Source organism: Arachis ipaensis, chromosome B9 (genome assembly GCF_059453495.1).
Source record: "Arachis ipaensis isolate K30076 ecotype BB chromosome B9, ASM5945349v1, whole genome shotgun sequence".
NCBI lineage: Eukaryota > Viridiplantae > Streptophyta > Magnoliopsida > Fabales > Fabaceae > Arachis > Arachis ipaensis.
This window is the reverse complement of record NC_142444.1, coordinates 144,730,356-144,802,444: the sequence shown is the minus strand read 5'-3', so window position 1 is coordinate 144,802,444 and position 72,089 is coordinate 144,730,356.

The window sequence follows — 72,089 nt, the reverse complement described above, 5'->3', positions numbered from 1 at the left end:
AGCTATATCTTTTCTTTCATAACTGTCTTCGCTCAACTCAATGATTGAATTGGTTTCATCAGACATAATTATTGGATTGTTAGGGTTATTACCCTCCATTGTTGAATCTTCATCCTCATCTGATGAGTCTTGAAGCTCGGATGGTTCAGACCCGGAAAGTATCATAACATCAGGTGAGGAAGAGTCATCGTTGCTGCTGTAATCTAGATGAAATGCTCTTTTGACATTGTTCAATGTGTTTTGGTCCAATCGGTCCCCCACATAAAAATTTTTTTCAGGAAAAATTTTAATTGGTTGGTTCATTTCATCGAAAAGTGAAATAAAAAATATCCCAAAACCCGCATAGGTAAACTGTATAGTATTTCCTTTCCCGACAAAATAAAAATTCCTAATCAGCTCGAATGAACCCTTAGTTATAGCCTTCTGTTTATTTTTACTTTCTATATCCAACACTAAGCAATTATCCCACTCATCAATTGCGTAGCATGAAGACCCTAATTCATGCCCATAAATTACTTCAAAACATGGTGGTAGAGCTCTGTCTCCCTATATTACATGTTACAGTTCAAATTAAATATGCAACTCACATGCTATTTACGATACATGACATAATATTATATATATTTACTTACCTGCCCGTGATATAGTCGAAACCTTAGAGTTGCTTCTTTTCCTTGGATCCAGTGTTGTTGGGTTGCCAAAAACCTCCTGAGAGCATATAAAAACACCATCATAAGTTAGTCATACTTCGATTATTTATAGCGTAAGAAATGGACTTGTGCTGACTTAAGTAAATAGTCATCTTAAAATCAACTATTTTTTTGATTGGTATATATTTTTAATTACTTAAAATTATTTTAATAAGATCTGAATGCCTTATATTATTGATCTTTCCGTTCTAATTAAAATTTCTCAAAAAGTCAAAAAAAAAAAAAAATCAATACGGCAAAATTTAAGAGGCAAAATACTACAAGGACACTTAATAGTTTTTCTTTTTTTAAAATACTACAACAACAACCACTATATACATTAATTAAGGGAGCAAAGAACAAATAAAAAGATAATATACGCCAATAATAATCCTAAACATTAGACAGCGACCCAACAAGAATCAAATTAAAGATGCTAAACTCCCCAGGTTACGATCTTGCAACACAAAATTTGATCACGATACATATACCATCCAAGGTTCATTCACCTAATTTGACCCTTCTTTGATAAGGATTCAGATTTTTACCTGTTGGCATCATTCTTGTCTGCATACGCCGCCATTGAATTTTATGATGTTGCTAACTGCATTCTCAGCACTGAAGAATAGACCAACGATTTTTTCTCTTAGTACAAAATATTATTTGAGTATAGAAAATTAATAAAAAAAAAAATTTTTTGGGTTTCTTTTTGTGTTAAAAGAGACAGTTAAAAATTAGAGAGATAGAAATATTTCATATGAATGATGCAAACCTTACTTTGTTCTTTCGAAGAATCTTGGATAGATGATCTGGTGTAGATTCTTCTTTTGTACTTCTGCTGAAACTCTTTGCTTTCTAATGTTTGGTTTGCCTTGCTCACTAAAGAATAAAGAGAGAGGAACAACACTCTTTCATTATCCTGGACTCTAAAAGAAAATTCATTCCCATTAGTTTATAACGTGCGTTTAGTTTAGATAGACCAAAAGGTATTTTTTTTAATTTACATATGTTATTTTTTTTATTTTCTTGGGCCCAATAGTTTATTACATAGTTTAGTTTATTTAAAATTTAATTTTAAATCCGCATGATCAACACAGGATTATTTAAAATTTAATTTTAAACCCTTATAACCTATAACCTAATATAACCTACTCTGCGTGAATTTTTAACTATTCACCGTCATACCTTCAATTTCTAACTCTTGTCATATCATTCAAATTCTTTCTCAAATATTTAATTAGGATATCATTTATTTATCTTTTTTCTTTCTTGTGTTATTTTATTTTTTCATATTGACTCTATATGTAAATCAAAGAACTGTCTCTTTTACATAATTTAGTTTATTACAGTGCACAAAATAAATTAAATAAACATTATTTTTAAAAAATGGTCTCTTTTGTATAGGATTAAACTTTTTTTTTGTTATTATCTTTGTGTAGTCTCTTTTTTTGTAGTTATTTGATATTGTGAATTATGAGTATTCTTCTATTGATTTTTTAAAATTTGCTCATCATATTTACTTATTTATTTATTTATTTATTTATTTATTTTCTTTTAAAATTTCAGTTCCTGTGATAAATGAATAAAATGGTAAGAAAATCTGAACTGAAAAATCTATAGTTAGCCAATGACATAAATTACTTCAACCCAAGCTAAGTTTGATAAAATATGACATATAAAAAATAGTTACGGAAACAATAATTATAATTAATGAGATTAAAAAAGTAGAAAAATTTTTGGTACATAATAACTTATTAAAGAGAATAGTTATTTCGTGAATCTCATGCTAATATATCTTTTATTTGATTTTGAATAATTTATTCAAAATGTAAGGCCCATATCGGTTGGAGAGGGGAACGAAGCATGCCTTATAAGGGTGTGGATACTTCTCCCTAGCATGACGCGTTTTGATGAGTGAGTGTGGGGGGTTTCGGCTAGCATCCCCATCGTCAAAGGCAAAACCGTGAGGCCTTGTGTGCCAAAGCGGACAATATCGTGCTAGCGGGTGGTCTGGGCTGTTACATTATGGTATCAGAGCAGTTCGTTCCTATAGAGCCTGAAAGACGGACTGATTGTACTTTTGTGCATTCTCTGTATATGTGTGTATGTGCTATTAGGATATCTGACTGATATATATGGCATAAACGTTTGTGAGCATGCATTTGGAACTTAAAGCATTAGACCTGCGATATTGAGACTGATCAACTTAATATCACTTGTTTGGTGTGTATAGGGACCAGATGTCGACTCGCGAACGCGGTCGCGGGCGAGGTAGAGATAGGACAGGCATGCATCATATGCATATTACTTGAATTACTTGCTTGTGCTCTAATTGGGTGTGCCTATCTGTATTTGCCATGCTAAATGTGTATTTGTTACCTGCAGTAGTTGTAACCTTCTTGTGTTTGCCTTTATCTGTCTATTTGTCTGTGAAAATGCATGATGGAGTTGGAGGTATGGAGGAATGGCAGTATAGGACTTAGATTTAAGGTTAAGTTAAGTTAGGATTAAATATTTTAGGAAACCACCTTTTATGGCTTCTGTTTAATACTTTAAGCTCTATAATCCGAGTGTCGGTGTTCTAGGATTGCCTCTGGCATTCCCAGGACCTTATATATTATGTGCGTGGCACCTCTACCATATTGAGAACCTCCGGTTCTCATTCCATACTATGTTGTTATTTTTCAGATGCAGGTCGGGAGCCATCTCGTTAGGCGTCTGGACTTTTAAAGCGGAGGGGTTACTGGATAGTGTTGTTGTACAGTGATATATATATATATGTACTTAGCTTTCTCTCCGCATAACTTGTCTTTTTTGATCCTCTTAGAGGTTTATGGAGAGGCAGGATTGTGTGTATGTACTTTTGGGTTTTGGATATATGTATGTATATATGTGTAAATATTCTCCGGCCAGTCTTGACTTCGCAGGCTGAGTTAGGAGCTTGTTATTTTGTATCTTTGGCACTCTATTCCTACTTCTGTTATCTCATGTTTAATAGTTATGGTTTCCTTAGCACGCAGGTTAACTCGTTCCTTGAGCGTTGCGCTTTTATTTTGCGATTTTTTTTTGTTTTCTCTATTCTTCAAGGCTCCTAGTATATTATAATTCTTCTGCTATTATATGTACTCATTTTATTTTAGAGGTCGTAATACCACACCACCTCTGTTTTACGACTTAAGCGTAAAGCTTAGTGTGGTAGGGTGTTACATTATGGTATCAGAGCCAGAACCTGGATCGATGTGCCAGCGAGGGCACTGGGCTCCCTTAGGGGGGTGGATTGTAAGGCCCACATCGGTTGGAGAGGGGAACGAAGCATGCCTTATAAGGGTGTGGATACCTCTCCCTAGCATGATGCGTTTTGACGAGTGAGTGTGGGGGTTTCGGCTAGCATTCCTATCGTCAAAGGCAAAACCGTGAGGCCTTGTGTGCCAAAGCGAACAATATCGTGCTAGCGGGTGGTCTGGGCTGTTACACAAAACAACTACAAAAAAAGTTATATAAAAACTACTAAAATAATGAAATTGTTAAGAATTGTTTTTTGTTTAGTTGGGTTAAATATCAACTATTTTGTTTATGGATATTTATTTTTAATTACTTAAAATCATTTTTATTTGTCAATATCTCTACGAAGTAAAGTATAATGAAGAAAAAATAAAAAGATAAAAACTTAAAAAAATAGGGGTCTTTCTAAGCAATAAACATGCTAAAAAATACAGATAAAAAGCAATGGCTGAATTCAAATATAGCACAAAAATAAATTTACAAACTACATACATTTAGATGTCAACAATATTAATATTTGAATAATTTAATATTTATCTGATAGTATAATACTAGAAATTTTAGATTGAAATAACTAAAGTAAAATTATAGCCTTTGTTAATTTAGAATTGAAATTCACTGCAAAGTTATTTTCAATTTCTTTACACAAAATGCTATTATTATAAACAAAGTAGCTAAATTTAATATATTTAAAATAATATTGAATAAGCTAAGTTTAATATATTTAAAATAATATTTTGAAATTCAAAACTTAGTCCATTAAGGTGATGTTTTTTTTAAAGAAAAATTTAACTAATTTACTAACCAACCATGGTTAGTAAAGTAATCTATTGATTGATGGAAACCATCATCTCACAATTAATATTTTAAAGTAGCCTTATTTGTTAACACAGCTACTTCATGCAAAGGAAGTATAGCTTCCACCTATCTATTGTTTTGCTATTTAGAGTTAATAATACTCTAAAAAAAAAGTAAATGTCATTGTCAAGCATTAATGTTTGTTTTCTAAGAAAATATGTAAATTGTTAACAATTTGACATAAGTATTGTCATTTTTTATAAATATTAGTCTTTTGAAAAAAATTTCATTTGAACATGTTTATTAAAATCATTAAGTTACATTATTATTATTATTATTATTATTATTATTATTATTATTATTATTATTATTATTATTATTATTATTATTTAAATCTATCTTATGTCCAACAATTTATATAGTATAGTAGAACAAAATTATAAAAAAAAATTGCCAAAAATGTTTTTCAAAGACATATTTGTTTGAAATTAAAATAATAATATAATCACATCATATGTAAATTATGAAAAATGATTAAAAATTCTAATTTACTCCTATTTTTAAAATATATAATAATTTAATAATTAATATTTGAATAAATTAGCTTATATCATATATTTTTTTATCTTAATTCTCAGTTATGATTGCTATTTTAAAAAATATTTAAATCATTATGAACAGTTATTTTAAAAAAAATTATCTAATTATATATTGAAAATAATTAAATAAATAACAAAGATAAGATTATAAAGAATTTATACAATAGTTACATTTTTTGCGTTTCAATAATAGTTAAAAGTTTTTAAAATATTCATCAAAGTTTATTTTGTTTTAATTTTATTTTAGGAGAAATTTTCACTTTCAATTAAATGTACTCTTTCTAAGTATTTTTTACACAATTTTACAATTCTTTGTTTATAGTTTTGTTCTTCTATATTATATAAATTGTTGGACACAACATAACTTTGAATAACAATAATAATAATTTAATGATTAATACTTGTGTAAATTATCTTTTATACAACTTTACTGTCAACAACGATATATTTAATTCAAAATTAAAAATTTGTAGGATATAATTAAAACAAAGTAAAATTTAGAGTATTCCTTAAACTTTAAACAAATTTCAGAGACCAAAAATATACTTTATCCAAATTTATAATTATCATCTGTTTACAATTCTAAACTCTTTAGGAGGAGTTTTGTAAAAAATATTTTGAAAATACAATTTTATTATAAACAATTAACATAGTAAGTTGATTCTTGCTCCCTAAAAGCTCAGCTTTATTTATCCATTCCAACTCTTTCATTGTTTAGTATTTTACAAGTTCATTATGCACTAAATGTTAGCTAAACTATGCAATACCTAAAACTTGTGAAATTTATTGCATGTTAGGAAGGTAGTACCTAAAATTCTAAAAATAAGATTTCTTAGGAATAACATCTCATTGGTAACATGTTAGTATATTTTTAAAATTCTAAAAATATGAATAAAGTTTTTTATAATTTTACCCGTTTTCTGAATTTCTAATAATGAAATCCTAATAGTGTCCTACTCACAGATACAACATTTGTTAAAAACTTTTAATTTGTATGTTTATTCAGTATGACTATATTTTTTGAATTTCTTTTACCATGTGTAGGAAGTTGAAGATCGCGGCCAAAAGATACCACTAGTATTTTTCTAAGAGATGAAGATTCCTGCAAAAAATCATAACAAAAACCTTTAAACAAAATTTTCTTAAGTTCGTATGTTAGTTCTAGCTCAAATAATTGACCACAGAAAATTTTCAAATATTTTCAAATAAGCTGCCTTTTGCCCAAATATGTCATCAGAAAGTGATCATGAAGGAACTTTTTTAAGAATACAACTACTTCTATCATTTTAAACTGCATACTTTTCACTTTGGCAGCTTAAATATTGCACCAAAAATCATAAAGGCATCATATGCCAAAAGAAGAATAAGAACTCTTATCCAGCTACCCAAAGTCAAAGTTAAATTCAAATTAATATATAAACCACAGGCTTCCACATAAATTATGCCAGACCTTTAACAGTCAAAATAAAATAAATATCAACAGTCCAAACCACCCTTGAGATCTTATCAAATCACCGCACTTGCTGAAAGCACAAATGCTTTCTTTCTTCTTCCTGCAATTACCTTTTCTCCCACTTTTTTCAAATCAGATCAACACCCTAGCCATATTTCCATGTGAAACAAACACGTATATACAATCAAGCTAAGGCAACAAAGGGATTGCAAATTTTCATAAGAGATAAATAGAAATTAAAACCAAAAGAAGCAAAATTGTCTCAACACAACTCCTCATTCCAATGTATTATATTAACATAACAACCCACAAAAGAAGAAAAAACGTTAGCATATAAAATATTAGAACCACTAAATATATATCAGAAACCAATATTTAACTTCAAAAAAAGGCAAAAGCTTTTTCTCTTTCTACAATTAACCGGTTCTTCTCATTTTACTCGTTCTAAAATATGTATTATCTCAAAAAAAAAAAACATTAGTAAACCACAAAAAAAAGAACAAATTAAATATAATTTATATAAATATAAGCAAGAAGAAAAATTATTTAACTTAATTTTCTTGTAGACGTTCTGAACTCATTTCTGTTTCTCTAAATTTGATGCAATCTCAGATCAGAATCCAGCTGAATACTCAATTAATCTCTTATATATTTTCATATACCAACAGATCACAATATACATAATAGTAATTAACATTTATTTGAAACAAAATCAAAGAAATCCTAAAAAACACGATCACGAAGCATCCGATATCTAACTTGTTCTGGTGAGCGAATCAGAGTGCAATAGCGGGGAAGATTCATGGAAGCAACGGTTCATCACAATAAACTGAAATCGCCATTGCGTGTTCCTAAAAAAATCAAACAAAAAGCAATAGGATCATGGAATTCATGAATTGTTGCAATATGATGAAGGAAAAGGAACAAAAAGTAGACCTTTTGACAACAAAGAAGGATCCCTCAACGTCCTTGCGGCTCTGCAAACGGTAATCGCAGAAAGAAGAGAGAGAAAGCGTTAGAGAGAGAGAGAGATAGAGAATGGAATCGATGAAAGGAAGGAGATTATAAAGGAATGAACCCATTGGGAGAGGTTGATGTTGAACTCATAGAAGGTGACGTGTGCAGCAGTGATGAGGATTGCCTCGACGAAGGGATTGATGCGCTGAAGAACAGTGAGGTTGAGGAGCTTGGTGCTGTGCTGGTCGAGATTGGGGATGAGCTTCCCGTTCTGAGACATTATGGAACCGCAAACAAAAACCCTAGAATTTTGCGGGTTGGGTTTCGGCTTTCGATGTGTTCTGTGCCTGAGAGTGAGAATGGAAAAGGAGGCAGGGTTTAGGGTTTGAAGCAACCGGTTCTGTTGGCTTCTACTGGAAAGAAGCAGATCTATAGAGAGATTGATACACTGACACAATGAAGGAAGGAGGAGAGACAGAGAGTGAGAAACTTAGAAGGGAGAGAGAAGGAGCAACGCAGAAACAGAGAGAATAAGTTTTACAGGCTTCCACATAAATTACGCCAGACCTTCAACAGTCAAAATAAAATAAATATCAACAGTCCAAACCACCCTTGAGATCCTATCAAATCACCGCACTTGCTGAAAGCACAAATGCTTTCTTTCTTCTACCTGCAATTACCTTTTCTCCCACTTTTTCCAAATCAAATCAACACCCCAGCCATATTTCCATGTGAAACAAACACGTATATACAATCAAGCTAAGGCAACAAAGCGATTGCAAATTTTCATAAGAGATAAATAGAAATTAAAACCGAAAGAAGCAAAATTGTCTCAACACAACTCCTCATTCCAATGTATTATATTAACATAACAACCCACAAAAGAAGCAAAAACTTTAGCATATAAAATAGTAGAACCACTAAATATATATCAGAAACCAATATTTAACTTCAAAAAAAGCCAAAAGCTTTTTCTCTTTCTACAATTAACCGGTTCTTCTCATTTCACTCGTTCTAAAATATGCATTATCTAAAAAAAAAAACATTAATAAACCACAAAAAAAGAACAAATTAAATATAATTTATATAAATATAAGCAAGAAGAAAAATTATTTAACTTAATTTTCTTGTAGACGTTCTGAACTCATTTCTGTTTCCTTAACTGCGATGCAATCTCAGATCAAAATTCAGCTGGATACTCAATTAATCTCTTATATATTTTCATATACCAACAGATCACAATATACATAATAGTAATTAACATTTATTTGAAACAAAATTAAAGAAATCCTAAAAAACACGATCACGAAGCATCCGATATCTAACCTGTTCTGGTAAGCGAATCAGAGTGCAATAACGGGAAAGATTCACGGAAGCAACGGTTCATCACAATAAACTGAAATCGCCATTGCGTGTTTCTGAAAAAATCATGGCAGATTTTTCTCACATTCATGTTGCTGTTGTATGTGTTTTTTAGTTGCTGTTTGATTTACTGATATTTAATTTGATTGTATGGTAATTAGCTAATTTTTGGTACTTAATTACTTTGGTTAGATAAAGATAACTCTTTATTTTACTTCACTTCCTAATTGATTAAATTTTTTTTTGGAGATTAAAGAAACATATCTTTGTTGTACATAGATGTATACTTCTTTTAGTTTTGTGTATATTTGTTTTCTTTTGCATTGTTAGTGTCTAGAGAAAATGAGTTATTTGGGTTTAGGTGTTAGTCCTGGAACAGTTCCAGTGTACCATAGCACAAACCTTAAATTGTTGGATAAGAGGATCAAGATAGCTGATTTGGTGTTAAGGTTTATGATTCTTGGTCTTGGAGTTGTTGCAGCTGTTCTTTTTGGAGCTGATTCACAAGTGAAGGTGTTTTTCTCTTTTGAGAAGGAAGCTAAATTCACTGATGTTAAGGCTTTGGTGTAAGTATTTATTAATCTATATTCTATGTTAATTTCTAGCAATAAAAGTGTTGCATGTTTTGTTGTCCTAATTCATTAGTTTTTGATGGATTAAAAAACTTTGCAAATTCTTGGTAGTTACTAATGGTTTGGTTGCTGGATACTCTTTTATTCAAGGACTCCGTTGTGTTGTGAGTTTGGTTAGGGGAAGTGTTCTCTTCAACAAGCCCTTAGCTTGGGCCATTTTCTCTGCTGATCAGTACCCTTTTATATTTGAAAGATCACATCCTACTTTTTTTTTGTTGTCTTATACATTGTGGTCAAAACACAAGATTATCAAGATTCTTGCATCAACATCTTGCTTTTTCCTCAAACATTTTGTTGCCATGTTGATTAATATCACTTATTTTTTTATAAATTCATGCAAAGACATAATAAAAAAATAATTTGTCATTATGTCTATAGTGATATAACATGAGTGACAATATATATTTTTTTATTTTATAATTTTTAGTTTTCTAGGTTCCACAAGTTTAGGAAAATTTTCAAGTTTGATAGGCTTAATTTAAAAAAGATGTTTTATTTGTTTGTTCTCACACCTACTTGGTTCTATGAAATGAGGTGATAAATTTTAGATTAACTTTAACTATTTATGTGATATCTTCAGATTTGTATTATTGCCATAACCTGAGAAAAAAATAAACTCATGTCATGATAGATTTGTATCATTATCTTGTGTATAATTGACTTCAGCTTTGCTTTGCTTAAGGATTTTATCTTAAAAATAAAAATACCTTACTGCTTGGTTTGAAAAAACAGTAGAGAATTATAATTTTTAAATGTGAACTGACTTGATGAGCATTTTTGGATTAAGTTTACTGTTTTTTCATATATGATGTGTGTTAGAAACAAGAGACTGAGAGAATAATATGAAAAGTGTATTATTCAATTGTATCTTGAGGTACAATATACAAGGGGTATTTATAGGTACTAAATGAATCAAAGTAATAAAGATATAGAATCCTACAATTAATGTACAGATATGCTATATAAATATAGACGATGCTAATTGATCTAAATTGATTATATTGATTCTCTAACATCCCCCCTCAAACTCAAATGGGAGCTAAGGATACCAACTTGAGTTTGGATAACAAAGTCCGAAAGCGAGTCGGGTGATAAGCTTTCGTGAAGATATCAGCAGTCTGATCCAGTGTCCCAACGGCAATGAGACGAACAGCATCAATAAGGATACGTTGTCGAACAAAGTGACAATCAATCTCAATGTGTTTGGTGCGTTCATGAAACACATCATTATGGGCAATCTGAATAGCACTGCGGTTATCACAAAGAACATCAGTAGGAGACGACTGAGGAGCACCCAGATCTTCGAGAAGCCAACGAACCGAGATAACCTCAGCAGTGGTGTCAGCGAGGGCACGGTACTCAGCTTCTGTGCTTGAGCGAGCAGTGAATGTTTGCTTCTTAGCACGCCAAGAGATGAGAGCGTCGCCAAGGAACAAACAGTAACCAGTAGTAGAACGACGATCAGTGGGATCACCAGCCCAATCAGCATCAGAGTATGCCTGAAGGGTCAAAGAGGAATGGGCAGAAAAATAAAGGCCATGAAATAGAATGCCTTTGACATACCGAAGAATGCGAAGAACTGCCGCATAGTGAGTAGTACGAGGAGCTGACAAGAACTGGCTGAGGACATGAGCCGGATAGGCAATGTCTGGTCGGGTGACAGTCAAGTAGACGAGACCTCCAACTAACTGGCGATAAAGTGTCGGATTATCCAAAACAGTGCCATCCATAGGGGTAAATCGAACATTAGGCTCAAGAGGAGTAGACTCAATGCGACTATCTGTAATCCCAGCGCGAGCAAGAAGATCTGAAGCATATTTAGCCTGAGAGAGATAGATGCCATCATCGGTGGAGATGACCTCGAGACCAAGAAAATAGCTGAGAGAACCAAGATCTTTCATCTCAAAGGTACGGTGAAGTGAGGCCTTGAGATCAGAGATACCATCAACATCATCCCCAGTAATTATCATGTCATCAACATACAGAAGGAGAAGAACAACTCCACGTTCGCTTTTACGAATGAAGAGCGCATTCTCATGAGGGCTAGAAGTAAAACCAAGACTGCATATGGTAGTGCTGAACTTGTCAAACCATTCACGAGGAGCTTGCTTAAGTCCATAAAGTGCCTTGCGAAGGAGACAAACCTTATTAGAAGGACAAGGATATCCCGGAGGTGGTTTCATATAGACTGTCTTTTTCAAATCCCCATTAAGAAATGCATTCTTCACATCCATCTGACTGAGAAACCATTTTTTAACCGCGGCGATGGCAAGAAGAGCTCTAATAGACGTAAGACGAGCGAGAGGGGCAAAAGTCTCTTCATAATCAATACCATACTCTTGCATACAACCTTGAGCAACCAAGCGGGCCTTATAATGGTCAATAGAGCCATCAGAGCGAGTCTTGATCTTGTAGACCTATCTACTACCCACAACTTCCTGATCAGAAGGAGGATCAACCAGATCCCAGGTGTGTGCCTTTTTAAGTGCCTGTAATTCTTCTTTCATTGCTTGTTGCCAATTTGGGTTTAAGGAGGCTTCTCTGAATGTCTTAGGTTCATGTTGATGAAGAATAGTAGAAAAGCAATGGTAATCAAGAAGATGAGGAGGTGGATTTCTTACCCTAGAAGAACGAGCGAGAGGAGGAGGCATGACGGTAGGAGCAGGATCATCGTTCGGTCTGGAATCATCGGGAGATGGAGAAGGCGGAGGAACAGGAGGCTGTGGAGGGTCACTCGAGATAGAACCTGTAGAATCATCACTAGAAAAAAGATCAACATTGGGGTTAGTGAACAAAGGTGACTGAGTAGTAGGAATCGACTCAAAGGATGAGAACTGAGAAAACATGTGGTGCTCCCAGAAGACAACATGACGAGATATACGAATACGTTTAGAGAGAGGATCCCAACAACGATAACCCTTGTGTTCAGTGCCATAACCAAGAAAACAACACATACGAGCCCGAGGTTCAAGTTTACTATGTTCATGAGGCTGAAGAAGAACAAAACATACACAACCAAAAACTCGAAGAGAACTATAATCTGGGGGGGTATGATAAAGACGCTCAAAGGGAGTAACATTACCAAGAATAGAAGAAGGGAGTCTATTGATAACATGAACAGCAGTAAGAACAGCTTCACCCCAAGTACGCTCAGGACACGAAGAAGAAAGGAGCATTGCACGGACGGAGTCAAGAATGTGACGGTGTTTGCGTTCAGCTCTACCATTTTGTTGAGACGTACCAGGACAAGAAAACTCAGACAGTGTATCCTGTTCTGCAAGAAAGGCTAAGAGTTTGGAATCACGGTATTCCATAGCTTTATCACGTCGGAAAACCTTAATGACCTTGGAAAACTGAGTTTTAATCATAGTAGCAAAGTTGATATAGATCTGAGGTAACTCATGGCGATTAGTCATCAAATAAACCCAAGTAAAACGGGAATAATCATCAATGAAAATGACAAAGTATCGAGCTCCGCCCATAGAGGCAGTGGGAGCGGGGCCCCAAACATCAGAGTGAATGATATCAAAAGGAGAGCAAGCAAGAGATGAATTATTGTGAAAAGATAAAGCAGTTTGTTTGGCAGTTTGGCAAGAAATGCAATCAAAAGATTCATTTGGAACCTGACCTAAAACACCTTGAGACACAAGAGGACGCAATTTTCCTAAGGAGGTATGGGCAAGACGTTGATGCCATAAGTGATGGGTAGAGGGAGAAGAAGCAGCACAGAGATTTGGTACAGGAGGAATATGAAGACTTTCGAGTTCAAACAACCTTCCGACCTTACGTCCAGTCCCGATGATTTGTCCCGTCCGAGGATCCTGTACACGACAACCAGAAATAGAAAAGGTGACGTCAAAACCCAAATCAACAAGTTGACCAACAGAAATAAGATTGAAGTGTAATTTGGGAATGTAGTAAGTATCTGGAAGATTAAGAGATGACTGGGATATAGAACCCTTGTGTGTTGCGTGCAAGAGGGAGCCATTTGCAGTATTGACAAAAGGTCCATTTGTAGTTGTAGACATGGACGAGAAAATATTATGCAACGAAGACATGTGATTAAAGCAACCCGAGTCAAAGTACCATTTAGAATCACCTGGAGGGGTTGATAAAGCAGCAGGAGTATTACCAGAAACAGAGAGAAGACGCCGTAGAAGAGATGCAATATCAGATATAGAGACAGGAGACGGGTTGAAAGGTGCAGAGGGGGTAGGTTCAGTAGTAGCAGCAACAGTAGAAGCAGGCGCAGGACGTGGTGGACGAGTAGGACAGGTAGTAATCAAATGTCCCAAGAGCTTGCAATAACGGCAGAACAATTGTGAACAATGGTAGCTAATATGCCCTTTCTGGTGGCATGTCCGACATTCAACAGAGGGGCAGACGGAGAAAAGGTGCCCAAAACGGTTGCAGTTTCGACAGAATGTATCCTTTCTGTCTGTGGCAACAAAAACATCCGACTTTTCCATAACAGTAGTCACACAAATCAAAGAGAGGAGAGAAAACTGCAATTTCGAAGCAGAAAATGAGAAAACGGAGTGCGGAATCGGAAAGAGCTCACCAAAAAACCTTAGGGAGGGTCCCGCTTGTCAGCCACGTCAGCGCCACGTCAACAGTGATGTCAGTGCCACGTCAGGGCAACGGAGACACGTGGCAGCCCGTGAGAGGATGAGGAGGACGAGCTGGCGTCGAGGTGGCGTCGGGTCAATGCGCGGGCCGGGCCGGGTCGGAAGCGGGTGCGCGGGTCGCAGGGAAGGCTGGTGGCGTGACACGTGGCGGCTTCAGGATCGTAGGATCAACAGCAAGATCCAACGGCTACTGAAGCATCTCGGGGGAGGATCAATGGAGGTGGACAGCGAGCTTCCAGCGGCGCGTCCGAGGGCGTCTGGCGGCGATCTCGGCGGCGTTGGAAAGCTGACGACGAGAGGATCACAACGGTGCCGGAGGTGACGAACCAAAGCGTCGGAAACAGGTCGAAAAAGGCGAGCAAAGAGGCACGGGTGGAAGCTGGAAGGAAGAGCAACCTGGTCGTGACAGCGTCTTTCGGCGGCGCGTGGAGGCGCGTCTGGCGGCGGTTCTGGTTGCATTGGAATCACGGAGACAAGACGAACAAGATGGTTATGGGGGTGACGAACCAAAGCGTTGAAAAGAGAACGAAAAAGGAGGCCAAAGAACACTGCCTGAAAGGAAAAACAATGGGGCTATGAACTAATATTCATTGAAAAAAAAAAGACCTAAGCTCTTGATACCATGTTAGAAACAAGAGACTGAGAGAATAATATGAAAAGTGTATTATTCAGTTGTATCTTGAGGTACAATATACAAGGGGTATTTATAGGTGCTAAATGAATCAAAGTAATAAAGACATAGAATCCTACAATTAATGTACAGATATGCTATATAAATATAGACGATGCTAATTGATCTAAATTGATTATATTGATTCTCTAACAATGTGTTAAACGTGTCATTTTTGGTTGGTGTCATTGTGCTTTTTTTTTGTCTTACAGGTACGTTTTCACTTTCTTCTAAATCTATATGAATTTCTTGTTGTTTTAGCTCCAATGCTTTTGGCATATGGTTATGTTTATTGATCTCTTGCTGTCTTTTTAAAATTGGCATTTTATTGATGGGTTATTGTCTTATTTATTTTAATTTTTCTAATAGTGATTTTATATCCTTTAAATTTTAGAGTATTACTATTATATTTTTCAAAATGTATTTTTGGCATATTTTAAAATCTTGATTTAAATTTTTACAGAACTTCTCTCGAACTTATATTTTCAATAAATTATTGACAGAGATTTAATAGTTCTTATTCTTTTGGAGGCTATCTTGTGTATAATTGACTTTAGCTTTGGTTTTCTTAAATTTTTTTTTTAAAAATAAAAATATATTGCTACTTGGGTTAAAAAAAATAAATTTTTTTTTTTTTAAATTCTGAACTCATTTGATGAGATGTTTTAGATTAATTTTATTGCTTTATCATCTGTGAGGTGTTAAATATTGGATTGACTTTAACTGTTTATGTGTATTTGTATTATTATTATAACTTAAGAAAAAAATAAACTGATGTCATGATAAATTTGTATCATTATCTTTTGATATATGGTTATGCTTATTGATCTGTTGTATTTTCTTAAAATCAGGTGAGAGAGTTAGCTTTCATATTGCTTGTATATATAGAGTGAAAATGCACCTTCCACTAAATTGAGTAACTTACTAATTTTAACTGTTGATTAAAAGAAAAGTATACTAGTTTACAAATAGCTTATTATGTTTTTATATTAATTAGTCTTAATATTATATAATTTGATTTTTTCAAAGATATAATTATTTATGTATTTTCATTACAAGAAAAGAGAGCTATTTAAATATGATTTTTTTTAACAGTTATAGTTAAGTGTAAAAATTAATATATATTTTTGACAAATATCACAAATGTCAAATTTTTTATGTTTTTTTTATTTATAATTTAATTGTAGAAAATTATTCCTCAATTTTGACACTTATTTGTTTTCAACATACTCCATTATTCCTTTCTTTCGTTAAACTCCGATAATTTTGGCATCACACTGTTTTCAGTTTGGGATCATACTACTCATTCTTCATCTTCAAAATCTCAATTTATTCTTTAGTTTCAAGATCTCATCTCATTCTTTGTTAAAAACTTTTTATTGAGAATTTTTTTATGGTCAATAAGTGTCAAAATAAATAGTATTTTTGACGGTTAATAAGTATCACAAAAAATATATTCTCAAATTTTTCTAACAAATTATTTTTTATGGCCAATATTTATCAAAATAAGCTTTAAACTTTTTTTATAATTACTTATATGTTAAAAATACTATTTTTGACAAAATTTTTATTAATATATTTTTATAGTTAAAATAATGTCAAAATTTATTTTTTTGACGAATTTTAATTTTTTTTAACACATAATAATCCTTAAAAATAGTCTATATTGTTGTAGTGTTTTTTATTAATTTGAATTTCTAAAAAAATGATATTATGACATAATATGTATCAAAACTTTCTACTACTGTAATACCAACAATATCAACAAAATCAATAATAATAAATAATTAAAAAGATTGAAGAAGTAGAGAAAGATAAAAAAAAAAAAAAAAAAAGGGGTGATAACTAAGACAAAGGAAAACCAGAAGTTGTAGAAGTTGTTGCGACAATAATGGAAGCTAAGGCAAAGCCTATCAATGTAACTGAGTTAACAAAGGAGATAGAGAGAAAAATAGAAACTCATTATCTAAGTATATTGCATTTGTTTAGGAATTGAATTATTATCACAAAATATTAGAGAGCACTCTTTTTATACTACTGGACTACACGCATTACATAAATAATTATCACAAAATATTATTATTATTATTATTATTATTATTATTATTATTATTATTATTAATTAATTAATTAATTAATTAATTAATTATAAATATAAAAAAATTTTGAAAAATAATTATTTGTATGAAATTATAAAAAATAATACTATATGAATAATAAAATTTATCATTTTTAATTAATACTTAATTAATTTTAAACACTAAAAATTAAATTTTAAATTTTAATAATATAAAAATAAAATATTAACTAATATTAATAAAAATATTAAATTCTTAATATTTTTCTATTATAAATAACCTCATTATTACAATGTTATTTCTGCACAGAGATTGTCAGAAACTATTTTATCTTTTGTTAGATTAATATTAATTAAAAATTAAAATATTTAGTCTAAAATTCTTTAAAAATCAAAATGGATATATACTCTAATAACGAATAATGGACCTTGACTCATCCATGAAGGGTAAAATGCTAAGCAATCTAAGTATCTAACCACATTAAATATTTTATATTTTTTTATCACACTATTAATATATACTACGTGCTCATCATGAGGATTAATCAGGACCATTATGCCGTCAAACTTGTCAACTACAAAAATAGGATAATCCTAGAGTTTGCATGCTTTCATCTTTTCCTAAATGAAGAAATCCAAAGTGATTCGGTGACTAAGAGTTTATCTAAACACCAAATTTATATGTAGTTACTTTAATTTATTTATTATTTATTTTCATCGTGCTCAATAGTTTTTCCAAATTTTTTATAATGGAAATTAAACTACTGCACGTAGAGTCGTAGACAAAGGTTTGAGACGTGTACGAAATTGTTAATCATATTCAGCTTAATTTGGGAGAGAGAACAAAGTGTCTTAGAGTAACTCTAATAAAATATTTTTTATATTATTTTTATTTATAATAATTAAATTAATTTAAATTAAAATTTATATTTGGATACAATATTTAAAATGAGATCGATATTAATAAAAAAAGATCGTATCACTTTTATAAAATCAATTAAATACGATCACTTAGTATAAACTATCAAATAAAATAATTAAAAATAATATAAAATTTAAATTGAATTAAGACAAAATATTAGAATGACAAATATCACATTAAGTCTTAAATAAATTTTTATAATATATAATTTTATAAATATTTTATATAATATTTTTTGAAATCTAAAATAAAATTAAATTAAAATAGAGTATTAAAAATGCTCTAAAGGAATGTGAGTGGACCGGTTTACATGCATTAATTACAACTTACAAGGGCTTTTATTTTAGCTTATACGCACCTCTTATATTAGATACTTTGAAACATGACATATTTACATTTTATAATTAAATACATTGGCTACTTTGAAAGTGAATAGTAGAAATTTATGAATTTGATTCGTATATACGTAGCGTGTTGTTGGAATTTTAAGTGTGAGTAATTTAGTCTTATCATATAGTTAACTTTCAACATACTCATATGAATTAAGTAATTATGCAAATAGAGGAATTTGGTTGATTATTTATTCAATATTTCAGTCATCTATCATTTACAATTAATTAGGCAGTAAAATACTTCCTAAAATTTTCGATTTAGTGAAATCCACTCATTCATAAGACCGATTCAGCTTAAAAGAATATATGTATTAACGATTAGAGGCAGAACTAGATTACGTGCTTGTTTGGATACTATTAATTTTAATAGAAAAAGATAAAAATTAATTTCATATTAAAATAAAAATTTTAAAAAATTAAATTAAAATTTATATATAATTTATAAATAAAATTAAAAGAGTAAAGGATAAATAAATTTTTGATATTTTTTTAAATATTTTCATTCTTTAAAATTTAAAAATATTTTTAAGTTTCTGACCATTTTAAAAGCTGGACAAAAAGGTCCTTCTATTCATGTAAATAAAATACCCACAACTTAATTAGTCCCAAAATTTCTTACTCACATAAATAATACTATCATATTTTCAATTTCTTAGACTCACTAACACTCATGATACTCATGGAACAAAAACACTTCTCATAATCATATTTTCATTTCAAGAAACACAAGTTACAAAACTATGATACCGGTACCACCTATTTATAGATGCTTATAGGCGATGGTTTTATAATACAAAAGCACTTTCTAACATAATAAACTATCCTAAGTATTGGTGGCATGAAGCTTGTGGATATACCACTTGCTTGTCTTCTTCAATTTGAACTTTAGTTTTTTTTTTTTACTTTTTCAAACTTTTCAGCATATATATTTAGACTCATGTATTTTAGTTGTTTTTTGATTCTCGTATCCATGCAACTCTAGCTAATTCATGATAATTCCAATGGCGGTGATATAGTGCAAGTTGATTTAAATATCTAACATTGCCTCCCTTAAATCAAGTTTGTAGAGTTTATCATTCCAAGCATTTTCTTCAACTTGTAAAATAATTCAATTTTCAATGGCTTTGTAAATATATCTGCAACTTGTTCTTCAGTTGGACAGTACTCGATCACAACTTCTTTTTCATTCACTAACTCTCTGATTTTGTGAACCCGAATATCAATATGCTTCAATCTTCCATGGAATACTGGATTTTTGCAAAGTGCAATAGTTGACTTGTTATCGCAAAATATTGTTGTTGGAGTACTTTGTTTCTCGTTCAATTCCTCAAGAATTTTTCTAAGCCAAACTGCTTGAGTTGCACAACTTGCTGCTGCTATATATTCTGCTTCTATTGTAGAGAGAGCAACTACTGGTTGTTTCTTTGATGACCATGAAATTACACCAGAACCAAGATGAAATACAAATGCTGAAGTACTTTTTCTTATTTCTATATCTCCAACCCAATCACTATCAGTGTAACCGACAATATTCACTTCAGTAGTATTTTCATAATAAATACCATCATTTAAAGTACCTTTGATATATCGAAGAATTCTTTTTGCCACTTGCAAATGGTTGGTACAACGTTCCTCCATAAATCTGCTAAGCAAACCTACTCCAAACACAATATCTGGTCTAGTCGCAGTTAAGTACCTCAGACTTCCAATCAAGCTTTTGTAGTATGTGGGATTTACTTCTCTTCCTTTATCTTCTCTCAGCAACTTGAGCTTCTCTTTGACAGGAGTAGGAACTGGTCTTGAATGTTCCATCTGAAATTTCTTCAAAATATTATTTGCATATTTCTTCTGAGAAATGAAAACACCATCATCTCTTTGAACCACTTCAATACCAAGAAAATAAGACATCAAGCCCATATCTGTCATTTCAAAGTGCTTTATCATAGCCTCCCTGAATTCTACAATTATCTTCAAATTGTTGCTAATAAAGATTAAATCATCAACATAAAGACACACAATCAAGATATCTTCAGGTTCAACGAACTTGATATAAAGCGTATGTTCAAACGGACATCTTCTGAAACCATTCTGAATAAAATAAGAATCAATCTTCTTGTACCACGATCTTGGTGCTTGCTTTAACCCGTACAAGGCTTTTTTCAACTTGTAAACTTTATGTTCTTTTCCAAGAACTTCATATCCTGCAGGTTGCTCGACATACACTTCTTCTTCCAAAGCGCCATCTAGAAATGCAGACTTAACATCCATTTGATGTATCTTCCACTTATTTTGAGCTGAGAGTGAAATAATCATACGAATAGTGTCTAATCTTGTAACAGGAGCAAATACTTCAAAATAATCAATACCTGGCTTTTGCTTATATCCCTTAGCAACTAATCTTGCTTTGAAACGATTAACTTCACCGTTGGGTTTGTACTTAGTTTTGTAAACCCACTTTACTCAAATCGGCTTCTTATCTGCTGGTAAATCTGTCAGCTTCCATGTGTCATTCTTCTTAATGGCATGAATCTCCTCATCCATTGCTTTATTCCAATTGTTGTCTTTAGAGGCTTCTTCAAAGTTCAACGGCTCATTGCCAACTTCATAATCTGCTAATCTAGCAGGTAGTCTCCACTCTCTTTGAGGTCTTCTAGATGATTCTGGTTGTTCGGTTGTGTCAGGTTGCCTTTCTTCTACTTCATCACATGTATTTGGAATTATAGTCAGCTGCTTTTCTATCTTTGTGTTCCAGTCCCACATGTCTTTCTCGTCGAACGTCACGTCTCTGCTGATGATTACTTTTTTTGTTTCTGGATTGTACAACTTGTATGCTTTTGAGTCTGTGCTATAGCCAATAAAGATACACTTCTCGCCTTTGTCATCTAACTTCTTCCTTAATTGATCTGGTACGTGGGCATAAGCAATACACCCAAAGACTTTGAAATGATGAATGGAAGGCCGCTTTCCACTCCAAGCTTCATCTGGAGTTTTATCACGAACACTTTTTGTTGGACACCTGTTTAAAATATGAACTGCTGTTGCGACTGCTTCTGCCCAAAATTCTTTAGGCATTGGTTTTGACTTGAGCATGCATCTGACCATATCCATGATGGTTATGTTCTTTCTTTCAGCAACTCCATTTTGTTGAGGAGTGTATCTAGTTGTTAGTTGGTGTTGAATTCTGTGTTGTTTAAAGTATTCTGAACACGCAAGATATTCTGTTCCTCTGTCTATTCTGAGAATTTTGATTTTACAGCCACTTTATTTTTCGACAAACGCCTTGAATGTCTTAAAGACATGACATGCTTCCGATTTCTGCTTTAGAAAGTATACCCATGTATATCTACTAAAATCATCAATAAAAGTGATAAGATACCTGCTACCACCGTTACTTGAATCTTTTACAAAACAGAGATCTGAATGCACAATTTCAAGTAATCTTCTGGCTCTCCATGACTTTCCTATAGGGAATGGATCTCTGTGCTTCTTTTCAAGTTGACAAATCTCACAAACACAATTGGGAATATGAATCAGTGGTAGACCAGAAACAAGTCCTTTTCTTGATAGGTAGTTTAGGCTAGAAAAATGGAAATGCCCAAACCGCATATGCCACAACCAATTATCATCAAGTATCACAGAACTCATACAAGAGGGATTAACATGTTGAATTTTTAATGGAAACATTCTGTTTGAAGTCATCTTTGCTTTATCTATGAACCTTCCGTTGTTGTCAAACATAGTGCAATATCCATGATAAGTTATCATCTTATATCCCTTTTCAGATAATTGCCTCATACTCAGTAAATTGTAATCAAGTTCAGGAGCATAGAAAACATCAGAAATATAACTTAGACAACCATCCTTTAATCTAATTGGTATGTGCCATTTTCCTTCAATAGGGATCTTTGTACTATTACCAAACTTCAATAATAGTTTAACTGAATCATTTAGAGAAGAAAATAACTCCTTTCTACCAGACATATGATTACTGCAAGCATTATCCAAGTACCATATATTTTCATCTTCAGCACATGAATTACTTGTAAAAAAATAAAGTTTGAGTACCCGGATTATCATCAATATTTTGGTGCTGATTTTCTGCAATGTGTGCTTGATTGTTATTCACCATTTTGAATCTGCAATCTGCTGCTTTATGTCCATACTTTCCATAATGAAAGCATTTGAAATTGGTTCTTTCTTAATAAAAATTGCCTTGACCTCTTCCTCGGTTGACAGGCCTGAAATTCGTTCCACCTCTTCTTTGATTAGGTGGTGTAAAATTATTATAACTTCCTTGGTTGTAATTGCCACGACCTCTACCCCTGAAACTTCCTCTGCCTCTACTTTGAAAATTAAAACCACAACCTCGTCCTACTTGTGTATGACTTGATTCTGCAATATTGTTTAAATTCACTCGACTTTTTAGGGCTTTCTCAGTTGATTTTTCTAACTTCTCCAATATTCTGTTGATGTGGCTTTCCATGGTTCCTTGCAACTCTGCAATTGTCATGGTGTCCATATCGTGGGACTCTAGTATCGTAGTCACCACATGGTCATACTTCATCGGTATGGTGCGAAGAATTTTCTCCACCACTTTGCTATCGGGCATATCTTCTCCATAAACTCTCATTTTATTGACAAGATCTGTAACACGAGTAAAATATTGCTCAACAGTTTCTGAGCTAGACATCTCGTACCTTTCATATTCTCTTCTCAAAGACTGTAGCTTTGCTTTCTGAGCTTTATCTACGCCTTTGTATGATAGCTTCAACGTGTTCCATGCTTCTTTTGCACTTTTGGCATTTGCTATTTTGCTAAATACTGTATAATCTACTCCTTGATGAATTTGAGATAGCGCCAATTGATCTCTCCTCTGTTGGCAGCATCTGCTCCTTCTTGCAAACCTGGTTCAATGAAATTCCACAGGTTCTGGGCCTTCAAATGGTAGACATTAAAGTCTCCCAATAACTATAATCAAGTTTCCTATCTAACTTGGGACTGGACCACACAATATTAAAGGTATTTTTCATACCGATTCTATGAACAAACAACTATGTGAGAACTCTCCCACACCTCACAAACTCTCAAACACCAGGCGCTGGATTAACCAGCTCTGATACCAAATGTAAGTAAAATACCCACAACTTAATTGGCCCTAAGATCCCTTACTCGCATAAATAACACTATCATATTTCAATCTCTTAGACTCACTAACACTCATGATACTCATGGAACAAAAACAGCTCTCATAATCATATTTTCATTTCAAGAAACACAAATTACAAAACTATGATACCGGTACCACCTATTTATAGATGTTTATAGGCGGTGGTTTTATAATACAAAAGTACTTTCTAACATAATAAACTATCCTAAGTATTGGCGGCAGGAAGCTTGTGGATATACCACTTGCTTGCCTTCTTCAATTTGAACTCTAGTTTTTTTACTTTTTCAAACTTTTCAGCATATATATTTGGACTCATGTATTCTAGTTGTTTTTTAATTCTCGTATCCATGCAACTCTAGCTAATTCATGATAATTTCAATGGCGGTGATATAGTGCAAGTTGATTTAAATATCTAACAATTCATATGGGTCTGTTGAAGCCAACAGACTCTGACGTAGCCCCATTATACTGACTTGGTCTTACGGATACAAATATGGATAGAACTTTTTTTAAAACGGAACAATTAAGTCCCCGGCTGCAAAACAACGTCGTTTCAAAGGTAGGCCTAAACAAGACAAAATTCCTTCTTGCTCTTCATCACACGTAGCTTCATCCTCCCTTTACCATCACCATCTCCATCTTCATGAACCTCCAGCCACGATCGCCGACGAACTCCCCCGCGTTTGAAGAAACCCCAAAACCGTAAAGTCATTTTCAAATTCTCTTCTTCTCCTCTCTTCCCCTCTGATTTGCACGTCGCCCTCCTCTCACCATTATCACCACCACTCCATAGTTGCCGTTCAGACCCCAACAACTACAATCTTTCTCTTCCATCTCCGAAACCACCACCCTCGCAGTCCCAGAACTATTGTAGCCTCCACTATCTGTGATGAAACTGCCACACCGAACCACCGCGCTCCTCTCTCTTCCCCTCCTCTTCGTCGTCCCACATCATCGCTGCCTCTCGCTGTATCATCACCAGCAGTCCACGCACCATCGCGGCCTGCTCCACTTCCTTCTCCTTTCTCCTTTTCCCCTTCCCCCAGTTCTAGCTCACATTCTCACTCTTTCTTTCCCTTTATGAAAACAGAAGAAAAAGAACAACCCTTCTCACTCTCCAACTACCATCTTCATCAACATCATCGCTGGCCATTTGTCTCACCTCTGGTGATCACATGTCTGGCCACTACAGAATCACCATCGACTGCCTTTTTCTTCTTCTCCTCCCTTTGGCCCTCATCTAAGCTCTCTCTAGCTCACCCTCTCTCAGATTGCAGAATCGTAAAACCACAAAATGCTGTCGTTTTGTAATGCAAGGACTTATTTGTCCTTTGTTTTTTTTGGGGGACATGCCACATCAGCACCGTAACAAACACAGCTCTATAACAAATACGTGGGCGTCACTTCACTAATTTCTGTTTGTTTTTTGAGAGGCAAATGGACGAAAGGATCTATCCATCCGTCGTGTAAAATTCAAGAACTTAAAAGTATTTTTAAATTTTAAAAAACAAAAATATCTGCAAAACAAAAGATAAAAGATCTATTTGTCTTTTACTTAAATTAAAATTTGGAGGTCATATCCCCTTCTTTATTATGAGGCTCCGTTATGTTAACTTTGTTATATATATATAAAAAAGTAATTACTAAATTTATTTATATGTATAAAATAAATATATATTAAAATATAAAATATATATTAAAAATAAATAAAATAACATATATATATTTATATATAAATAATATATAATGATTGATTTTTTATCATAGTATTTTTTAAAGAATAATTTAAAAAAAGGTTTATTTTTTAGTAAAAACTTAATTTTAAAAATATTATTTTACATATCAAAATTCACTCAATCAACCATCATATAATTGTATATATAATTATATTATTGAGTTATAAGGTGACGAATCAATGTGTATATAAGAAATTCTACTGTGATTAACAACTCCGATCCCCATAACAACCCAATGAGTGATATCAAAATTGAGAAATAATTCTAATTTTGATTTTATAATAAATTGAGCAAATTAATTAATTAAATCAGTCTACTGTACATGTGGAATTATTTAGAAATAAAATTTTAATGTTAAATTTGTCCATCAAATGTGATTGGTAATTATTGTCTTCTATCCCCACCATTAACCAAATTTTGTGGATTGTCTTTCAAATGACTTGAAACGTATTTTTAGACGATCTATAAATTATTAAATTCTCAATAAAATTTGAATAAAAACTCCAAACATCGAAATATACTCGCAAAATTTGAAATGATATCTTAACTTTTTCGAACCAACAGATGCAAAAGTCATGAAAACACTTTGTTACCAAAAATAAATGGACCCATTAATATTAACACACTATTAGTGATAAATTCGCAACTAACTTTTTTAAAAGAATAAAATTGGTGGACTAATTTCACACTTCATAATTTTATATATCAGCATGTTCTAAATCTGCACCGGCATCCATTTACCTCTGTAATCCATTAATCCTTGTCTGGTCTTTAAATTAGGAGTAATGTTAGATAACTAATTTTTTTCGACTAATATTAGTTACTTTTTTTTTTAAATTATTTTGTTTATCTTAAATTCAAAAACCTAAATCACAAACTCTTAATTTTATACTCTAAATTGACTAATATTAACTCATTAAAAATTAATTATTTATATTTTTTCTTAAATTATTTGTCTGTTTTTACCGTGGAAGATCAATATCCGTGTCTCCTAACACTTTAATCTAATAACACTTGCCGACGGACCCATCAATCAACAAAAAACTTTTTGAATTATCAAAACATCATATCATATTCTTCACCAAACATAGCTTACCATGTTATGCAAAGTGAACTCACGTGGAAACCCTAATAAGTGAAAGATGATTTGAATGATTGCATCAATTTTGATAAATGAAAAGAAGAAGCAGGACAAAATGCACTACTAAATGCAAGGGTAAGGTTAGGTGCAAATAAAAATGAGTAGTGATTCGTTCTATCTATCTTTCAAGGCAACCAAAGAATGTTGGTATCTCTCTATGTTCAAAGGTTTCATCAATTCATGGACCAGAATACCCAATATATATGGGGAATAGCCTCCATGCATTATCTACCTAACTGGTTCAATTTATATATATATATATATATATATATATATATATATATATATATATATATATATAATTTTTCATTCTATTAAATAGTCACAAGCATTGCTTTGATTTACATAGAAAGGATTTGTGCAATTGTTGAGGAAATTAAAGGCAAAAGTTAAACTACCTGCTGGATTATTCTTTTTAATATTTAATAATAGCTTGATTTTCCAAAGGATATTGGAGCAGCTATCTATTGATTTACAAAAATGTTATTTTCCAGAAAAAATCAGTTACTAAATTAATTATAATATATTTTTAGTGTGCTTTTTTAATATTATGTATATAAATATATTTATTATTTAACTAATTTATAATATAAATTTTATATTTCATTATATATTTTATACAAATAATTAATTTTATATCTGATTTTTAATGTATATATAATATAATTAGTTAGTTATTATGTACAACAAATATCTCCACGCAGATAATTTTACTAAAACATACAAAACTCTTAACACAAGATTAAAAGAAAAAAACACACACAACGAGAAGTTTATGTATATATATGTACTAAGTTTACTATTTTTTTTTTTTAATATGTTGGCATACTATATTTTTTGTTATTGCATAATTTAATCAATAATGTCAAGATAATCAAGAAAAAAATTCAGAAAATAATACGGCCGAAAAGAAAAAGAAAGCAGCAAAATTGTCCACCACGGTCTTTATTTTTACATTCAAATCCCGGTTTCACTGGAAGCCTCATTATATGGTGCAAATCTAAATGCTAGAAATTAAACTTTGGTGACTTATATTATTAGTTGTTGCTATACTAAAGTGAAGCATCCACTAGTACCGTCATGTTCAGTACGTTTTTTTGTTTTGTGTTTGCAGTGTTCTTGCTAGTTGCTAGTGCAGCTTCCCCAATTATATGGTTTTTTATTTTTTTTTACCAAAATAAAAAAAATAAACAATTTCCCATACTATAAGATAATATAACCAATACGATTTACATATAGAATCTTTAGCGAACTCTCTCATAAATAGAATATTACTATATTAGATATCCTCTATAACTTGTCAAATTCAAATGTATTATCATCATAGTTAATACTAACTATCTTTTTAATTTAAATTTTAAAAACTAAATCACTAAACAATACTAACATTTATTTTGTAAATTAGAACGGTTTTAAAAAACATCTCATTTTGTAATTTTCTTTTAAATTTCTCAGAATACCTAATTTTTTAAATATGTTCCAGCCACACAAATAAAAAACATATTTTTTTATTGTAAATTTTTTGTGCATTTACTTTTGAAACAATTTAGTTGTAGTTTTTTTTTTCCGACATTTTTCCAATACACATTTTTTTAGTGAAGGTACTCGTATTTATTTATATATTCTATTTGTTGATTTTTCATTTTTATTTTTTTAATTCAGTTTTCAAATTTTAAAAAGTACCATAGTTTATTTAATAATTTATTAGTATATCCTAAATAATAATTACACACTCTCTCTTCGATTTTTTTTTTATTCTTTATTTTCAAACAATTATGTCATTTTTAAAATCTTTCGCTTCATTGTCAACTTGGTGTTTTTTCCCGTGGACCAAGCGTCATAAAGTCGATTTGTGGATGAATTATATTAAAAATTTAAGTAAATACCGTAAAAAAAATTCACAATATATATTTACTAATATCTTATTTTATGATATCTAAAAAATATATTACAAATTAAATTTTAAAAACTAAAATTAGTTTCTTATTTAAACTAATTAATAATTAATTAATATATGTATACACAAGTATATAGGTACCCTTATAGATTAGCAGCGATCGTAACAACTTTTTCTAAATTTTTTGTGGCTGGAACATATTAAAAAAATTGGATGCTCTAGAAAATTTGAAAAAATTACAAAATAAGATTTCTTTGAAAACTGTTGTAATTTGTAAATTGGCCTAAATTTTATCATGGTTTAGTGATTTAGCTTTTAAAATTAAAGTTAGAGAAATGGTTAGAATTAACCATGATGACACATTTAAATTTCTCCAATTATAATTAGACAACTCATACCTAACCCTTATTTATGGAAAGATTAATTAGAAATCACCTTTATGTATATATTTTTAAATTACAAGACTCCACTGTGATTTATACTAAATAGAAACATGACATAAACGTAAATAATATTGCATTAGAAAATTTATTTAAAGGATTTATAAAGAATAAAACTTTATTAAGGCTAAAACATTCGATTTATAAATTTTTAGAGATTAATTTAAAGGTTTATTTATTTTTTTTCAAAAATATTTCAATACACGAAATTGTAATTGTTAGTTAAATTATCAAAATATCTTAGACCTTAAGCAATTATGCGGCTGTTGTCATACCTGATTTCATTATTTCCCTTCCTATTTTGTGTTGTATTATTCATGATTAATTTCGCCAAATAAGATCCACTATTGTGGCCTTTATTAGCCGTTTAATTTGCTAGGAAGTGTCATTTCTCTTATTGAGTTGGATTATTATACCAAAGAATTTGGGAAACGAATGAAAAGAATCTGAATGACCAAATTTTCGTTGGTGATGGGAAAGTAACAAAAGAACAAATAAAAAAGAGAAAATAAAGAATAAAAAATTATTTAAGAAGTAGAGTAGTCTCACTGAATATTATTTTTAAACTCTTTTTAAGGTAATGAGAGTTCAATTTGGTGACTATGAATTTTCATTATTGTTTTTATTATGATGTCTGCCACTTTGTATCTCTCAAGATTAATCAAAGGTCAACACGCTATTTTTAAGATATGATATCTTAGATTTTTAGCACCAAAAGATCAACAAAATCAGAATTATTCTAAAAATTATTGACAAGAGTAAATGTATTCACACAATCTGTTTCACAAATAACATCTCTTTGTCCCAAGTCCTACACTAGAAGATATCCTCTCTAAATAGAAAATAATTCTCCTTGCAAAATATTATGACTCTCAATCATTCCCAAACAGCCTCGTTGTCAACTTCCATTCCAATCTTTGCTAACACAGGAAAAATCAACACGATCACCAGTATCAGGATAACTTGCATCACAATTAATCTTAAAAGTACCCACCGAAGAAAAATTCAAGAGCCACTAATGATAGAGGAGATAGAAACTCATTGCAACTCAAAATTCAAAGCTCCTTTTCCAAAGACAAAGCTATATTAGTCACCTTATTCAGGGGCCAAGACTCATATGGATGAAAGATCTCATTATTTCTGGAACGCCAAATTCACCATATACCATAAAAGAATCTTAAAGGACGCTTTTTGCCATGAAGCAAGAACCAATTCATCAAATCCAGAGGTTGGGCAGAAATCTCCAAAGCTTGTCAAACTAGCTGAGCTTTCGAACAATCCCGAATACAATGAACAACCGATTCCTGGCTAGAAAATATCGTGGACAGCTGTCCGTCGATGAGATGCCCCTCATGAAATGAAAATCAGCAGTGGACAGAGCCTCCCTAAAACAAAGTTAGGCCAAGAATTTATGTTTTTCTAGAACAAGCTGACGCCAAAGTCAAAGGCAATTCCCCTGGTCCTCCCAACTAAATTTCTTCTTACTGAGTCATAAGTAACCACTACAAGAATCATAAAACGTCGCACCAAACTAAAACTATCCTACCACTGAACCTGCTTGCACATTCAGATTATAGGAAAAAATTTTGCGTTGCAAAATCTGGTTTAGAGGAGAATATATATTCTGAAGGTGCCACTATCCAGATGACCAAAGATCTAAGATCCGAATATCCAAATAAAAAATGTGAACATAATCTATCTTATGACAAAGCTGCCCCTCTCTTCTCCAATTAAAAAACTAAAAGTTCTGGTTCAGATCTCCAATGCACCAAACAAAGTCATCTTTCAAGAGATCCTAAGTTTTACATATACTCTTCCAAACATAAGAACTCGTGTCTTGAGATCGACTAAAACAATCTTCGAGAAAAGAACGATATTTTTCCGCCAATAATTGAACTCATAACTTGTTTGGATGATGAAAAAATTGTCAAACTAGCTTTCCAAGAAGAGCAACATTAGCACAAAACGAATCTCGAATTCCCAAACCTCTAAACTTTTTAGGTGACAAATACCTTCCAACTAACCAGATTCATGCCTCTACCATCAGCTTAATCTTTTCAGAGAAAGCTTCGCATCATAGATTCTATCTTATTAGATATCCCTTTAGGGAAGAAAGATATTTGCATATGGTAATAAGGAATCGTAGCCACTACTGAATTGATCAAACATAGTCTTCCCGCTTGTAGGGCTGTTCATGGATCGAGTGAAACCGGATTTGATGTGACACAGACCCGACCCGAAATATATATCGGGACTATTTGTTAGACTCGAATCCGGCCCTAGACCCAATGAAACCTACACACTTTCGGGCCACGATTATACTGGATAAAAACCGGGTGAAAACCGGGTCTTTAACATTACTTTCTTGTAAGCTAGCATGTGAAAATATCCAAATTTCCAAGACTCCAACCATTGTTTGACATGGTAAAATTCACTTAGAAAAATATAACAATAACCAACTATTCTCTAAAATTAAAGTATAACCACAATCAATACTAATATTGTCTAATAACACCAAATATTTAAATCAATACAAATAACACAATATTATGCATTAGTCTAAAGTCTTATGCATTTTAAACATAAAACATTAACTTATAGTCTTATAATGACTAAGAACACAAAATATTAAGGTTTACAATACTTAAATTCCACATAAGAATAGCCATCATCCATCACTAATAACACAAAATATTAATTGTGTATGATGACCGGGCCACCGGGCCGAGTTCGGGTCACCCGAACTCGGCCCAGACCCGACCCGAAATAATGACCGGGTCTATTTTTGAGACTCTTACCCGGCTCTAGACCTGGTAAAATCACACCAAATTAGCCCCTAAAATATTCGGGACCGGGCCGAGTCTTCGGACCGGGCCGGGCCATGCACACCCCTACCGCCTTGTTAAGCAATCTCCCTTTCTAGCTGGCCAGTCTCCCCTGAATCTTGTCTAGAACATCAGTGAACACTGCTTGCATCACCTGAGAGTGACAATAGAAACCCCTAAATACTTGTTCAAGTTCTGAATGAATCTGATAGATGACACTCCAGTAAAAATCTCTTTCCTTGTCATTGATACATTCTTGGAGCATATCATTTTAGATTTTTTCACATTAGCCTTCATCCCAGAGGCTCTACAAAATTTATCCAAAGCAACCATTGCATTTTGAACTTACTTCTTTTCAGCTTTACAGAAAAGAAAAAAAATCATCGGCGAACATCAAATGAGAAATTCTTAAACTTCCTCTAAAAACAGCAACCAGCTTCTACAAGTCCGTATCAACTTGATGATTAATAAAGTAGGACAATCTCTCCTTACACAACACAAACAGATATGGTGACATCGGGTCTCCTTGCTTGAGTCCCCATATAGGAGTGAAGCTATTTAATCTATCCCCATTCCATAGGATAGACAACGAAGAGGCAGTGACACAACGCATAATCAGATTGATTGTAGGGGTAGAAAAACCAAAACTCACAAGGGTATATTTCAGAAACCTCTAATCAACTCTGTCATAGGCTTTCTCCATATCAATCTTAAAGGCCAGTGTACCTTTCTTGGACTTCGTCTTCTTCATGAAGTGGAGAAACTCTTGCACAATAATGATGTTGTCAGTTGAAAGGGCCCAACAATGTTCGTGAGATGAGGACGAAGTCTATTGACCAGGACCTTTGTTATAACTTTGTAAACCACATTACAGAGACTGATATGTCTGAAATCTTTCATAGAAACCGAAGCTTCTACCTTCAGAATAAGAATCAGGAGAGTTTTCATCATTCTCGGATCAACGTTCATACCAGATAATGCTTGACTAACTATAGTTTAAACATTTAAACCAATAATCTCCCAATATTCCTTAAAGAAGAAAGCCTGAAACTCATCAGGACCCGACGCCTTAAAAGAATGCATACTAAAAATAGTCGACTTAACTTCCTCCAATGTAACTGGCATTGTAAGGTTATAATAAGCGTCCTCATTCAGGGAAGGAAGCGACACTTCACCAAGACATCCCAAATCTACATCCTCCGATTGGCCGAATAAGCTTTTAAAAAAGGACTCAGTTTCCTTGCAAAGGACATCGGAATTCATTTTCACACCCATTCTGGAGAAAGAGACCATGAATTTTGTTAAGCTTCTTCAACACCAGAGTCTGAACATAAAAAAAATTGGTATTTCTATTTTTGAGGATTTATAAAACCACAGAAGTTCCTCTTGCACAAGGGTGTTAATGTAATTGTTAATCAACTTTCGCTCTTTTTGCCGCAAAGAAGAATCTTCTATCACTTCCACCCGCTTCTGTAGAAAATTAATTTGGCGCTCTAACTCGCTTTTCCTAATGAAAATATTGTCGAACACTTTAGAATTAAACTCTGAGAGTTTTTCTACACTTTCGAAAGCTTACCATGCACCTTTTTATAGCCAGACTACTGTGATTGGTTCATTATATATATCTCTGTACCCCGGATAGGTAGCCCAAGCCTTAATAAACTGGAAAGGTCTATTCTTTTTGGTTGGGGCCGACCTTTATAGTGAACTAAGATGGGACAATGATCAGCCTTAAGTTTATTTAGTATTTTCGCATAAGCCTCCGAAAATAGAGATAACCATCCACTATTGATACAAATTTGGTCAAATTTTTTTGCCACCTCAACATAATTTTTCATCCTTCTGTATCAAAAAAATCATCTTCTGATAGTCTTTAAGTCAAATAGGTCACTATCTCCTAATGAGACAGCAAACCAATCTACGTGTCAACTCGAAAAAAGACAATCTTTAGATTCATGAGAGAAGAGGACTTTGGTATTAAAATGGGTCACAAGATAATCCTATAGAAGAACTCTGGTATTAAAATGAGGACTACCATAAATACCATTACACCTCTAAATCACATATCTAACTGAACCTCCACCATAACACACTGATCAAAAGCATCTACCTATTTGTAGCAAGTATCTGGCATTGTAGAAAGGAACCATATATCCCTTATGCCCTATTACCTCCACTGTACCAATAGAATGATAACCAAGCCTTTTCCAGAATAGTTTTAAGTGTTGAAAAGGGCAATAAGTATCAACCACAATAAAAAAAGATAGGTTTAAATTTTTTAACAAGCTTTTTGCAATTCACCCAAACTAACTTATTAGATGCACCCTAATGTGCCAAACTATAATATTTAAACTATCCATAATATAAAGATAGAATAATAGAACAACAGTGAATATAAAATTGGTTCACCAACATCAAGATGAGGCTTGAATCATGGGACAGTCTCCCTCGCACGTTGTTTTTGTCGATCTCTCATAGGTGGCCCCTTAATCTTACATTCTCCCTCATTGCATCATTCGATGGCGAGACTTCCATCCTCGACGGTACTGCCGCTAAATCAACCTTCGTGGAAGCGTCCCCCATCATGCTTCCATTCTTCTCTGTCGGCGAGCTCTACAAGGACGGTGGTCTTGGCCATTTTCGGAGGGAGGAGTCGCGGGGCTACGCTGGGGTCTAGTGAAAAGACGGCATCGCAGACGGATCTCCATTCTTCACTCGCGACATGGTTTGAAATCTGACACTGGATCGTAAAAAAGCGGACCCATCAGCATGAAGAGCATGCAACGTGGGCCTTGCTTTCCTAACCAAACCTTTGCTTAAGTGTCCTTTCCTTGGGCCTTAAAAATTTGCTTTTGGCCCAACTTATATTTTTCCTTCCTTAATACTTGCTCTTAGTCCGCTTCTTCATTCCTGCATGCCTCTTCAACATTAACCTCATGCAAGTTATTAGCCAATAAATCTTCATTCATATTAGGTTTGTGATCCTCGCCAACAAGCACACCTATTACAACATATCCCGTTGTATTTGATTTTTAAATTTTTTATTAATAATTGGCATTGACTTGTCACCAACCTAATTTTTGGCGGTGCCAGGATCAACACCCTTTTCTTCTGAGGTGTTTCTATCCAAGCATTGTGCCTTATCATGATCATAACGTGCACAAGAAGACTATATCAGATTTAGACTTTCATACTCCACTACATAAGTTACCTCTTCCATAATAATATTCTAGATCACCGGCAATGCCAAATTTATTTGAGCATAGGCTCGGGCATATCTCCCTCTCTCTGCCAATTTAGTGGCTAGGTCCACTTTGATTGGGACACCTATTGCAGAAGCAATGTGCATCATAACCTGCTCTTGGTAGCACCAAATTGGAATCTATGAAACCCGAATCCATACAAGCGTTGATTCAAAGGACTCTTCACATAGCCAAAAATCTACATCCCATGGTTTTACAGCGACATAATGTCCTTCTATCAACCACGGGCCAACAAGCATGACTTTATCCCGATCCTCAGCGCTATCGAATTTCACCAGGAAATACCCAAATCCGACGTCTAGAAGATCGAAGCCACCTTTGATGAGACAGGCCATTTAAAACTTATGTGAAAGAGTTGTGTAACTGTAGTTCTTGTCTAAGACCTTGATCACTAAGACATCTCTATAAGGTTCTGCCAAGTAGAGTTTCGCATCTTTTGTGAAGCTAACACACAAAGGTTGGGAATTATCCTGCTTACCTACCACCGCTAGACTATCTCCAGAAAAAGATTCTACAAGTGCAAAGACTTTAGATTTTTCTGCACCAATAACTTTATCTCTAAAGGAGACATTTGAAATCTTTAAAAAATCCTCTCAAAAAGAACTCTCTTTGACACCGAGTACACCCATCTTCACTCTCTCTCTTTTCTCTTTCGCGACATGACCATCATCTTTCCGTATTTTATCCTCAAACACTCGCTCCTGCTCTCTCCTTCATTTATTTTTTTTCTCTCTATCTGAATGACCAAATAGACAATAAAAACATGAGATCATTGAATAATTATTCTTCTTGCTGAAAAAGCAATTTCAATACAATTAAATTCTCAAACTTTATATTGCGTATATATAATTCTCCGTATATTTGAGTTATATTCATTGCATTGTACAAATTACTAGTACTTGTACTCTATTGCCTAATTTAGAAAATTTCTCATGTATGTGATGAAATGGAATTATATATTATACATATTTAAAATGCAAAATTAAGAAAAAAAATCTCCAAACAATGGAATCCACAAAAGCTATATATAGATGCTAGTCAAATTAAAGACATTACTATAAAATAATTTTAAGCAAAGCGAATAGTTATCAAGTGTATTAAGAGTAGATGTTTGTTACTTGTACAATATCTGAAGAATATTATGGACATAAAACTAAAGTATGACACGTAAGGTTCATCTTCTTTAATTTGAATTAAGTAGCTAGCAATCCAGCAAAGAAGAAATGGGATCAAATTGTGATTTCACTGATTTGTCATTTCAGTAATAGTTTGAATATAAATTCGTATCTATACGTTGGAGGTGGAAACCTATTCCACTTGGAGAACCATGGTCCGTTCCTCTTAAGTGAATGTGGGAATTTCAGTGCTCATTATTCCTTTAATTTCTTCTTTCTTTTTTTTATAAAATTAGAATGGATAATATTTGTTGATTTTAATTTGTGATCCTGAATTATATCATTTGTATAGTTCAGAAGGTTTGTGACAGATGACAATAAATTAAAGGAATTCATATCTTAGGTGCCTAACAGTAGTACAGTACGTAATGGAATAAAAACCGAACAAGTGCTAATTAATCAACTAATTATAATAATCGATCATATAATATTACATGACCAATAAATATTGTTATTTTTTATTAATATTTAACTAATAATAATTTATATTTATATTTATAAATATTTTACACACAAAAACTATATAATTTATATTTATATTTATATTTACTAAAATTTTATACATATAAATTAATATAATTTATTTATATCCATATTTTTTAGAATTTATATATATAAATTAATAAAATTTATTTATTAAAAATAATTTAATATTTATATTAGTCAAATAATAATAATAAAAAAAAAACTAAAAATTGCTGTCTCCAAGTCCCAACAGTTTCTCTTAAAATATTATGTTACATGGCTGGATATTATGACATTAATTCACAAATAGCAATCTTTGGCTCTTAAGAGTAAACCATTTTTTCTTTCTTCAATAGAATACACTACAGTTTGATTATATACTTTTTGCATGTAAAATTATTGCATGAACTTAATATATAGTTGTATACTGCACACACAGCACAAGCTTGTGAATATAAATTTAATTTCCATTGTCACTAACTTACCTTTAGCTTCTTTATTGTTTGGTGAATGTGACATGTGGAAGAAGTTAAGAATTTTGTCGACTACAAAGTTCAAACTATAATAGATCAGACTTGGATGATAATAATTTATATAATTGATATATATGGACCATCCAGCTTCTTATCCCCGCATGCTGTTGTACGAATATACAAATAGTATAACACTTGTTTTCAACTATAGACTTATTTAATCATCAATTACACTACACTAGCTAGCTTAATTGTTGGTTGACCTATTTTTCATGAGTTTCATTATTTTTATAATGGTAAAATTGTTAGGCCGGCCATAACCCACCAAGATTTCAGGTTATTATAATGTTAACTTCATTGGACATAAAGTAGTAATGATCATATTTTGAAATTATTCTACAATGCTGTTGTAATCAAATATATAGTCAATCAAATCCCAATAACACCCTGTTAATAATAGAATTTAATTTTGATATATTTTTAGTATAAAATAATTTAATATGTGTATTTAATTATATAACGTTATATTAATAAAAATAACTAATTTTTATATAATTGACGTGAATATAACTAAATGATAATTATGTAAGATATTTTATGCTATTAGTCCATTAAAATTAAACTCATTAATAATAAGATAGTGCACACATATACAATGTCATGTGTTTGATTAAATAATAATCCATGTCCTAAATGATAAAAAGCATGCTTGGCTTGTTGACTATAGTATATAGTTTACAAGCTTAATTATTACTAGTTGGCTCTTTGATTGTTTTGACAACTTTTAATTAATCAGGAACATATTTCAGGGGTTAGCTAATTAGGATGTTTTTTCGATGTGAATGAGATAAAGCACAAAATAAAGAACGTCATAATTAGCAATAAAGAATTATGAAGGATATAGTCATGCAATCAGTGACATATTTAGACAAGTGTGTGGACCAAAACCCAATTAAATCGATTAATGCCGAGTCCTCTTTGACTTTTTTCCCCCCACTTATGAATCCATATCTTAGGTCATCAAATACACTATTATATAGCAATAGTTAACATTAGTGATACAGTTATTTATATGTAAATGAATACTACTTTCATTTTCCAAGATTAAAAAAACACACACACACACAAATTGAAAAGAATAATAGATTAATTTTAATAAATTATTTTTTATAATATTTAACGACATCTAAATATTTAGAAAAAGAAATATAATACAACAACATTTTAACATTAAAAATAGACAATGATTTTGAATTTTTTTTTAAATTAAAAATTAAAAAATACTTTAACACGGATGGGAGAGAGTAACCCACAAGTAGTTAAACAAGGCCTAAACGAACTAACAAAACCGGATTTAAGCCTAAATGGACTAACAAAAACTACTTAATCATCCGAGTAAACTTAATTTGATCTTTGTCCATTTTTACAAAAGACAAAGTGATTTCTGTCTAAAAAAAAGGGACTTCGACTCTCGATTTTTTTTTTTTATTTTAGGACAATACGGTTTCTATATTAAAAAATCCGTTAAATAATAACAAAAATTAGTTTTGTGGATTTTTTTTTTGGTATTTTGTGGAAATTTTAAACTTCCATAAACTATTAATAAATTTATTTTTAAAAAATTTTTCTACCAATAGTGGTTAAGTGAAGAAAAACCATTGATAAAAATGATGCTGCAAAAAAAAAAGTAATTGTAGTACAATACCTTTTAAAAAAATATCGAATAAGAAATGAAAGAAGAGAATTGTAATGTTGATGATAATATTGGTATTGGTGATGATGGCGGTAGAGAAGATAATGATGATGATAAAGTATGGTTACACAATAAAAATAATAGAGGTTGGAGTGATAATAATGAGGATGAAAAAGGTAATGGTAGTAATTGATTATATTGTTGAAAAGAATTTTGTAGGGGTTTAAAGCCCTCACAAAATTAATTTTTGTTATTGTTTAACATTTTTTTTAACAAAGGAATCGTATTGTCCCAAAATAAAAAGGTTGAGAACCGAAGTGTCAGTTTTTTTTTTTTTTTTTACAGGGATCGCATTGTCTTTCCTAAAAATGGACAAGGACCGGATTGGATCTTTACTCTAATCATCCTAATAATACTAATTAGCCCATTTAAATTAGTCAAGTAATCAACTCATTCGTCTGCTTAAACAAATATTGCGGGTTCGAATTTCGCCTTGTGCATGTAACAATTCATTGGCCATCAACAACATACCCTTAAATAAAATTCAGATTTGCGACGGATTAGTCCTTAACCTGTCAGATTCGAGGATATTGTGAGAAAAAGAAAATTACTAGTTCACCCTTCACACCAGGGCTCAATCTCTAGCACCCTATATAATCTATAAAAATGTAATTCAACAAAGAAAACTATATATTTATCCTATATATGTACTAGCCTTTTTTCTTTGGGCATATAGTATTTTCTTTGGGTATCTTCTAGTAGTTGAAACAGTGAAAAATCACTATTATTAGGTGAAGATGAGAAGAGACATATATAGGACAAAGGTACTGAACTTAAGATATAATGATTTATGACCTTGTCTCTGAACTGATCTCTCTCTCTCTTTTCTCTCCATATATGATTTTTCATGACAAAGTCTGAACCAATGCCACTAAGAGAAAATGTTTGTCCCATTAAAGTTGTTGGATATCTTGAGAGTTCATACATTGTGACCAGATACACTCTATATTGTTTTCTTTTTCAGTGACTTAGCTAGCATCGCCGTGGTACTTTCAATAAAGTAATTATATATATGGGACACCCTTCTATTCATCATCTTATATTATTAGCTTGCAAATACATTAACACATATATATATCATTGCAATTACAACAAATTGCTTTTCATAATAATTTATACTAGCTATTATATTGATATATAAGTTACAAATTGTTGCATATTCATTTATTATAACATGTCATGAAATAATTAGTCCATAAATAATTTAATGTCATAAAATTATTTGTAAATAGTAATAATGTTATGATATTATTTTTTCTTTCTTTTAGAATGATAAGGATCAAATTTTAAATTTTTAGATCATAATACTTTGATATTATGTTATTATATTATTTTTAATTTTTGAAAAGATAAATTGATAATAGAAAAAAAATAAAAAAAGTATATAAATAATTATATTTCTAATTGTTAGTTAACAGGGAAAGCCGGAAGGTCCAAATTAAAAGCTTCGTCAAAAGTGAATACCAAAAGAAAAAAAAAAAAAAAAAAAAAAAAACTTCATCAAAGGTTAGAATAATTGTAAGTAGTGAATGGCCTTATTAGCTTCGTTCATAGTGTGTTGTGCTCTGAAGGGTATGCAAATTGAACACTTGTAAGTGGGTTTGGTCATCATGACTTAGATACATTTATGTTCAGCCATTTAATTTGCACCAATTTTATTATATATGCTATTAGGAGACAAGTATTCATTCAAAACCCACTTCTTTTTGTTTGTTCTTTTTCCCCCTCAGCTCCTTTTAATTTCTTGTTCTATTAGAAAACTACCACCTCACTGTCAGAAAAAAAAATATTTTTAACGGTTATTTATTTTATTTTTAATAATAATAAAAATAATCTTTAATATATTTATCGGTACTCAAAAATTAGATGTCTTAAATTTTATTACTAAAAAATTTTAGTAATAATTATATAACTGTCAATAATTTTTTTTAATAGTCACAAAAAATATATAATAATTATTATAACATATAATAATAATGACAATTATATAATAACTATTATATTATTACCGTTAAAAATAATGTGCTACTAAAAATGATTTTTATTGTAGTGTGTGTATTGGCATATTCATTAAAAAACGTTCCCATTTTAAAGAGGATTTTGGTTTAGTTCTTTAAGTTAATTTCTAGCTAGCCTTTTGAGTAAGAATTTGGACTGCTAATAATAGAGTTCTTTTTACACAGCGATGGAGCATGTACCTTAAAGGATTCAAATCCTCAAATAAATGAGTGCTCAAGAAATACCAGAATTAGAACTACTAGCTAGCTAGATAGATAACATGTGAGATAGAGTTTTAAAGTTTATGAAAAAAATGATGTTTAATTAAGAGTCTATTCTTTCAAGAAGTTGTTTCTTATCGAAGAAATTCACATTAAATTTTAAATTTCTCCCTTACCTTATGTGTCATAACACTTTTTTTTTATTCTAAAAAAATTAATAAAAACATCACTAGAATTTATCGTTCACGTACTATTAGTAGTTTTCCACATATATCTAATTAATCACGTAACTATACGTTAGTAAAATAATTATTTTTTATTTTAATTATAATTACGTAAATAATGATAAAAAAACGAATGTAATTAAACGATCTAATAAAATATTTTAATAAAAATAAGTTATTCTCCAGATACGTTTAAACACATGTAAATATTATTACATATATATCAGTGTATTTAATTTTATTTTTAATATATATTCTTGAAATGAATTTAAAAATAATATATATTATTATTTATTAAAAATATTTTAAATATTTATATAATTATAAAAATAATAAAAATAATTAAAAAATTAATTTATATTATAATATTAATAAAATATTAAAATATTATTAAAATTTATGTCTGTATGTCTGTGTGTCTCGTATTTTGTTTTGTCTCATATTCGTTTAGTGCTTGTGGATCATAATTCACAATGAACTAATTTTCTTAAATCCTATCTAATAAGAAAAACCATAAGAGTCCTTAGTGAAGAGATGCCATCACGTCTCCTCCATACTTAGACTTATTCGATCTCATTCGTGTTAGACTTGAATGTGTCAGTTTTAGACAATACACATTAGTTTCTTAATGTATAATTAAAAATTAAAGGTTTAAATTTCGCTTCAGGTAATAATTTATTGATTAATAATAAATTTTTAAATAAAAATTTAAATTCATAATAAATTAGTTCTTAACTGGTCAGATTATTAAAAAATACCTATAAAAAAAAAGTTAAGGAATACTATATGAAAAAAATTTAGTATATCATTTTTAAATACCTAGTTTGTAATTATTCAATAAATTGTAAAGTATTCATTATTTATTATTCTATTTTCTTGATCTTTAAATTGAATTTTAAAATTGATATTTCAGATAGATTCTAAAATAAAATAGGAATAACAATACTATTTTTTTTTCTCCTACAATATTTTTTAACCTAATAGATTATGAATTAATTCGCATAAATTTAAGTTTTATTTAAAAATTTGTTGTTACTCAATAAATTACTACATGCATAAAATAAAATTTAAATTTTTAATACTTACTTAAACGAATTAAAAAACTAAATACTAAACCAATCCGAGTTGGTTAGCATTACTACTTCTTTAAACTTAGTATGTTGTTCACCTGGCACTTCAAAGCGGTAGTGGAAGGCAAGAAGCGAAGGCTTTTGCAAAAAATAAAAGTTGGACTTTGAAACACTACTCCAAGCATTATTATTAAGAGTAGGAAGGAATTGAAACACTACTCAGACTAACCCAATATCTTTAAGTTGCATTGCATCAAAGTGTGTTCATGCCAAAGTGGACCCTTTTATTAGTCATATCATGTGTCTTAATAACCTTTCTATCCAGCTAGTACCAACTTGTGTATGTTACAAATTAAATTGCTAGATATATATTGATACGTAATCATTATATTGTACATTATTTATTCTTTGAAATTTCCTTCAGAAACTTCTATCCAAGTGACACCTAAAATAAAATATCTCAGTCTCATCACTGTAACGTTTTCTTATGAATTGAGTCTCCATAATAATAATAATAATAATAATAATAATAATAATAATAATAATAATAATAATAATAATAATGTATCTATCGATATCATTAGCTCATCACTATTTTGTCTAAAAGAAACTGACCCCATCAAGGGTTTGACACCAGAGGCTCATATATAAGGAAGAGTTTTTTCCTTAATAATAATGTATTATGATACATATTTTGTGGACTTTATTATTGCCCTGAATTATAATTAAAATAATATATATTTCCTATATAAAAACTATATATTCCAAACTGTTAATGAACAGAATATATATATTCTTATATTCTAATTGAAAAGGACATTTGAAAGTTTTGATAGGTTATTATGCTCTGTTCCATGTGAGCAAATGTGTCACCTTGTCCTTGTTTTTTGAGTTTGGCCACTTAGCACTGATTTAATAAACTATAATATCAAACATTATTACCCTATATTCTTTGCTAGGATAACGGAAGTCAGAATCCTAAAAAAAATTAATAGTTGCACAAAATGAAATGACTTCACTCAGTAAAACAAACAAATAAATTAAATATATAATTATAATTGGAAATTCCAAGATAAAAAAAAAAGTAGATGATAATAATAAAAGATGCGTTAGTATTTAGCACAATGCTATATATATAGGCATTAGCCATGGTTAAATTGGCATAGAACGTGTACTGAAAAATAAAATAAAACAAACATTGGTTGGACACCACTATATATACTGATTTGTTTGTTGCTTAGGGGCACGTTTCAATTATATCTTTTCTTTTGATTGAACCTCACTGTCATGAATTTCTGGCATCATGGTATCTCCTTTAAACAACATGCAGCATCTTTGGTTTTTGTGGAAAGACAAGCTAATTTGGAAAGTTGAGAGAGATATGGCTAAGTAGCTAGCTAGCAAGAGGAGCTGTAACAATTTTTTTTGATATGATTCCATTTATGTTGGGGGACACACTAGAATAGATCAACTGAGAAATAAAATAAAACTTAAAAGAGAAAGTAAAAGTTAATATATAAAATGTAGTTGACCTGAAAGGCTACTCTGTACTCTCTGTATATGTTTGTTTTTCTTTGGTGCATTACTTGGTGCCTCTTTATTACCATATTTAAAGTAAAAAAATTGCATGCACCATTGAACTCTCACCCTTCAAAAATGCAAGAGCAGCTTTATTTTATCTCACATCTAATTAGAAAGTGGAGATAATAATGGCAAGGATCTAAAAACCAAACTAGTCATCTAATTGAATTAAATTGGATATAATAAAATATATTTATATATAAAATAATTTTTATTTACTATTTTATTATTTTAGAAATCGAATAGGTTCGATTAGTTTACTAGTTTGTTTTATCAGTTCATCGACAATAAATTTCTATCTTAAATCAGATCGGTCTTACAATCAATTTTCAATTAATCCAATCGTATTGGTTGGTTCGATTTGATTGTCAGAATTATAAATAATTACCCACAAATTAAATAAATAAATATTGCAAAATGAGTTTGACGTCACATTTTGACAAACTTTAAGATCTTAGGTTTATTCTTCTCAAATATATATTAAGTGATTTAATTTAAACTTAACTAATGCAAGACTTAGAATTCAAAAATGAAATTACAATAATATAATGTTTGATGGGCTTAAGAACTAAAAGCCTTAGATAATATATTGTCATCATATTTTTTGAGATGACAGGATGCGGTCACCATCAAGTTTGTGAAGATAATATAATGCACTAACATATAAAGTAAGGGGCTATTGGAGCTGGAAGTGTACCCATTTTGGGCCAAGTTGGACAAAATCTTGGAGGCCACATAGGACTTTGACGACTCAGAATCAACTTTCTTTTGTTCCGTGGTCCAGGTATTGCCATGGTGAACAATTAATTATATTTGGATTTGAAACTTGGTTGAAACCAAAGTAGTAACTAAAAATTTTTAGAAGTGTTGTGTATGCGAGTGTGTAGTATATATACTTAAATTTATGATGTTCTAATATCAAGAATTAGATGCTGTCCAACTCACCCGGAAAAAAAAAAAACTTGGTTTTGTTCCATCTTTCATATCATTACTCTTTATTATAGTCTTAGACAAGGGCATGCAAATTTCAAGGATCCTCTTGGCATAGTTGGAAGACCAGAATTTTATAGGACATAGTTTTGAGCAATATCAACATTCTTGTTCTTATTTATCCCTTTTCATTTCAATTTTTCTTCCTTTTAGGGGTGTTGGGAGCAATCAACATAGAAAATGAAATATTCAATAATAAATTTAGTTTTGAGTAAAATGATATATGGAAAATTAATCAAAGGTTCTTTGACATTTATGTAAAAATAGATAAAATTTTGAAAAAAAAAATTTACGATATTCTCCAACCCGATAGATTAAAGATTAATTCGCTGTAAATTTGAGTTCTATTTAAGAATTTGTCATTAATTAATAATCAATAGATTGTTATATACACAAAATAAGATTTAAACTCCCACCAATACTTATTCAAGCGAATTAATGATGTTAAACCAATTCAAGTTGGTTCACTATATAATACCTTAATAGTGTCAACATTTGATCATCCAAGTGATTGTATCCGGATATTCCATAAGTATGTTTTCCTTTTGTTTTTCGTTTTTTCGTTTTAATTAGTAGATCCAAATCCATAAGAATCTCTTGGTAGTTCCATAAAAAATTAAATAAATTCAAGTGGTTCCGTTGTCAGTGACAAATGCAAAAAATTTTATTAGTAGAGATAAAGTATATATAATATATTAATAATTTTTATAATTGTATTTTATTATTATAAAATATGAATAATTTTTAATAGTAATATTCTTTTGAAGTATTTTTTATTATTAAAAAATTATAAATTTAAATAATTAATTAATAAATATAATATTATTATAAAAACACAATTCAAAGTTCCATAAAAATCTAAAAATACAATATGAATTCAAAATACACATAAGAGCAATCGTAGAAAAAATATTAATAAAATTTTATTGTAAATAAACTAAACAATAAAAATACACAATAATATCATTACTAAACAAAAAACTAATTGAATAATTAAAAAATACAAAAGGTAAAAGAGTAGAAAAAACGTAGCAACAGCAGAGGCGGCTAAGGTTTGGATTTTTGGGATAATTAAGGTTAGAGTTACTTATTTATTTTATTTTTATTTTTTTTGTTAAATAGTCAATATAGTGTTAATAATTTTATTAGTCATTTTTAATTTAATATTAAAATAAGAGTTATGCTACTATTAATAAAATTTATTATTTTTGGCTAATACTCTAAATTCTAAATATTAAATATTAAATTTTAAATTTTAAATTTTAAATTTTAATACAACAACAACAACAACAAAGCCTTGTCCCACTAAGTGGGATCGGCTACATGAATCAAACGACGTCATTGTTCTCTGTCATGTATCATGTCTACAGAGAGACCGTTTACATGTAGATCTCATTTGACCAACTCATGGATGGTCTTTTTAGGTTTTCCTCTGCCTTTCGCCCCTTGTCCATCTTCCATCTCATCTACCCTCCTGACTGGATGTTCTATCGGTCTTCTTCTCACATGTTCAAACCACCTGAGACGTGATTCAACCATCTTTTCCACAATGGGTGCTACTCCAACTCTCTCCCTTATATCTTCGTTCCTTATTTTATCCAAACGCGTATGACCACTCATCCATCTCAACATCTTCATCTCTGCCACACTCAGCTTATGTTCATGCTCCCCTTTAGCCGCCCAACACTCCGTACCATAAAGTATAGCCGGTGTTATAGCGGTGCGATAAAATTTACCTTTAAGTTTTAAAGGCACTTTTTTTATCGCATATAAAACCAGATGCACTCCGCCATTTTGACCAACCTGCTTGGATCCTATGATTTACATCCTGTTCAATCTCTCCATTATCCTGTATGATGCACCCAAGATACTTAAAACTTTTAACTTTTCGTAGGCTATTTTCTCCGATCTTCACCTCTATATTAGGGTTTTTCCTTCTCAGACTGAACTTACATTCCATATATTCTGTCTTGCTATGACTTATGCGCAGACCATACACTTCTAGAGCTTCTCTCCATAACTCCAACTTCTTATTTAGGTCTTTCCTTGACTCTCCCATAAGGACGATATCATCGGCAAAAAGCATGCACCATGGCACGGCTCTTGGATGTGCTTTGTGTGTACTTCCAAGACTAATGTGAAAAGGTATGGACTTAAGGATGATCCCTGGTGTAATCCTATACCAATAGGAAATTTTTCTGTCACACCACCTTGAGTCTTCACACTAGTTGTGACCCCATCATACATGTCTTTAATTGCACGAATATATGCGATCCTTACTCTCATCTTTTCTAAAACCTTCCATAGGACCTCCCTTGGTACTCTATCATACGCTTTTCCAAATCAATAAACACCATATGTAGATCCCTTTTATTACTACGATACCTCTCCATCATCTTTCTTAAAAGGTATATCGCTTCAGTCGTAGATCTGCCTGGCATAAAATCAAATTGGTTCTCTGTTACTTGTGTCTCTTTTCTCAACCTCCGTTCTATCACCCTTTCCCATAACTTCATGGTATGACTCAAAAGTTTGATCCCTCTATAGTTTCTGCAACTTTGTATATCCCCCTTATTCTTGTAGATAGGTACCAAGGTGCTCTTTCTCAACTCATCAGGCATCTTCTTTGACCTTAAAATCTCATTAAAAAGCTTGGTTAACCAGTTGATTCCTTTTTCTCCAAGACTCTTCCAAACCTCAATCGGGATATTATCAGGTCTTACTGCCCTACCATTTTTCATCCGCTTTAGAGCCTCTTTTACCTCGAAGTCTCGGATCCTCCGATAATAGTCAAAGTTTTGATCTTCTTCCCTTGTGCATAACTGACCAAGGCTCAGAAGAGTCTTCTGTCCCTCATTAAATAACTCGTAGAAGTAGCTCTTCCACCTTTCATTAATCTTCTCCTCTTGAACCAACACATCTCCATCCTTATCCTTTATGCACTTAACCTGAACCAAATCTCTCGTTCTTCTTTCACGGCTCTTTGCGATTCTATATATACATTTTTCTCCTTCTTTCGTGTTCAAAGACTGGTAGAGACTCTCATATGCTCTTGTTCTTACTTCACTTACAGCCACTTTTGTCTCTTTCTTAGCCGCCTTATATTTTTTCCAGTTATCTACGTTGCAGCATAAAGACCACTCTTTAAAGCACTCCCTTTTTATCTTTATCTTATCTTGTACACTCGCATTCCACCACCAGGACTCCTTGTCTCTTGGTCCTATTCCTTTAGATTCACCAAAGCTTTCTTTTGCTGTTCTTCTAATAACTTCTGCCATCTCCCTCCACATCTCTTCTGCGCTTCCATTCCCATCCCACTTTGCCTCTTCTCCTACCCGTCTTAGGAAGCTTCTTTGTTCCTCACCTTTCATCCACCACCATCTCGTCCTTGGGTTCTTCATATGATGTCTTTTCCTCAACTTTTTCTCAACGCGAAAATCTATGACGAGCACCCTATGTTGTGTTGTCAAACTCTCTCCCGATATAATTTTACAATTAATGCAATTTTCGGTCGACTCTCCTTAACAAGAAGTCAATTTGAGAGCTTGTCATGCCACTCTTATAGGTTATAAGATGTTCGTCTCTCTTTTTAAAACATGTATTTGCAATGAGAAGATCAAAAGTTGAGGAAAAGTCCAAAATAGTTTTACCCTCGGCATTGATCACCCCGAAACCATGGCCTCTGTGAATATTCTCATATCCAGTCACTTCTCTCCCAACATGGCCATTTAAATCTCCTCCTAAGAAAATCTTTTCTCCCAAAGGTATGTCTTGAACCAAACTCTCTAAATCCTCCCAAAATCTTATCTTGTGTTGTTCATCCGAATCCACTTGCGGTGCATAGGTGCTAATCACATGGAAAGCACCTCCCTCCACCACAAGTTTGATAGAGATGATCTGATCTTCCACCCTCTTAACATTCACTACGTCCTTCTTCCACTGCTTATCCACAATTATTCCAACTCCATTCCTATTCTTCACCTTTCCTGTATACCAAAGTTTGAAACCAGAAGTATCCAACTCCCTAGCCTTCACACCAACCCATTTTGTTTCTTGTAGGCACATAATGTTAATCTTCCTCCTTGTCATGGTGTCCACCACCTCCATGGACTTTTCTGTTAGAGTGCCTATGTTCCATGTCCTAAATCTCAACTTTCTGTCACTCCGACCTTTACCTTTTACTTTGTGAACTAGCTTATTTACCCTCGTTCGTTCACGAAAACGCGAGAACCTTTGCTCATTTAACACTACATCCGGGCACCGATGCAGCGGCTCTTACTCATTTGACACTGTACTCGAGCCATACAGCGTGTTGCTTCCGGGCAACGACCTAGCTTTAGCGCAATAATGTCTTTGATTCATGTCATGGGGTTCGACTATATTTTTATGTTGGTTGTCGAAGACCTAACACAACCCTCCTCCTTTATCCGGATTTGGGACCGGCTATGTAACAACCTCCCTTCACCCCTTCTAGAAACAAATTTAAATTCGAATTTTGAAAATCAGTTAGGAGATGGGTTTAGAATTTTGATTTATGGATAGGAATCTAATAACCGCTCTTCTTTTGAATTTAAAATTATCCCAACCACCCTACCACTGAAAGTATATAAATAGGGGTACACCAATAGGCAGAAGATCACTCTTCTCAAACACTAATCCCTTCCCCTTCTCCCTCTACAAAAATATTTCGTGTGCAAACACAAGAGGCAAGCTCATAGGCAATAAAGAGACGTTAGAAAAAGAGTAGGAAATTATGCTTTTCTTACTTTTATGTTGGCATGTAGTATGCTCTATTTTATTTCCTTCCATCCATGTATGGCTACCATCTTTTATGTGTGACATTAATTATCCTTTACTCATCTTTTACCCACATTGATCATGATTATCTATTATGTCATTCATGCCCTCTTGATCCATTAATATATATCCCATATTTTTCTATGTGCATTTACAAGACCTTTTATACCGTTATATTATTATTCCTTTAATGTTGAGAGTACATACCCTTTGTAATGTTTTATTTGATTATTTAACATACCATAATTTTGCTATGTGCAATTACATGACCTTTTATACCATTATATTATTATTATCCCTTTAATGTTGAAAGTACATGCCTTTTTTATGTCTTGTTCAATGTACCCTATTCTATTATGTGCATCTGAATGACCTCTTATATCATTATGTTATTATTACTCCTTTAATTTAAGGTCAAGAGTACATACTTTCTTATAATATTTTATTCAAGTATTTAATATACCACATTCTTATTATGTGCACTTAGATTATATTTTATACATTATATTATTAATATTTTTTTAGGATCAAGAGTACATGTTTCTTTATAATTGTTTTATTCAACTAATTAATATCCCCTATTTTATTATGTGAAATTATATGAACTTTGTTTGGCCTGTTTCATCGTTGAAGAGGTGGTGGAAAAAGCTCCGGCGCCACTCAAACCGTAGAGATATGGATATTTTACCGAACCACCTTTTAATGGAGATAATCATGCGAGTAGCTGATGCTATACTTCAAGAGTAAGGAAGAGATATCGTTCGTGATCCTATTTTTACTTTAGTTGATCAGAATTTTTCAGTCTTTCGACCAGTATTCGCAACCCGATATGGCTACGCACTGTGTTACGGCGTGACTCATGGCAAGTAGAGTACGACTTCTGGCATCAGAGAACCAGAAACTTCAGGTGGGTGTTCTTGCCTTGCAATATCAGATCTTTTCTTTGCTGCTGGTTTTGCTAACGGTAGCATGCGGGTCTATGACATTGGGAGCTTGGCCCTTCTTGACACCTTCACCTTCGAGAGTTCACCGGCCGCAGAAACTGTTATCGATATCATTGCATGTGAAGACAACTACAAATTTTAAATTCTAATAATATAAAAATAAAATATTAATCTAAAATATTGACTAATACTGATAAAAAATATTAATTTTCTAATATTCTTTTAAAATAATTTAAATAAAATAAGAGGTACTCCCAATTTGTGGAAGGAGAAGAGGAGGTTGGAATGGTTCCAATTAGTCAGTTACAAACTTATGCATATTGGTGGATATTATTATGAGGATTTTATAATTATTTTTTGTAAAGATATATTTTTTATACTATTAGATGATAAATTGTAGGGTTAAATGTAATATGCTATAAAAATATTATCTTTTTTAAAAATATGGCCAAACAAATAAAGCACACTTTTAATACAAGATTCTTTATAAAAAGATATTTTTAACATCTTTATTTGAGTATATACCATATATATTTAAAGCAAAATTGTATTATTCTACAAGATCGGTAGCAATTGTTGCTCTATGTTACAGACCGTTTTAAATGTTGATTAATTACTATTTATTTGCCCAAAATCTTCTAATTGGGAGATAGTATTCTTATTTTTTTTATTTTGCGAGATTATTTAACTTTTTTTCCGAGATTCTTATTTTACAGTATGAGAGTACGTACTCCTTGTACTCTATAATCCATCCAGTTACGGACCCAGAAAATTTTAAGAGTGGGGACAAAAATATATATATTAAAATAAATTTTGTTAAACATTATTAAGTATATGGAAATATAAAAATTTAAAAGAGTTAGTGAGCACTTTCATTCTTAAAATACTATTCATTATATGTAATTTATAAAAAATATTTTTTATTTCTAAAACTTAAACTTAAAATATTTTAATTAAATTATAGATAATTTATTATCCTAACTAATTTTTTTGTACACATTCAATAATAAAAGACTGAATCAATTGGTACATTAACGCCTAATAATACACTAGTATTTATAATTTGAAACTATAATCATATATAAATACTAGACAAATTAAATCTGTATATAAAAAGTATGTTTATATAAAATAATAGAAACATAATTTATAATTTTTTTCTTTCTTTCTTTTTAAAATAATTAAATTTGTCATCTATTTTTTAATTTAATTTTAATATAATATTAGATAAAAAATTTTATGCATCTCCTTAATTATGTATTGTAATTAAAATATTTTTTTATTACTATTTCTAAAAATAAAAAATATATTCTCAATTAGTAAATTAATCAATTCATTTCAAAAATTTATATACAACATAAGTACATATAATAGAACAAAAGATAGAAATAAGTAATAAGAATGAATAAATTAAAAATAAAATAAAATATATAAAGTCATAAAGAAAATAAAAAAAACTTAACTTATAATAATTTTTCTCTTTTTATTTTTAAAATAACTTAATATTTTTTAATTTAATTTTTGTACATTGTTAGTTTAAAGATTTTTATACATCTAGTTAATTATGTATCATTACATAAAAGAAAATAATAATCTTTCACATTCATTACGTGAATAATTATAAAAAAATAATGTAATTAAATAACTACATATAAAATTTATATTGTCAATACATCAAAATTAAATTATATATTCTTAAAAAATTACTTTACTACTAATTATAATTTTTAACTATTGATTACTTTGATTATCTCCCACAATCCCACTCAATTAAAAAATCCATTTGTTATAATATTTATGGTATTAAAAATGTTTTTAACTAAAAATCTATTACAAGCAAAATCATTTACGAGTTAAAATAAAAATATTATATAATTTTAAAAAGTTAAAATAAAAAACACCATATAATTTAAAATAAAAATATAATTAATAAATTTTTTATTTCAACTAATTTTTGAAAGAAAAACACTAATAATTTCACTTATATTTAAAAAACTAAACTTCAATTTAGTAATTAATTAATTAATTGCTTATTTTCAAAAAATACATTTTCACTACTTTTTTTTATTGAGTTGATTTAGTTATTTATTTATAATTTTGATACTAAATTAAATTTAACAAGATAAATACTTTTTGCATATTAAGTTTAATAAAACAATTTTTTTAACATGAAACTAAAAAAATATTATAATTTATTATGGGGCAAAAACAATATAACAATAGAGGCAAACATTTACATTCATATATAATCATTTGCTTTGCAAAATTTTAGTGGGGGCAAATGCCCCCTTATGTTTTAATGTGGGTCCGTCCCTGAATCCATCTATGTCTAACGCAAAGCGGAATAAAGTTAGGCAACTCCATGTTAAGAAAGCGTATCTTCGATTGGAGAATGAATTATTCACAAATTTTTTTGGATAATTTACCAGACAATGTTTAGAAAAATGAATTGTTTAGTATATTCAAGTACACAGGAAGGATAAATGACATCTATTTGTACGTAAGGAGAGATATAGGCAGATCCATTTGTTTGCTTTAATCAGGTATACTACAAAAGAAGGGGACATTAAAAGCCATCAAAGATATTAATGGAATACGATTAAGGAGTAAAGAGGTCTTTGTGGGTAAGGTTAAGTATAAGAGGAGGATTGATGTCCGGAAAAAAAATCACTACTCATGATAAAGCGGGTCTCATGATAGAAAACACCAAAAAAATAAAGAAAATGATATTGAGGTGAATGAGAAAGGGAGCGTTATCTTGGAACACCATAGACGTGAAGAACTAGAAGCTTAGAGGAAACTGTTGGAGTTGGGAAGGATGGCGGTAATGATGTCACAGGAGCTACAGGAGGCAGAGCATGACGAGAATAGAAAGGTAAGTGTTTGGACGAGTGGCATGAGAATTTTTTGAAAACGCGAACTGATAATTCTTTGGTGCATCCAGCAGTTATGGTGAGTGCAGAATTTTTTGAATCTCAAACAATCAATAACGAAGTGATCTCTGAAAGAATGGAGACTTGAAAATATGATGATAAACGAAAAGAAGGGGTTGGTTTGGTGTTGAATAAAAGTTCAGTTGGGCTAGGTTAAAGCATATAAGGCCCAATATGTTAGTGGGGTGTGACGAGGAAGTGGCTGTGTGGTGCGACGGAGAGTACGTCGTTGTGCGTTTTAAAAAGGCCTCTTTGCGGGCTACTGCGGGCGACGGTGAAGAGAGGGGAGTGGATGGTCATGGAGTTCACAAAGGGGTTGATTCCATGGTGAACAGCGCTGACGAGGCGAATCTAAGAGCAGCGCGAAAGTTAGCTGCTAGTGGAGGAGGTGATAATGTCCGCGTTGAGCTTGATGGCATGGAGGGTAGGGAGGAGCGTGACGCCCCTGATGCACTCGACCAGTAGAATCAAGCTGGGAGGCGATTGGTGGAGGTGCGGAGAATTGTCCGAATAGCACAGCGGAGGAAAACATTTCACCAAGTGCAGTTAATGAGATCCACGCTAGTTTGGATGGGAGTGGTAAGCAGCATGTTAGCATATGTTTTATGAGGAATGATGCAGTGCATGATTCAAATTTAGAGGATGAGAATACAGTGGTGGAGAAAACTAGGTTGGAGGATGAATGGGGCTGTAAGGAACTTGAAAGATTCGAGGGACTCAGAGCAGGATGCAGATGGCGAAACTAATCAAGATGCGCATGGAGGAAGTTGGGATAAAGATATGGCTTAAAACAAGATTGCTTGAGATCTGGCGGTCGAATCAGGAGCTATTTTATATGACGAGTATGAGGACATTATGGCTATTCTCCAAATTCAGAATGAAGTATTGACACAAAAAAAAGACAAGCAAACCAGAAAGAGAAAGCAAGAAGGAGCTGCCCCAAAAATCGAAATAAGTTGTGTAATAAATTATTTAAATAATTTTAGTTAGTGGAATGTGAGGGGTTTAAAGGGTGTTGGAAAGTAGAAAATAATAAAAAATTTAAGCGTAAAAATAATGTGAATATGTTAGGATTGATAAAGACAAAGAAGGAGGTGTTTACTAAGTTTGATGTAGTGCAATTTTGGGGTAATGATGCGGTGGATTGGGAATTTGTGGGATCAGAAGGTGTTTCCAGAGATTTATTAATAATGTGAGATGTTATGATGTTTAGGTTGAATAATTGTTACAAAGAGGAGAGATGGTTATGTATAGAAGGAGAATTGACAAACAATAATTTTTATTATGCGGTTTGCTTCGTGTATGGTGCACATACAAAGGAGGAGAAGCTTGCTGTGTGGGAAGAGTTATGTTTTTTTATCAAGAATATGTCAAGTTCCTCTTTGCTACATGGGTGACTTCAATGAGGTTGTGTAGTTGGAAGAAAGGAAAGATGCTAGTGTGTTAACAGCAACAGCGGAAGACTTTAAAATATGGATACAGGATATAGAACTAAATGGCCGTAAGTTTACGGGGTTCAGGAGTCAATTGTACAGTCGAATTGATCGAATGTTGGTGAGTTTATCTTTTGCAGCACTTGGTTGGAAAGGAATGACGAAATCTTTAGGAATAAAAAAACAAGTGTTGCGAAAGTAGTCAACAGGTCGATTAGGAGTTACAAAGAGTGGAGTGATATTTGATTTTTTGGGTTATTATTGGCATTGCCGAAAATAATTAGGAATTAGTTTGTTTTATATGTCTAGTACTTTTCCATTGAAGTTCCACCTTGTTGTGTTGAACTTTTTGTTTAAAAAAAATCTAATAGAATAATATAATAACATAATGGAGTCAAATTTGATTATATAGTAGGAACAAATAAAATTTATTATTATATACTATATAGAAATATTTTAAAATTCAGCGGGGACACTTATTCCCACACTCTTCTAATTAAATTTGTCACCGATCGTTATGTTCTATTATGTGGACTCGTTATGTTTTCTTATGTGGACTCAAGTGATTTTTTTCGATACACTGTACTCAAGTGAAATTTGATATGTAAGGTATTTAGGATAAGAAGAAATTATTGGTAATAATTTTACATAGCATAAAAAATTATAAAAGATAACTAGAAACCATTGTTAGCGATTTCAAATAGGACAAAAAAACTAAAAAAGGTGATAAAAATTTGTGGATCTCAATTTTTGGTGACTGAACATAACACAAAGAAAAAGGACCTAAGAGAAAGAGTAGCACTTCTCTCTAATAATAATGTCTAAATTATTAGGGGGCAGTTGTAACACCCTACCATACAGAGTTATACACCTAGGATGTAAAATAGAGGTGGCAAGGTGCTACGACTTCTAAAATTAAAATACGTACATATAATAGCAGGAAGAATATAATAAACTAGGAGTCTTAAAAAATGGGTAAAACAAAATCGCGAAACGAAAAACGCAACACTCCGGAAATAGAATAACTTGCGTGTGAAGAAAACTATAACTATCAAACATAAGATGATAAAAGTAGGAATAGAGAGCCAAAGATACAAAATAACAAGCTCCTAACTCAGCCCGCGAAGTCAAGGCTGGCCAGAGAAATATTTACACACACATATATATACATATCCAAACCCAAATGTACATAAACAAAATCTTGTCTCTCCATAAACCTCTAAGAGGATAAAAAAGAACAAGTTATGCGGAGAGAAAGCTAAGTACATATAGTTATTAGAATCGGACCGGACTCAATCGTTAAACCCGCGCTTCGCTCGAACCTGGAACCTAGAAGAAGAAAAAGCTTTAACAATGTCTTGTTACCACCAAACCAAATGTCTCTTCGATGCATATAGCGCTAATAATTATATATATCATATGAACACATTTGATTGCCATACAATTTTTTGTTGTATACTTCATATCTGATCATAGTTGTTATAGACACCTTATATATATATATATATATATATTAGGTAAAATGCACAATTAAATCAAATCGAGGACCTAAATTACACAATTTTACCAAATTGAAAAACATTACCATGATCTCCCAAAAGTACATTCTTATGTAATTTGAATTAGTCTCATTCGAATTAGACAAACCAACACTAATTCGAATTTGTCCAATTTGAATTATGCTTGCATGTAGTCTTAGGGTAGTTCGAATCAGGGTGATTCGAATTATGCATGCTAGGACGTCCCTAGTAATTCGAATGGGTCTGCTTCGAATTAATTTTGAACCATAGTAGATCGAATTAATTTACATCTATTTATATATGATCCAAGCGTATATAAAGAGTACAATAAAGAATACATTTAATAATATCCATAATGAATTCAATAAAGAGTACAGTCAGTCATAAATAAATAAATAATAATTATAAATATTTTTTATAAATTATTAAAAATCAAATATTTTCTAAAAATATTTATTAAGATTTAGAATTTAGTTTTTAATATTTAAAATTAGTGAAATATTTGCCAAAAACATTATATTTTGTTGGTCAGTTAGCATTATTGAATCTATTAATCACAATAATATGCAAATCATTGATTGATTTTCATATAAAAATTTTTTATTCTATTTAGTATTTAATTTTGATAAAATATTAATTAATTTTGAATTTAGTTATTATGAATTCTTATATCTAAGAATACAAGTTAAGATTGTTATTAAAAAAATTTTAAATTTTTTATTTTAATAAATGCTCAACAAATCATTAAAATTAAAAAATTAAAATTTAAAATTATAATTATTTAAAATTATAAAGTTTTGAATTTTTAATGACTTGTAGAAAATATTTTTAATTATTAGTTTTAATATTTTATAGAAAATATTTATAAATATTATTTTTAGAAAATATTTGATTTTTAATTAGTTGACAGTATGATTTTATTTTCTTCTTTTACATCCAAATTTGAATGTAAATTTAAATGCCAATAAAGTAAATAAGAAAATCTTATTGGTAAATTTGTTCATATAAGTTAACATATATAGCTTATTTAACTTGTGAATTTTTTTTACGTAAAACGAACGTAAAAAAAGTATTACGAGTTTGAGTAACAATGATTTAAACATATGTAACTTAAGATAGTAGTGTTTACTTAACTAAATTATACCCAGATGGTTATTACTAAAGAAAACATTGCAATATGTGGTAATATGCATTTTGCGGCGGTTTAAACAAAACCGCAACAAAATATAAAACAATAACTCACTCGATGGTACATATAGCGGCGGTTTTTGAAAAGACGCTGCTAAATGCAAGCTTGATTAAAATATAGCGGCGGTTCGAGAAAAAATGCTGCTAAATGCAAGCCTAATTGAAATATAGCGGTGTTTCGAGAAAAATCACCGCTAAATGTAGTCCTAATTGCAGCCCCAACCAATAACCGTCACTATATGTGCTGCAAGTTTTCGTTTTGCAGCGGTTTTATAAAACTGTCGCAAAATTTCCGCCGCTATTTGCTGGAATTGTTGTAGTGCTTGCGTCAGGAGTATATTTCCGAAGCCGTGACACATGAAACACATCGTACAAGTTCGAAAGATACGGCGGTAAGGCAATTCTCTAAGCCACCGGCCTAATTCTTTTCAGGATTTCAAATGGTCCAATATAACGGGAATTCAGTTTCTTAGTCTTAATAGATCTTCCCACTCTTGTGGTTGGTGTAACCTTCAGAAAGACATGCTCCCCTTCTTCAAACTCCAAAGGCTTTTGCCTTTGGTCAGCATAACTTTTCTGACGGCTCTGAGCTATAAGCATTCGGCTACAAATCTTCTTTATCTGCTCAGTAGTTTCAGCTATCATCTTAGGACCTAATAAACTTCTTTCTCCACTTTCATACCAACCTAGCGGAGATTGATATTTTTTGCCATACAAAGCCTCATATGAAGTCATTCTGATGCTCGTATGGTAGCTATTATTATAAGCAAACTCCACTAATGGCATATACCAATCCAATGATCCCAGCTCGCCGGCTGGTCCAAAACGCAAGCCCTTAGTATATCCTTCAAGGTCTAGATAGTCCTTTCTGACTGACCATCTATCTGAGGGTGATATGCAGTACTCAAACTCAACTGAGTCCCAAATGCACGTTGAAAGGCTTCCCAGAACCTTAATGTGAAACGAGGATCTCTGTCAGATATAATGATAGAAGGCATGCCATGCAATCCAACATTCTCTTTGATGTACATTCGAGCTAATTCCTCCATTGTGCAACTTATTCGAATAGGAAGAAACTGAGCTGTCGATCTACAATTACCCAAATAGCATCACAACCAGACCGTGTTTTAGGCAAACCTATCACAAAATCCGTTGTGATACTCTCTGGTGCACGAAATTGTGATTTGCACTTTTCACAACTCGTACCGCTGACCAGCAAGTACACTGGGTCGTCCAAGTAATACCTTACGTGAGTAAGGGTCGAATCCCACGGAGATTGTTGGTTTGAAGCAATCTATGGTTATCTTGTAAATCTTAGTCAGGAAATCAATTATGTTTATCAGTTGATTTGCAAATAAACAAGAGAGCATAAATTAAAGGTTACTTGTTGTGTAGTAATGGAGAACATGTTGGAGTTTTGGAGATGCTTTATCTTCTGAATCTCTGCTTTCCTCTGTCTTCTTGTTCACGCATGCACGGCCTCCTATGGCAAGCTGTGTGTTGGTTGATCACCGTTGTCAATGGCTACCTTCCATCCTTCCAGTGAAAACTATGCTCACGCGCTCTGTCACAGCACGGCTAATCACCGGTTGGTTCTCGATCCGGTTGGAATAGGATTTACTATCCTTTTGCGTCTGTCACTAACACCCAGCCTTCAGGAGTTTGAAGCTCGTCACAGTCATTCAATCCTTGAATCCTACTCGGAATACCACAGACAAGGTTTAGACTTTCCGGATTCTCATGAATGCCGCCATCAGTTCTAGCTTATACCACGGAGATTCTGATTAAGGAATCTAAGAGATACTCATTCAATCGTATATAGAACGAAGGTGGTTGTCAGGCACACGTTCATGGTTTGAGGAAGGTGATGAGTGTCACAGATCATCACCTCCATCACAGTTAAGCGCGAATGAACATCTTAGATAGGAACAAGCGTGTTTGAATGGAAAACAGAAATACTTGCATTAATTCATCGAGACACAGCAGAGCTCCTCACCCCCAACAATGGGGTTTAGAGACTCATACCGTCAGAGAATACAAAATTCAGATCTAAAATGTCATGAGTTACAAAATAAGTCTCTAAAAGTTGTTTAAATACTAAACTAGTAGCCTAGGGTTACAAAATATGAGTAGACTATGATGGATGATGCAGAGATCCACTTCTGGGGCCCACTTGGTGTGTGCTGGGCTGAGACTTAAGCAATTCACGTGCAGAGGCCATTTGTGGAGTTGAACGCCAGTTTTTATGCCAGTTTGGGCGTTCAACTCCAGCTTTTGATCCTTTTCTCGCGCTGGACGCCAGAATTGGGCAGAGAACTGGCGTTGAACGCCAATTTACGTCGTCTATCCTTGTGTAAAGTATAGACTATTATATATTGCTGGAAAGCCTTGGATGTTGACTTTCCAACGCAATTGGAAGGATTCCATTTCAAGTTCTGTAGCTCCAGAAAATCCACTTTGAGTGCAGGGAGGTCAGAATCCAACAGCATCAGTAGTCCTTTTTCAGCCTGAATCAGATTTTTGCTCAGCTCCTTCAATTTCAGCCAGAAAAATACCTGAAATTACAGGAAAATACACAACTCATAGTAAAGTCCAGAAATATGAATTTTTCCTAAAAAGTAATAAAAATAGACTAAAAACTAACTAAAACATACTCAAAACTATATGAAATTATCCCCAAAAAGCGTATAAAATATCCGCTCATCACAACACCAAACTTAAACTGTTGCTTGTCCTCAAGCAACTAGATGAATAAAATAGAAGACTAATAGGTTGGGAAGCAATAATATCTCAGAGTTTTTGATTGAAGCTCAGATTCTAATTAGATGAGCGGGACTAGTAGCTTTTTGCTTCTGAACAGTTTTGGCATCTCACTTTATCCATTGAAGCTCAGAGTGATTGGCATCTATAGGTACTTAGAATTCAGATAGTGTTATTGATTCTCTTAGTTCAGTGTGATGATTCTTGAACACAGCTTCTTTATGAGTCTTGGCTGTGGCCCTAAGCACTTTGTTTTCCGGTATTACCACCGGATACATAAATGCCACAGACACATAACTGGGTGAACCTTTTCAGATTGTGACTCAGCTTTGCTAAAGTCCCCAATTAGAGGTGTCCAGAGTTCTTAAGCACACTCTTCTTTTTGCTTTGGACCTTGACTTTAACCGCTCAGTCTCAAGTTTTCACTTGACACCTTCACGCCACAAGCACATGGTTAGGGACAGCTTGGTTTAGCCGCTTAGACCAGAATTTTAGTCCTTTAGGCCCTCCTATCCACTGATGCTCAAAGCCTTGGGATCCTTTTCATTTGCCCTTGCCTTTTGGTTTTAAGGGTCATTGGCTTTTTCTGCTTGCTTTTTCTCTCTGTCTTTTTTTTTTTGAATGCTTTGTTCTTTGCTGCTTTTTCTTGCTTCAAGAATCATTTTTATGATTTTTCAGATTATCAATAACATGTCTCATGTTCATCATTCTTTCAAGAGCCAACATATTTAACAGTCTTAAACAACAAATTCAAAAGACATATGCACTGTTCAAGCATTCATTCAGAAGACAGAAAGCATTGCCACCACATTTAACTAATTAGAATTTCTTTTATTAAACTCGAAATTTTATTGCCTCTTATTCAAAAGATCTACTACTTTATTCATGTTTGCTGATGATGAGAAAAATAAACTATAGCTTAATTGGAGATAAAATCAAAATAGATACTAATTACTACTATATGACTTCTAAGGTAAACTTTTATAAGGACACTGTCACAGAGTTAAGGCAGAAATTGGAAATTAACAACCTTTATTCTGGGGGCACGGGGGTTCCTCTGATCCTTGGGGTGCTTGGTCCTACAAGAGAAGACTTTTGGCACTTCAGTTCCCTTAAGTCACGCCCCTGCTCCTCTTGTTCTTTAAACATATAGGTCAGCATTTGACTGTGTTTCTTCTGTTCTTTTATTATTTGCTCCATAGCTTCCCGTATCTTGGTGACGGACGTCTCAAGATACTCTCAGTATTCAGCTTGAGGGATCTCTGGGAGGAATTCCTGTGCTCTCTTCTTGATGGGATCCTCCTGTGCTTGTTGTTTTTCCATTGATGCTTTGGTGATTGGCTTTTCAATTAGGATATATTCAGTTATTCCCATTCTCACTCCAGCGTCCTTGCAGAGCAGAGAAATCACGCTTGGATAAGCCAACCTGGCCTCTTTTGAATTTTTGTTAGCAATCTTGTAGAGTTCAGTTGAAATCAGCTGATGAACCTCCACTTCCTTCCCCATCATGATGCAATGGATCATCACTGCTCTTTTAACTGTGACTTCAGAACGGTTGCTAGTGGGCAACAGAGAACGCCCAATGAAGTCCAGCCATCCTCTGGCGGCTGGTTTGAGATCCTCTCTCTTGAGTTGATTTGGGACACCCTTTGTGTTGGTGGTCCACCTGGCTCCAGGGATACATATGTCCTCTAGAATCTTATCCAGGTCAATGTCTGCTCTCATCATCCTCCTGTTGAAGGAGTCTGGATCATCCTTTAGTTGAGGTAGCTTTAAGATCTCTCTGATCTTGTCAGGGGTGGTATGAACAATCTTCCCTCTGACCATGGTCCGAAATTCATAGAAGGCAGTTCCAGATAGTTTTTGCTTGTCAGTCTGCCACATATTAGCATAGAACTCCTGGACCATGTTCCTTCCTACTTTCGTTTCAGGATTAGCTAGGACTTCCCAGTTCCTGATTCGAATTTGCTCCTGGATCTCCGGATATTCATCTTCTTTTAGATCGAATCTAACTTCCGGGATCACTGATCTCAGACCCATTACTTTAAGATAATGGTCTGAATGTTCTTTAGATAAGAACTTCCCTTGATTCCAAAGTGGTTTTGGAACGCTCTCTTTCTTGCCTCTTGGAGTGGGTTGTTTTCCTTTGGGAGCCATGATCTTAGTGATCTCGGATAAACACACCAAACTTAGAGGTTTGCTTGTCCTCAAGCAAAAGAAAAGAAAGGAGAGGGATAGAAGGAGAGCTAGGTGCAATTGTTGATGGAGGGGGGGAGGCCGAACCCAAATTTAAAGGGATGGGGGGGTGAGTTTTCGAAAAATTGGAAAAGATAAGATAAAAAGATTGAGTTGAAAAAGATAAGATAGAAGATATAATTTAATTTTGAAAAGATATGATAGATTTTTGAAAAAGATAAATCTGAATTTTGAAAAAGATAATATGGAGATTTGAAAAAGATATGGATTAGTTGAAAAGATTTTTTTTTTTTTGAGTGAAAAAGATAGATTTGTTTTCAGAAAAGATTTGAAAAGAGTTGGATTGAATTTGCAAAGATGCCTGGTGCTTATGGATTAAAATACATTTGATATTTTTTTGTGGTAGGGTTTTTAGAAATTTTAGAAATCAGGGTTCTTGACATGTTCATGTAAAAATCATGCATTGAAGCATAAAATTTGAAATTAAAATGGAAATACGTGTGGAAAAAATGAATTTGGCTCCTCCCTGCCTTCCTGGCGTTTGAACGCCCAAACACTGCCTGTTTTGGGCGTTCAGCGCCCAATTGCTGCTCTCCTGGGCGTTCAACGCCCAGCTGCTGCCATTACTGGCATTCAACGCCCAGTGGGTGCCCCTTTCTGGCGTTGAACGCCCAGCTGCTGCCATCACTGGCGTTCAGCGCCCAGTGGATGCCCATTTTGGGCGTTGAACGCCCAAAATGTTCTTTTACTGGCGTTTTCTTGCCAGTGAGATCTTTTTCTCTGTTTTGTGTGCAGAGGTCTTCTGTAAATGATTATTTACCTTGTTGTCAATGAACTCTATATAAACAAATAAAAATAGAAATAGGGCAAAATGCTTAGAGGATTGTTGCCCCATGGCTGGGTTGCCTCCCAGCAAGCGCTTCTTTATTGTCTTTAGCTGGACCTTGCTGAGCTTTTAATCTAGCTTCAGCCTTGAGCATTCTTGCTTGGTGTTGCCTTCAAGATAATGCTTGATTCTCTGTCCATTGACAATGAACTTCTTATCAGAATCAATATCTTGAAGCTCCACATAACCATATGGTGACACACTTGTAATCACGTATGGTCCCCTCCACCGGGATTTCAGTTTCCCGGGGAATAGCCTGAGTCTAGAGTTAAACAACAGGACCTTCTGCCCTGGTTCAAAGATTCTAGATGAAAGCTTTCTGTCATGCCATTTTTTTTATTTTTCTTTATAAAGCTTGGCATTTTCGAAAGCTGTGAATCTGAATTCCTCTAGCTCATTTAGCTGGAGCAATCGTTTTTCTCTTGCTAATTTGGCATCAAAGTTTAGGAATCTGGTTGCCCAGTAGGCCTTATGTTCCAGTTCCACGGGCAGGTGACATGCCTTACCATACACTAGTTGGTATGGAGAGGTCCCTATAGGGGTCTTGAATGCTATTCTGTAAGCCCACAGAGCATCATCCAAGCTCTGTGCCCAATCCTTTCTACGGGTATTTACTGTCCGTTCCTGGATTCTCTTTAATTCTCTGTTAGAGACTTCAGCTTGCCCATTGGTTTGTGGATGATATGGAGTGGCCACCTTGTGGCGAATTCCATACCGAACCATGGCAGAGTAAAGCTGTTTATTGCAGAAGTGAGTGCTCCCATCACTGATTAGTACTCTAGGGACACCAAACCTGCTAAAGATATATTTCTGGAGGAACTTCAGCACTGTTTTAGTATCATTGGTGGGTGTGGCAATAGCCTCAACCCATTTTGATACATAGTCAACTGCCACCAGAATATAAGTGTTTGAGTATGATGGTGGGAAAGGTCCCATGAAGTCAATTCCCCATACGTTAAACAACTCAATTTCCAAGATTCCTTGTTGAGGCATGGCGTAACCATGAGGCAGGTTACCAGCTCTTTGGCAACTGTCACAATTACGTACAAACTCTCGGGAATCTTTATAGAGTGTAGGCCAATAGAAGCCACATTGGAGGACCTTGGTGGCTGTTCGCTCACCTCCGAAATGGCCTCCATATTGAGATCCGTGGCAATGCCACAGGATCCTCTGTGCTTCTTCTCTAGGCACACACCTACGGATAATTCCGTCTGCACATCTCTTAAAGAGATAAGGTTCATCCCACAAGTAGTATTTTGCATCAGTAATTAATTTCTTCTTTTGTATCCTGTTGTACTCCTTGGGTATGAACCTTACAGCTTTATAGTTTGCAATATCGGCAAACCATGGTGCTTCCTGAATGGCGAATAAATGCTCATCAGGAAACGTCTCAGAGATCTCAAGAGAAGGGAGGGACGTCCCTTCCACTGGCTCTATCCGGGACAGATGATCAGCCACTTGGTTCTCTGTCCCTTTTCTGTCTCTTATTTCTATATCAAACTCTTGCAGAAGCAATACCCATCTGATGAGCCTGGGTTTTGAATCCTGCTTTGTGAGTAGATATTTAAGAGCAGCATGATCAGTATACACAATCACTTTTGATCCTACTAAGTATGATCTGAACTTGTCAATGGCGTAAACCACTGCAAGTAATTCTTTTTCTGTGGTTGTGTAATTTTTCTGGGCATCATTTAGAACGCGACTGGCGTAATAAATGACATGCAGAAGCTTGTCATGCCTCTGTCCCAATACTGCACCAATGGCATGATGACTGGCATCACACATTTGCTCAAATGGTAATGTCCAGTCTGGTGCAGAAATGACTGGTGCTGTGACCAGCTTAGCTTTCAGCGTTTCAAACGCCTGCAGGCACTTTGTGTCAAACACAAATGGCGTGTCAGCAGCTAGCAGATTGCTTAGAGGTTTTGCGATTTTTGAAAAATCCTTTATAAACCTCCTATAGAATCCTGCGTGCCCCAGAAAGCTTCTGATTGCCTTAACATTGGCAGGTGGTGGTAATTTTTCAATTACCTCTATTTTTGCTTGATCCACCTCTATTCCCTTGTTTGAGATTTTATGCCCAAGAACAATTCCTTCAGTCACCATGAAGTGACACTTTTCCCAGTTTAAAACTAGGTTGGTTTCTTGGCATCTTTTCAGAACAAGTTTCAGGTGATCAAGACAGGAGCTGAATGAGTCTCCATATACTGAGAAGTCATCCATGAAGACTTCCAGAAATTTTTCCACCATGTCAGAGAAAATAGAGAGCATGCATCTCTGGAAGGTTGCAGGTGCATTACATAGCCCAAAGGGCATCCTTCTATAAGCAAACACTCCAGATGGACATGTGAATGCTGTTTTCTCTTGATCTTGGGGATCCACTGCAATCTGGTTATAGCCTGAATAGCCATCCAAAAAGCAGTAATAATCATGACCTGCTAGTCTTTCTAGCATCTGGTCTATGAATGGTAAAGGAAAATGATCCTTTCTGGTGGTTGTATTGAGCCTTCTGTAGTCAATACACATGCGCCACCCTGTAACTGTTCTTGTGGGAACCAGTTCATTTTTTTCATTATGAATCACTGTCATGCCTCCCTTTTTTGGGACGACTTGAACAGGGCTCACCCAGGGGCTATCAGAAATGGGATAAATAATCCCAGCCTCTAGTAATTTGGTGACCTCTTTCTGCACCACTTCCTTCATGGCTGGATTTAGCCGCCTCTGTGTTGAACCACTGGTTTGGCATTATCCTCCAATAGGATTTTGTGCATGCATCTAGCTGGGCTTATGCCCTTAAGGTCACCTATGGACCACCCAAGAGCTGTCTTGTGTGTCCTTAGCACTTGAATAAGTGCTTCCTCTTCCTGTGAACTTAGAGCAGAGCTTATGATCACTGGAAAAGTATCACCTTCTCCTAGAAATGCATATTTCAAGGATGGTGGTAATGGCTTGAGCTCGGGTTTAGGAGGTTTTTCCTCTTTTAGAAGGAACTTCAGAGGCTCTTTCATGTCCTCTGAATCCTCCAAATCAGGCTGAACATCTTTAAAGATGTCTTCCAACTCTGATTCGAGACTCTCAGCCATGTTGATCTCTTCTACCAAGGAGTCAATAAGATCAACTTTCATGCAGTCTGTTGATGTGTCTGGATGCTGCATGGCTTTGACAGCGTTCAACTTGAACTCATCATCATTGACTCTCAGGGTTATTTCCCCCTGTTGGACGTCAATAAGGGATCGTCCAGTTGCTAGGAAGGGTCTTCCTAGAATGAGAGTAGCACTCTTGTGCTCCTCCATTTCCAGCACAACAAAGTCAGTGGGAAAGGCGAATGGCCCAACCCTGACAATCATGTCTTCAATCACGCCTGATGGGTATTTAGTGGAACCATCAGCAAGTTAGAGACATATCCGGGTTGGTTTAACTTCTTCAGTTAAACCAAGCTTTCTGATAGTGGATGCAGGTATTAGGTTGATGCTTGCCCCAAGATCGCATAAAGCTGTCTTGGTGCAATCATCTTCTAATATGCATGGTATCAGAAAACTCCCAGGGTCTTTAAGCTTTTCAGGAAAGCTTTTCAGGATGACTGCACTGCATTCTTCAGTGAGGAGAACTCTTTCTGTTTCTCTCCACTCCTTTTTATGACTCAAGATCTCTTTCATGAACTTGGCATAAGAAGGTATTTGCTCAAGTGCCTCTGCAAATGGAATCTTTATTTCAAGAGTCCTTAGATAATCTGCAAAGCGAGCAAATTGCTTATCCTGCTCCTCTTTCCAGAGTTTTTGAGGATAAGGTATATTGGCTTTATATTCCTCAACCTTAGTAGTTAAATAAGCCTTTTTAGAGGGGTTGTTATCAGCACTTGTGTGTGTCTGATCCCTCACTGGCAATTGAGTGCCAGAGTCAGAAGCTGGAGTGAAACTGGACGCCAGCTCCTTGTCTACTTTTGGTGTCTGAATGCCAGAACTGTGCCCATTTTGGGCATTCAACGCTGGATTCTGCCTATTTGGGCGTTCAACGCCAGATTCTTGCCCATTTCTAGCGTTGAACGCCAATCCTGCCTTGTTTCTGGCGTTGAACGCCAGTTTTGGGCATGGTCTGGGCGTTCAGCGCCAGCCTTCCACCAATTCTCTGGCGTTTTAGCGCCAGAATTATTTTTCCCTGGGCTCTTACTGTCCTCAGGTGAATCTTTGGTGGGTTGCTCATTTCTTGACTTTTTGATGCCTTGAGGTGAGGTATTTAATGTTTTTCCACTTCTTAATTGAACTGCTTGGCATTCTTCTGCTATTTGCCTTGATAGCTGCTGCTTTGTTTGCTTAAATTGTTCGTCCATATGTATATTAGCTATCCTTGTCTCTTGTAGCCTGTCCTTGAATTCAGCTAGCTACTTTGTTAGAAAATCCAATTGCTGATTGAATTCAGCAGCTTGTTTTACAGTACTGAATTCAGCAGTTACTGTTTTAACCTCTTCATTCATGGAAGGGTTGCTGCTTAGGTACAGATGCTGATTCCTGGCAACTGTATCAATGAGCTCTTGAGCCTCTTCAATTGTCTTTCTCATATGGATAGATCCACCAGCTGAGTAATCTAGAGACATCTGAGCTCCTTCTGCAAGCCCATAGTAGAAGATGTCTAACTGAACCCACTCTGAAAACATTTCAGAGGGGCATTTTCGTAGCATATCTCTGTATCTCTCCCAGGCATCATAAAGAGATTCATTATCTCCTTGTTTAAAGCCTTGGATGTCCAGCCTTAGCTGTGTCATCCTTTTTGGAGGAAAATACTGATTCAGAAATTTTTTTGTCAGCTGTTTCCATGTTCTTATGCTGGCCTTAGGTTGGTTATTTAACCACCTCTTAGCTTGATCTTTTACAGCAAATGGAAACAGTAATAGTCTGTAGACATCCTGATCTATTTCCTTATCATGTACTGTGTCAGCAATTTGTAAAAATTGTGCCAGAAACTCTGTAGGTTCTTCCTGTGGAAGACCAGAATACTGGCAGCTTTGCTGCACCATGATAATGAGCTGAGGATTCAACTCAAAGCTACTGACTCCAATGGAGGGTATGCAGATGCTACTCCCATATGAAGCAGTAGAGGGGTTAGAATATGACCCCAGAGTCCTCCTGGACTGTTCATTTCCGCTTAGATCCATGATGGAGAAAGGGAGATGATGTAAAATAGAAAAAATATTTTTATTTATTTATTTATTAATTTATTTCGAAAATAAAATAAATCAAAATAAAATAAATAAAAATGAGTAAAAGATTTTCGAAAAAGTGAGGAGAGAGAAAGTAGTTAGGAGATTTTGAAAAAGATATGATGATTTTTGAAAAAGGTTTTAAATTTTGAAATAAAAATCTGAATTTTTGAAGGAGAGAGAAATACAATAAGATAACGCAGGATTTAAAATTTTTAGATCTGGGGTTCCTTATTTTCGAAAATTTTGGAGGAAAAACACCAAGGAACACCAAACTTAAAAATTTTAAGATCAAGACACAAAAACACAAAGGAAGAACACCAAACTTAAAATTTTTAGAAAACCAGAATAATTTTTCGAAGATTTTAAGGAAAATCAACAAGAAAACACCAAACTTAAAGTTTGGCACAGGATTTAATAGAGAAAATATTATTTATGAAAAAGATTTTTAAAAAGAGTGTACCCAACTGCCACGGGCTTGGACTAATGCTCTAGCCAACTAGGCAGTAAATGTAACACTTGTTTTAAAGAAGGATATTTTTAACCAAGAACAATAATAAGAGACTCTAAACCAAAAAGAAAAATTTTCCTAATCTAAGCAACAAAATAATCCGTCAGTTGTTCAAACACGAACAATCCCCGGCAACGGCGCCAAAAACTTGGTGCACGAAATTGTGATTCACACTTTTCACAACTCGTACCGCTGACCAGCAAGTGCACTGGGTCGTCCAAGTAATACCTTACGTGAGTAAGGGTCGAATCCCACGGAGATTGTTGGTTTGAAGCAATCTATGGTTATCTTGTAAATCTTAGTCAGGAAGTCAATTATGTTTATCAGTTGATTTGCAAATAAACAAGAGAGCATAAATTAAAGGTTACTTGTTGTGTAGTAATAAAGAACATGTTGGAGTTTTGGAGATGCTTTGTCTTCTGAATCTCTGCTTTCCTCTGTCTTCTTGTTCACGCACGCACGGCCTCCTATGGCAAGCTGTGTGTTGGTTGATCACCGTTGTCAATGGCTACCTTCCATCCTTCCAGTGAAAACTACGCTCACGCGCTCTGTCACAGCACGGCTAATCACCGGTTGGTTCTCGATCCGATTGGAATAGGATTTACTATCCTTTTGCGTCTGTCACTAACGCCCAGCCTTCAGGAGTTTGAAGCTCGTCACAGTCATTCAATCCTTGAATCCTACTCGGAATACCACAGACAAGGTTTAGACTTTCCGGATTCTCATGAATGCCGCCATCAGTTCTAGCTTATACCACGGAAATTCTGATTAAGGAATCTAAGAGATACTCATTCAATCGTATATAGAATGGAGGTGGTTGTCAGGCACACGTTCATGGTTTGAGGAAGGTGATGAGTGTCACAGATCATCACCTCCATCACAGTTAAGCGCGAATGAACATCTTAGATAGGAACAAGCGTGTTTGAATGGAAAACAGAAATACTTGCATTAATTCATCGAGACACAGCAGAGCTCCTCACCCCCAACAATGGAGTTTAGAGACTCATGCCGTCAGAGAATACAAAATTCAGATCTAAAATGTCATGAATTACAAAATAAGTCTCTAAAAGTTGTTTAAATACTAAACTAGTAGCCTAGGGTTACAAAATATGAGTAGACTATGATGGATGATGCAGAGATCCACTTCTGGGGCCCACTTGGTGTGTGCTGGGCTGAGACTTAAGCAATTCACGTGCAGAGGCCATTTGTGGAGTTGAACGCCAGTTTTTATGCCAGTTTGGGCGTTCAACTCCAGCTTTTGATCCTTTTCTGGCGCTGGACGCCAGAATTGGGCAGAGAACTGGCGTTGAACGCCAGTTTACGTCATCTATACTTGTGCAAAGTATGGACTATTATATATTTCTGGAAAGCCCTGGATGTCTACTTTCCAACGCAATTGGAAGCATGCAATTTCGAGTTCTGTAGCTCCAGAAAATCCACTTTGAGTGCAGGGAAGTCAGAATCCAACAGCATCAACAGTCCTTTTTCAGCCTGAATCAGATTTTTGCTCAGCTCCTTCAATTTCAGCCAGAAAAATACCTGAAATTACAGAAAAACACACAACTCATAGTAAAGTCCAGAAATATGAATTTTTCCTAAAAACTAATAAAAATAGACTAAAAACTAACTAAAACATACTCAAAACTATATGAAATTATCCCCAAAAAGCGTATAAAATATCCGCTCATCACTCTCCCATTTCCATTGTGGAATCTCTAAAGGCTGAAGGGTTCCTAATGGTCTCTGATGCTCAATCTTAACCTTTTAACACGTTAAACATTTAGATACATGCAATGCCACATCATTCTTCATTCCTGGCCACCAAAACATCACTTTCTGATCTTGGTACATTTTGGTGCTTCCTGGATGAATTGAAAACCCGCTCTTATGAGCTTCCTTCAAAATACTTTGTCGCAGGTCTTCGACATCTGGCACAACAATCTGGTTCTTAAACTTCCACAAACCATCCTGATCGTCTGACACTCTCCACTGATTTTCCTATTCAATTACTGGCAATACCTTACGTAATGCTTCACCATCTTGATGAGCTTTCAGAAGTTTTGATTTAAAACCACTTGAAATTTGCAACTGACTTAAACACAGAATTCCATATTCTTTCCTAAGTTCCAGGTTCAAACCTTGAAATTCCTTTAATAACTCTTCTTCCCATAGCATCATCTAAGCTGCATACAAAGACTTCCGACTCAGGGCATTCGCCACAACGTTCGCTTTTCCTGGATGGTAATTCAATTCAAAATCATAATCCTTCAGAAGCTCCATTCACCTCTTCTGACGCATATTCAACTCTTTCTGCCTAAAGAGATACTTTAAACTCTTATGATCTTAGAATACATGAAACTTAATGCCATAGAGATAATGTCTCTAGATTTTCAGAGCAAACACAATAGCACCAAGTTCTAAATCATGATTTGGGTAGTTCATCTCATGCGGCCTTAATTGCCGTGAGGCGTATGCTACAACATTCCAATGCTGCATCAGAACGTACCCCAAACCCTTTAATAATGCATCACAGTATATTTCAAATAGTTCACTTGGCTCAGGCAATATTAACACGGGTGCAGTAGTCAACCTTTGCTTCAATACTTGAAAACTCTCTTCACACTCTGAAGTCCAGACAAAAGGCATATCCTTCCTAATCAGTTTAGTTAAAAGTAAGGCGAGCTGTGAAAATTCCTTAATAAATCTTCGATAATATCTTGCCAAACCTAGGAAACTCATGATCTCTGTCACTGAAATTGGTCGCCCCCAATTCATTACTACTTCTACCTTAGCAGGATCCCTAGCTATTCCCTGCTTACTCACTACATGACTAAGAAACTTCACCTC